Source organism: Myxine glutinosa, chromosome 3 (genome assembly GCF_964187855.1).
Source record: "Myxine glutinosa chromosome 3, kmMyxGlut1.1, whole genome shotgun sequence".
Taxonomy (NCBI): Eukaryota; Metazoa; Chordata; class Myxini; order Myxiniformes; family Myxinidae; genus Myxine; species Myxine glutinosa.
In genome coordinates this window covers 160,631,849-160,698,237 of record NC_136263.1, presented here as the reverse complement: position 1 = coordinate 160,698,237, position 66,389 = coordinate 160,631,849, and the positions used below count along the sequence as shown (strand labels likewise).

Genomic DNA, 66,389 nt, shown 5'->3' with positions numbered 1-66,389 from the left:
AGATATAGAGGTGCAAAGTTTTTCGGTTTTTCCAAGATGGCGGTCAAACCACGTGACCGATGACGTCATCATTAATTTTTTTTTCTCCACCGGTTTATGCCGACATGGCACTCAAGAAATTGCATCTTGATTGGATGAAGTTTTGTACTAGTCGAATTATCAAATTATGACATCATAATGGAGGCCTTGGGCCAAGAGAGTTAAAAATTGGGCACAGTCTATTCCAGGGCAAGACAAATATGTGTGTAAAGTTTGGCGATTCTATGTGCAACGATGTAGATGTAGTGCTGCGCACAAACAGACAAACAGCCAAACATACAAACCAACCGATCAACATACTTGCAGGAATCTTTTCCGGCAATTAACAAACTGACTCAAATGCAATACCCTCTCCTCTGGCGAGGGTAACAAGAAAAAGAGCAATCAGAGAATGCAAATCCTCGCCGGGATGTATTTTCAGTGGTTTTTAAGGCTTTTGTGTTGAAACAAATATGGCGGCCAAAACACGTGGCCGATTACATCATCATTATTTTTTTTCTAAACTAATTTAGTCCTCGATTATGCTCAATAAATTTCATCTTGATCAGATGAAGTTTTGTACTTGTCGAATTATGATGCATAATGGAGGCACCTATGACATCATCATTAACATATTTTATTCCCCATGGAGAGTTCTTTACAATGAGCAATGTCTCAATTTTTTCTACTGGCAACGGTACCCACCCTACGGGCGGTGTTTCAATTGGGAAGCCGCAATGAAAATGCAAAATATCAGAAATTGAAGGCAGAAATTTTTTATTTTAAACGATTCATATAAACATCCGTTAAATCATATCACACGTAAATCATCAAAATCAAAAGAGTGTCTTTAGAATTTCAATAAAAGCCACATCACTGTTCATATCACTGTGAATTGTGATTGTGTTTCATTGTGATATTTGTGCGGCGATGGGCGGTGTGTACAAAGGGCAGGGACTTAATCAACGTGAGCTGATAAATTTGCGCTTACTGGGAATTCCTCGTTCGTGGGACACTGTCTCAAGCCCCAGTCCCCATCACGGATGGGGCTCAGCGGTTTACCCGAGCCTGACAGCGAAGGGCAAGGTACACACTGGCCCGTCCAGTGTAGTGCACGTGCGGCCCCGGACATCAAAGGGCATTAAACGTTCATTAAACATTCAAAGGTCATTAAAGGATTACGAAACGAAAAACATTATGAAATTACGTTCACACCGTCACGTCAAACACTACCGTGAACACATATATCGTCACAACATCGTCACAATGAGAACAACGTCACAATGAACGTTATGCGAACGCGAATGTTATGCGGGAGTCCAAACCTGAGAATGCTGGAGACCAAAGCTGAAATTGGGAAAACTAAATAGCCTATTTTACTCCCAGGCGTCCCAGGATTACCCGCCCAAAATATCTTTGCGATCGGTTCAGAAGTTTTTACGGTACCTTCGAACAGACAGACGGGCATTTGGTGAATTATAGTAAGATTCAGCACTTTCGGAGATATAGAGGTGCAAAGTTTTTCCAAGATGGCGGCCGAACCACGTGGCCGATGACGTCATCATCATTTTTTTTCTCCACCAGTTTGTGCCGACGTGGCGCTCAAGAAATTGCATCTTGATTGGATGAGGTTTTGTACTAGTCGAATTATCAAATTATGACGTCATTATGGAGGCCTTGGGCCGAAGGAGTTAAAAATTGGGCATAGTCTATTCCAGGGCAAGACAAATATGTGTGTAAAGTATGGCGATTCTAGGTGCAACGATGTAGACGTAGTACTGCGCACAAACAGACAAACAGACAGACAGACAAACCAACCAACCAACATACTTGCCGGAATCTTTTCCAGCAAGTAACAAGAAGACGTTATGCAGAGCATGATACTTGTACGATACCCCCTGCCCCCCAAACAACAAACAAAAGGTTGCCATTAATCCAGCAAATTGTCCATTTCATCAAAATTTATATTGATGATCTTGATCAAATCTTGAGTCAATAGGATGAAACCGTTACGAAAAATACGATTTTTCAAATGAAAATTGATTATTTTAGAAGTTTCACCTTGAGTTGACCTTTTACCTGAAAACTAGTATGTTTCCCAATTTAGTGACTCGATATGCAAATGCTGTTCAATTTTCAAATCAATCAGTTGAAAATTGATGCTTTTCAGATGAAAATTGATTTTGAAAATTTGACCTTGAGTTGACCTTTGACCTTTTGACCTAAAAAAATAGTTCACTTCCCAATTTTGCGACTCAATATACAAATGCTATTCAATTTTCAAGTCAATCGGATTTAAATGGCGATTTCAGGAATTTGACCTCCAGATGACCTTTGACATCAAAATCAATGGGCTTCTCAATTGGGACGACCCAATTGGGACAATTGGGACAACTTGGTGAAGTTTCGTGACGATCAGTTTAGAATTGTGACCTGTAGGCCGGTGACAAACAAACAAACAGACAGAAACACAAACGCAACTGACCAATATACTTGAAAAATCTTTGATTTTGCAAGTAACAAACAAACCTTCTTATCTTTATCTTCTTCTTCTTCTTTCGTGTATCATCAGATAGCCAGCTCAGTGTTGTGCAGCCATGCCCTCGTCTCTGGTCCTACGTCGAAGAGGCCGGCTTCTGAAGGTGGTCTGAATAGGGGGCAGGTGGTAATTATGTGTTCGGCAGTCTGCTCAGGCTCGCCGCACTCGCACGCGGCGCTGTCTGCCAGGCCCCACATCTTCAGCGATGATTTGAAGCGGCCGACCCCGTACGTAGATGGTTCAGCAAGGTCCATTGCAGGCGTGGTAGGTCTTTTCCTACGACACCACATCCTGAGTCCCAGATGTAGCGGTGGATGCGGGTGGGCCCGACCGTTTCCCACACCTGCTTCCAAGATGCCGTCAGCCATGCGCTTCTAGACAGGTCCTCAAGGATAGAACTGAGCATCTCTTGTGCCGCCTTGTTGTAGGGATGGCGCGACTTGAGTCTGCTTGGAGGTGCCACTATCGTTGTGGTGTTGTGCAGGATGTGCCAGTCGTGTTTCTGGGCATTCCTTGCCAGGGCGAGGGTAGCAGCCTCCCGTCGGAGGCCGGCCGGGGCAATTCCCGCTAGGACTGGCAGGTGGAATGCCGGGGTGGGCTTCAAGCAACCAGCTACAATGCGGAGGGCGTTGTTACTGGCAACATCAACCTTTCTCATGTGTGGGCTTCTGCTCCATGCTGGGGCGCAGTATTCGGCTGCAGAGAAGACCAGGGCTTGCGTGGATATTCGTAGAGTCTTGGCGGAGGCTCCCCAGGTCGTACCAGCGAGACGTCGGATAAGCGAGACCCTTGAAGTCACCTTGGCCTTAACTTCTTCTCGGTGTTGCTTGAAGGACAGTATCCGATCTAGGCATACACCGAGGTACTTTGGGGCCTGCTGGAACTCCAGGCGTTTGTTGTCAACGAATACGTCCAGTTCCCTTTTTGCTTCTCTGTTGTTAAGATGGTATGCCGCTGACACTGTCTTACCAATGCTGAGCTGCAAACGCCACCTCCGGAGGTAGGCTATCAAGGTGCCCATGTCTTGGTTGATACCGTTTTCCATCCCCTTCCATGTTGGTCGTCGCAGCATGATGGCCAGGTCGTCCGCGTAACCGTACTTTCTGGATGTTGTATCTGGCAGGTCGTAGATGTAGATGTTAAACAGCATCGGTGAGAGAACAGAACCCTGCGGGACACCATTCCTCAGTCTTCTGAGCCTGCTGTGCTGGTCGTCGCTGGTCTGTAGGACGAAGCTGCGGTTTGACAGCATCTCCATGATGAAGTTCACCATATGCCGGTCCGGGATTGTCCTCAGCAACTTCAGGTGGAGTCCACGGTGCCAAACGGTGTCGAATGCAGCTGTCAGGTCCAGGAACATTACGCCAGCTTTCTCATTGTCCTGGAAGCTGTCTTCAATATCTTGTGTGAGTAATGTTACCTGGTCCACTGTTGACCTGCCATGACGGAAACCGGCTTGTTCCCGCGGGAGCTGTGGGTCCACCACTGGGTCGATGCGGCTGTGGATCATCCTCTCCAGAATCTTAAATGGGACGCAGAGCAACGAGATCGGTCTGTCGGACTTGGGATCTTCTGCAGGTTTGTTCGGCTTCGGCAGGGCTATGACGGAAGCACGGCGCCAGGTCTTCGGGAGATTGGACCTCTGGAGGCACGACGAGAAGAACAAACACAGCCAACCAGATGTTGTTGTGCTCTGGTGGATGACGAACTCCGGATGGATGTTATCACGGCCTGGTGACTTACCCGGCTTGAGTTTGCTCATGGCCGCGCTGAGTTCGGCTGCTGTGAAGTCTCCAGGGAGATTGGCATCCGCGCTGGCCGCCCTCGAGAGAGAAGACACCTCACGCAACGTCAGGCGGGCAAAGTTTTTGTCTGCATCCGGGAAGTGACCGTTCTTCAGGAGCTGGGACGCAATGGCGTCTGCTGTCACCGGGCACCTGAATGGCATTGTATTTCTGCCTGTCAGCTGGTTGATGGTCTGCCACGCCTTGCGACTAGAGTGGGTAAAATCGATCGACTCAACTATTTCAGTCCATCTGGTCCTATGGGTGGCGTCCAGCTTCTGGAGTAGTGCTGTTGCAGTCGAGTCCACTTCTTCCCTGGAGCTAGCCTGCTGATGGTCGCGCAGGAGATGGCTGCACTCCTCGTCCCAACCCGGGATGTAGTTCTTATTAAAGCCACGCGGGATGTTTTTCTTTGCTGCACCTAGGAGAACCTTACAATAGGCTGCGTATGCGGCATCCACATCAGCAGCTTCTGGGTTCGGGAGACCGGCTGTTCTTCTTTCCGTCTCTGCAGCAAACGACTGCTAGTTAGCCTTCCGGAAGTTCCATCTCTTGACAGGTCTGCCGGCTACCGACTGCACCAGTGATGGCACTTTGATGATGGACGGTCAGTGGTGTGAGCGGGGGAACCTGTCAATGACGCGTCTCTCAGGCTTTGGGTCGTTGGTGCGGCACACGGCAAAGGCAAGGTCCAGATTGGTGTAGGTGTTCCAGCACGCAGAGAAGAAGCTTGGAGGCTCTTTTGGGTCAAACAGCAGCAGTGCATCGGTGTTGGAGGCCCAGTCGCTCAGCACCATTCCGTCTGGTGTTGTGTAGTTGTAACCCCAGTCTGTGTGTTGACAGTTGAAGTCACCTGCATAGATGGCGGGTGCAGTAACGGACGGGAGTGATGACGCCATCAGCACTGATGGAGGAGGCTTATATACGTTGACGACCGATGTTTCCTGGATTTTGGTGACTAGCCACTCGATGTTGGAGCCTGGTGGAGATTGGCTAATGGCTGTCCAGCTTAGTTCAGTCCTGACGAAGGTTGCCATTCCGTGCTGTTTACTGTGGATGGACCCAGCGAGAAGGAACCCAGGCAGCTTGAGGTTATCATCAGCTGCACAGTGTGTCTCTTGTAGGAGAACGACTGCTGCCTTGTTGAAGTCGGCGAGGTGTTGTATGACCTCGAGCTTGGCGGTGGTGAGGCCCTCGACATTGAGTTGGAGCACTGACAGGCCTTGGTTTTCGACGGTCGGAATGGCCGCCCGTCCTGAAAAGGACGTTCTATGCCTTGGTCTTGGTCTTGACCTTGGCTTGTACCTTGGCCTGCCAGCTCGATCATCATCATCATCATCATCATCATCATCATCTTTATCTCATCTTGTCTTCTCTCCTTCTTCTCTTTCTTTGACTCCAACACCCTTGTCTCCCAGAAGCTTTTTATACACGGCCTTTTATAGACCCTCAAATCCCCCCTAATTTCGCTTTACCCCTCCCCTTGTTCATGGGAGGAGCTGCCTTCAAGCTGTGGCGCGATATCCCTTTGCAGGCGCTCGCGAAACCTGCTTGAAGCGGTTTTCTAAAGCACATTTTGAGAGAATAAACTTGAGCTTTTGGTTTTTTTAGCAATCTTTTGTCACTGGCTTTCTTGAAGCGCTTTGAAACGATTTCTGGGGCTGTGAGGATAAAGTGTTCTTGTGTGAGGAAAATAATCGGCAGATGGTTTATAGCCGGCGAAGCCGGTGTTCTGAATAAACGTGTACGTATTATGTTGAAAACCAGATTATGCTGGATCCCTTGGCTTGAGAATTCCGAAGCTGTGACACACCAAATCGCTCAATGGAGGCCGCCATCTTGCTGATGCGGAAGTATGCATAACAAATTGAAAAAAGTTCAATAGGAGTTTGTTTCACCCGTCTTTGTTTGATTCACAATCCTCTGCACCTCTAATTTGTAATTAAAATACTTTAAGACCTTCCTCGGCCCGCACGGGCCTGGTTATCTTCAACGAAAATTGTCACCAAACACCGGAACCAATGAGATTCGAGCATTGAAAAAATATTTCAGAAACCAAATCACTCAATGGAGGCCGCCATCTTCCGGATTTGGAAGTATGCATAAAAAAATTGCGAAAAAGTTCAATAGGAGTTTGTTTCACCCGTCTTTGTTTGATTCACAATCCTCTGCACCTCTAATTTGTAATTTAAATACTTTAAGACCAACCTCGTTATCTTCAACGAAAATCGTCACCAAACACCGGTGACGGACAAACCAATGAGATTTGAGCATTTGAAAAAATATTTTTTAAAGCTTATTACGCGTTTCGGAGGGTGAAAACGGCGTCAAATATTCTAAAATTGACGAAGAATTTTTTTTTTTTAAATCTCGCGGCCGTAGGAGATAGTTTTTCACGGCCGGAAATATCCGAAGTCGAGACGGAATTCACCGAATTAATCAAGAAGTAAATTTTATCAATTTTAATCTCATCCAGAATGCAAATGGTACCTACTACACCTACTACACCTACGGTACCTACTACACCTATGGTACCTACTACACCTACCTACTACACCTACCTACTACCAACTACCTAACCTACTGATGCCATAGTGATGGGTAAAATAGTGGCAAGAGGCTTTGGCTTTGCCGGCTCATTGCGGCTTTGCAGTCGGGTACTAGTAGAAAGAATATGGAATGAAATAAATGACACAGATGGGATTTCTAACTACATAATTGCAATGCAGATCTATCAACACATACTTTAGATAGTCAAGTTTAACAATATAACAATGAAACACGAAGAAACATGAAATGTCAGCCCCTCATGTATTGTGATTTTGCCAAGTTTGAACAAAATCGGTCCATGCATGTCTGACAAATAGTTGGGCACACGTTTAAGTAACAAAACGGCCACCAGTCGGCCATATTGGATCTGATCGAAAACAAACAAACAGAGATAGGTGAAATGGCTCATTTTCTTGTTGGAGGTCAGTTTCTTGATATTCAGACGTACAAACACATAATCTAATCTAATCTATATAATAATACCGTAAGGACTCGACTTTGTTATCCCTTTTACGCCGTACCCAGTGACCCGATGCCCACGGCACTAATGGATTTACGATCTACGAACCGCGCTCTTTGTTTATCACGTACAGGCATACTCGAAAAATCTGAATTAGCTGACGTTGGGGCCCAAAAGCATCCGATTAACTGCCGATACGACGCCATCTTACGACGCCATCGTATTGGCGTCTGCTGGGCGAAGGCGAAGCAAGCCGTCCGCTGATTGGACAGGCGAAGGCGAAAGCAAGCCGTCCGCTGATTGGACAGGCGAAGGTGAAAGCAAGCCGTCCGCTGATTGGACAGGCGAAGGCGAAAGCAAGCCGTCCACTGAGTGGACAATCCAGACTCCAGAGCATGCATTTGTGCCGGTGTCGGCGATCGTTGTTCATATACGCACTCTTCATTCTCATCTTTCTTCCTAACTCTTACTCAGACAAGCAAATCCCCTATGCCATCCATAATGGTACACTCTATCCATACACCACATCCTCCCTTCCGTGGATGTTCCACGGGTTTCGGCGAGTAATTAATAATTAATAATAATGTACGCTTGTTCGTGTGTGTATGTGTATGTAACAATCCTTCGTTGGTTGGTTGGTTTGTTGGTTGTTTTTGGCCAGCTGACCTGGCTCCATCCCCAATTATAACTTTGATTGGTATTTAATGTTTCACGAAGAACATCATTAATTTACCGTAATTTATTAACACAATTAGGCTACTCATAATCACTTATTAAAAAAATTACACGGATAGGCAAACGACCAACCAAAATAACCATGACCTTGCGGACATCCGCTTCCTGTTTCGATTGCGTTTTTCGTGACGTCACTAATGGCTTAAGGTAATGAATAAATATGTAATGTCGATATAAAAATTTACTCATTTGCTTTGTTAATACTTATTCGTCAATGTTGAAAAAGCTTCCGACCGTTGTAATTATGATCGTGTGATTGCTTGGTTGGTTTTATTGGCCCCGATAGTGTAGTTAGCTGTGGTGGTGCAGGTTTTGACTCGATAATTTTTAGTAATATGTAGTATATAGTGCCTTCTTTTTTTCATACTTAACGATTGAACTTAACGGTTAATGGGGAATGTAAGTTCCTTTACGATTAATTTATTTCTTTTTTTCTGTGCATATTTGCACGTAGCAGCTCCACTGATACTGTTATTACTGTACGTCAAATTTCAGTTCTTCACTTCTTCACTACCGGCCAACAAATGTACAACTTGTGGTTTCCCGCGTAATTTGGCCTTTTCAAGAGGTACTGTTTCTATGTTGAGATGTTAATTGTTATAATACGTGTCCGCGTGAGCGAGCATTACCTCATGTTATATTTTCTTTACTACACGTTTTAGGATCCAGACCATTTGAAAAGGATTTTGCCGGAGTTCAAACTTCAAATCCCACCTGTAGCGGATGTCTCGCACGTGTTTTACCTCGATGGAGGAAGGCCAAGTCAAAGTCATGGAAATCTACGAAGTCGATATTCTCTCGGTATGCATGCTTGTTTTGTGCATTATATATAAAGAATATATGTGTAAATTATTTCGACAGACGACGATCGATTGTTGCACATTTATTGACTCTGCAGATACAGGCCCGCCCGATTCACCTCGGCGCCATCCGAGCTGGGCCGTAACTTCCGGAAACGGAAATAAACTCGCGGTGGCGGGTCGAACTGTTGTTTTGACTGTGACGATGCTGCAGGCTCTATCGACTCACAGTGACGGTAGGTTATGTGGTCCTGATGTCGACGAATTTCGCGGCCGTCCTGCAGGCGAATCACGCAGGACAGTGGACCTGGCTTCTCGATGATGTCCCCCGGTAGCCACGTCGCACCTGCACCAACATTTCAGGGGAAACACTGGATCTCCGATGTTGATACAGCGACTGTTGGACGACTTATCGTGGACCAACTTTTGATTAAGCTGGCTCTGATAAACATTTGATGATATGTCTGGTTTGAGATTGTCAAGTGTCGATCTCAAGTGTCGTTTCATCAATAACTCAGACGGAGCTGCACCGGTTGTTGATTGTGGCGTGATGCGGTATTTGAACAGGAGACGAGAAAGCTTTGTTTCCAGGGTTCCCTCCTGAAGTTTCTGCAATCCGGATTTGATGATTCCCACGGATCGTTCGGCCAAGCCATTTGAAGCCTGGTGATGTGGGCTGACAAACTTATGTTTGATGCCGTTCCGACGTGTGAACTCGGCAAACTCGGACCTGGAAAAACACGAACCGTTATCACTCACGATCATCCTGGGCAGACCATGAGTGGCGAAACAGCGTCTGAGTCTTTCGAGGACAATGGCTGACATAGTACCACGCGTCACATAGGCATCAATCCATTTTGTGTGCGCGTCCGTAATTATTAGAATCATGCTGCCGTTAATAGGCCCGGCATATTATCGAGATGCAGGCGATGCCACGGTTCGCTGGGCCATTCCCAGGGATGCAGTGGCGCTTTCGCAGGTGTGTTCCGGGTGCTCTGGCAGGGGTAACAATGTCGAACATGATGTTCGATATCGGCATCAAGATTCGGCCACCACACATAGTTTCTAGCGAGTGACTTCATCTTCACAATCCCGGGGTGGCAGTCATGCATTTCATCTGAAACGCAGATTTTCCGGGATCACGACACGACATCCCCAGAGTAGGCAACCATTTTCCACGCTGAGTTCGTTTTTATGTGCTTTAAAAGCCGCAAAAGCTGGGTCACCCTCGGGTAGCAAATGCCATCCAAGCTGCACAGCCTGGACAGTTCTGGATAGAACGGGGCCTCGTCGAGTATGGGTGTGGATCTGGCCGGCGTCGACAGCACAATCTTCCAGATGGTCCATCAGTGTGACAATGGATCCGGATGTAGGCGAATTGTCAACGGATTCTGGAAGGGGTAACCGACTCATGGCGTCTGCATTTGTGATAGACGAACCAGGCTTCTAACATATGATCCACCACTCGGTAACCCGGGTTGCCTCGTGATTTTAAATCATTTTACATAATTAATCTATTTTAGGGGGAGTGTAACCCGGGTTCGCGTGATAGGAAAATCCTTTGTGACACACAAAGGATTTTCCTATCACACGAATATCAGTTCCCGGAACCACTTTAACGCTCTTAGCTCGGAATGGTAGTGCTACGCTGGGCGGTTGCTGTCGATAACCTACTACGCAAAAAATTTTTTTGGCTTCTTTGCTTAACAATGGTTAGGAGATGCTCAAAAAAATGAAAAAATATTGTTACGGATCTCAGAGACGCCATTCCCCTTAACAAGGGGGGGGGGGGGGGGGGGTTAATCCCCTTGGCCTGTTGAGCCGGCCATCTCTGGTCCTGGTACTTGTAACGCTCTTTTGCGGGGTGGGATTGATCAGGGTTATTGGTCCATGTGTTATCCCGAATACCTTTATCAATCCCTCCGCAAAACAGTGAGACAAGTACCGCTCGAACCACGGACAAGATGGTATTTGCCGAGCGGTTTAGCAATCCGCGGTTCGAGCCGTTATCAGCAGACTAAACCCGATTATCAAGCGGTTGACCAAATCGTGCCACGTATATTCAAATGAAAGAAGGGACGAAAACGATCGAATGAGAAAGAAACCAAAGGTAAGAAGGAACACGGGTTTATTACTATCTATAAGAGGAAAACGAAAGAAGGGCATTTACAAGGAGAAGAAGAAGAAGATACACAGGGCAGCCTTAAACAGTCTTAATTATTGAACCCCAGACAACAAAAAGGACAGACAACGGACTTATACGACAAAGGGGAATTTTTATTTTTTTTATTTTTTTTTGTATACAAGATCGAGGCTCGTGAAAGAGCTAACATTAATCACACAAAAAGACAAACCGACACACAAAACACAAAAAACAAGGGGAGCGGTAGACAAGATGGGGAGAGAGGGGGAAGGACACAAAAGAGAGGGGGAAGGACACAAACACAACATTTGAGAGCAGGGACATCGGGAGGACTTGGGGGGAGGTGGGAGAGGATTAAAACATATGAACACTGCAAGGACTCTGGGGTGAATTACCGGGGGTAGAAAAGATCAAGGTTTTCGATGGGGGAAGATAAGAGATGGTGGTGAACAGCTGTTTTAAAGACCTGGAGGGAGGAGTGGGATTGAAGGGAGTGGGGGAGTTTGTTCCAGAGGCGGGAGAAAAGGGGAATGAAAGAGTGAAGGTGAGCAGAGAGCCTAGACTTTGGCAGTTTAACCAGAAGAGGGTTGCAGGCAGATCTTGTGTGACCTGAAGGAATATTGGGGGGACAGAGCACAGAGAGAGCTGGGGGAGCAAGGCCGGAGAGGAGTCGGTAGAAGACAGAAAGACCACCAACCTGCCTGCGGTGAGTGAGTGAAAGGCCCTCGGCGTTGACTACATCGCAGGAGATTCCAATGATTCTGAAAGCTTTGGCCTCAACAGCGTGAAGCCGAGCAAGGTGTGAGGCAGGAGCACCAGCCCAGAGGGGGGAACAGTATTCCATTGAGCTGCGGATGAAAGCCTTGTATGTGGTGAGGAGCTCAGGTGTGCCAAGGAAGGACTTCGCACGACGGAGGATGCCCAGTCGGCGACTGGCTTTGGAGGCCAGCTTGGAAATGTGGTTTTCCCAAGAAAGATCATGGCAGATAGTGAGACCCAAAAGCTTGAGCGACAGAACTTCTTGGAGAGGCTTGTTGAGAAAGTAGATGGGAGGGTTGTCCAGTCGGTCCTTTCGGAGAGACATTGTAAGAGTGTGAGATTTGTCAGGATTGAAAGACATGTTAAAGACATGTCTCAATTGCAGGCAGGAATGGCTGGACGAAGGTTTGGAGGAAAAGCTCAGGGAGGAGGTCCGCTTCAAATCCACGCTCCGGGCTGGAAAACGAGCAGCCGGTGGCGGCCCCCCGTATCTGGTTTCAGCGGCGAAAACCCGGCAGGCAGCGCGGTTTATGTTGCCGCTGTCTTGGCGATCCTAGCGCACCGACTCTTCCACTCCAACGATGCTCGTGCTCAACAAGCTGCTCGGTGCTCCTCTCTCCCTCCTCTCTCATGAACCTCCTCACGCGTCTCTCATGAACCTCCTCACGCGTCTCTTTGAAGCAGTCCCTTGCAGTTGCTTTTATTGCTCTCGTCGAAATCAAGCCGCCAGCTCTGAGAACACGCCTACCGGTTTTCTCACCGCGGTGCTGGTTGGCTGGTTAGGGCTTACCGACCATGCCCCTGGCGGGTTGATGACAGGGCCATGCCTCTTCCTTGGCGTTCCGCCCCCTTTTTCCTGTCCTTGGCCTCGTGCGTAATGGAGTTCTGGCTTGCTGGTAAAAGAACCCTTACTGCCATCGAGGATAGAAAACCATTCGCATTGGTGTTGTAGAAAACCATTCGCACTGGTGTTGAAGGGAACGAAAGGGACCTATCTTATGTGATTAATGCAACGTAGATTCAACTATTGGAAACACAGCCTTACCTGAAACACATAATAATGAAATAACTACGAAGAGGGCCTATGGTTTGCTACGTGTTGTTCATGGACTAACTAGGGGACGACCTTTGACCTTAACAATGAAATGGAGGTATTTACAAAGGGTATTATTTACAAAGGGTATATTTACAACAATTTACTCAGTGCAGGGTTCTCAAAACCCCAACAATATCATATCCAGATCTTCACCCAAAATCGAATCAATTGATTCTTGTCACACACCAAACCTGTCCACCAAGTTTTGTCATATTCCATCCAGGGGGAAAAAAAGATATAAGCCCTCAAAGTAAATCTAACATGCATTCTAGGTGACATAGTTTAACCCACTGCACAGTAAAATATCTAATTTACATTATTGAAAATCACTATGTAATACATTGAATTGTAATCTTTGTAATGGTCATTATTCCAGGTGAAAGGCCCTGGAGAATTTTGGGTTCGGATACCAGAATGTGAGCAGCAATGGCCATATGCTGCAGGTTGTGTGGTGGAGCCTCAGCTGTGTTCTGTGGAGTGGCTCAAGTCTCAAACATTTTTGCATGGAGCAAAGATGAAACGAGGGCAGGTATGTGCCATTTCCACTACGGACGTAGAATGAGTTAAGTGACACATAGAATGAGTCATTGCTTTTTTTTTGGTCGTTTCCCTCCTCTTGCCGAGTGCAGAGTGCCTTTGATGCTTGTTGTTTGGTGTTTAATCGAAGTGGATTTTGTTTATTTTAATTCGGCCTTATTTGCGTTACTTATCTTTGAAATAGATTTCCAAATGCATAATCCATTGGGGAAATTATAATTTTGGTGAGGTGGTATGCAGTTTATTGCAGCAAATTTAAATGACTGCCAATTGGTAACGAGCAGTTTTCATTTGGTTTGATATAGACTATTCTCAGCCATGAGTGAGGTGGCATGGCATAACAATTGTGCATTTCTTAAAAAAAACTAGAACGGCACTCGGTAGAGTGCATACATCTGCCAAGCTGAACAGTTTGTTTTGTACAGTGCATTCAGAAAGTATTCAGACCCCTTCACTTTTTTCACATTTTGTTATGTTGCAGCCTTATGCTGAAATCGTTTAAATTCATTTTTTTCCCTCATCAATCTACTCTCAATAACCCCATAATGACAAAGAGAAAACAGGATTTTAGAAAGTTTTGCAAATTTATTGAAAAGAAATAAACTGAAGTATCACATTGACATAAGTATTTATACCCTTTGCTATGACACTTGAAATTTACCTCAGGTGCCTCCCATTTCTCTTGATCATCTTTGAGATGTTTCTACACCTTGATTGGAGTCCACCTGTGGTAAATTCAATTGATTGGACATGTTTTGGAAAGGCACACACCTGTCTATATATGGTGTCACAGCTAACAATGTATATCAGAGCAAAAACCAAGCTATGAGGTCAAAGGAACTGCCTGCAGAGCTCAGAGACAGGATTGTGTCGAGGCACAGATCTGGGGAAGCTGACAAAAAAATTTCTGCTGCATTGAAGGTTCCCAAGAGCATAGTGGCCTCCATAATTCTTAAATGGAAGAAGTTTGGAACAACCAGGACTCTTCCTAGAGCTGGCCACCCGGCCAAACTGAGCAATCGGGGGAGAAGGGCCTTGGTAAGAGAGGTGACCAAGAACCCGATGGTCACTCTGCCTGAGCTCCAGAGATCCTGTGGAAATGGGAGGAACTTCCAGTAGGACAACCATCACTGCAACACTCCACCGATCTGGGCTTTATGGCAGAGTGGCCAGACGGAAGCCTCTCCTCAGTGAAAGACACATGAAAGCCCGCTTGGAGTTTGCAAAAAAGCACCTAAAGGACTCGCAGACTGAGAAACAAGATTCTGTGGTGCCGGTGACGCGTGGATTGGAGGAGAACTGCCGGTGACGTCACGAGACGGCCAATAAAAGAACTGGCTGGCCGGCATTTTGCTCCTCTAGTTTTGGATTCCTTCGTGCCTGGACCTCTTCCCATAACAAGATTGCCAATTTTCTTGTCCCTACCAATAAGCGAGAATTGCTTCGGTATCTCGGTACGTCCGGGTTCAACAGGAAATTTTATGCGAATTACAGCTCTCGTGGTACCCCAAACCAACCTGTTGAAGAAAAATGCAAAATTTGTGTGGTCTGAATCGTGTCAAAACGCTCTTATGACAAATTGAAAGCTATTCTAGCCAATGAACCAGTATTGGCCGCTCCCGATTTTGGTAAGCCATTCAAATTAGCTAAAGACGCGAGCGATGTTGGTGTGGGAGCTGTACTCTTTCAGGATGATGCGTCGGGTATTGAAAAGCCTGCGTTATGTTTGTGGGGGATAGGTAATGAAATACCTTGGTCCGGGTATAATTGTATAGAGGGGTGTGCTACGAATGTCGTGAAGAAGAAGAAATCTTTCTGTAATTAAGTAGGTCCGGATGTCTCGTAAGTGTATATTTGTCTCCATGCGAGTGGTGGAGCTATGTTAATTAGTTTGGGTATAAGGGTAAATTCCCTGTGTGTAGTCCTTAGTCCTCTTCCCCCCCCCTCCCCCTCCCTCTTCGTTCATTATGACACTTACACCACCAGCCATGTGATCAGCGCCTACAATGAAATAAAGCAATCGCTGACAGGATCCGAACACTACCACCGACCCCACCCGCTGAGTCATCTCGAGGGGCATCAAGAAAGGCCGTGAGGCCCTGCTCTGAGGGGAACAATTGGTCAGGATGGCCATAGACTGATGCGATGGCGCTTGGTGATTGGAGTGCGGGTGACATTAGAAAACATTCTAGTGCCAGGGACAAAAAGGACACGTCCCGCCATTTTCTCTCTCTCGGTTCGGGGTTTCATAACAAGCAGTCACACGTGCCTGTCGCTCTCTTGGTTCCTACATTCAGTATGAACAGTCACATTTATTATTTGCTCTCTCTTGGTTCCTACATTCATTGCACTTCTCTCTCTTCTGCGCTGGCTTCATGACGGCTGCGCTTCGTGCCATGTGCGCCTGAGAGAAACATTGGAGTTTTGGGAGCATGGATAAATTGGAGAGGAAGGGAGTTTGGCCGTTGCTTCGGGGGTCGTTGGCTGCTTTGGGCATGACTGCACGCCATCTTGTGTGGTTCCCACGTGGTGGTTCAGGGACCGGTCAAGGACGCCAGGCGGAGTATCAGCAAATGCACCACACTATACATTTATTTTTACTTTCATTTATTTCTCCCTGTGTCTGTATTTGAGTCTGCTGGAGGGTCCCTTGGTTAGGTATTTTTGTTTACTGTACATTTCTTTGTTATCCTGGCATTTATTTTCATTAAATCCTTTGTTGTTGCATTTCCAATCTCGTCCTGTACGTTTGTTTGTGGGTTCAAGGACTATACCGCCGTCGCATCCGTCCGTTCAATTAAGACCACGAGACCTCCGTTCCCTCGCGCGCCATAAAGAGATAACACCACCATAGTATGGGTATACCTGTTATATATATATACCAGGTATACCTGGTGGTATACCAACACCATAAGCCTGGTGTTGGCTTAGCGGTTAGGGTGCCGGCTTTGGATCCTAGGATCCTGAGTTTGAATCCCGGTCGTTCGCTGAATTAACACCAGCTGGGTTGACTCAGCCTGTCATCCTTTAGAGGTCAGCAAATTGAGTACCAGCTTCCTGGGATGAATGATCCCGGTGTGTACCCCGGTTTAGCATAGGTACACCGTATCCCTGCTCATCGTAAGAGGTGACTAAGGGTTGGCGCCAGGAAGGGCATCTGGCCATAAAAACTGCCTCACAAAGGGAACCATGAAGTCATGAGGCCCGCAAGGCTAACCTCTGCTTTAGCGGGGAAAAATGGCCTTAAAACGATCATTCATATTCATTCATTCACCTCCATAGTTTGGGTAAACGCCTCGGAGTTGAAGCTCGGTCGGCCATCCATCACCCTAAGGTCTTCACTGAAGGATAGACACACGAAAATATTCTATGGGGACTTGGGGAGATGGTTCAAGGGATGAGGAAGGAGTTGAAGAAGAGAGGGAAAAGAGAGAAAGAAGAGAGAGAGAGAGGGGGGGGGGGGGGAAGGGAGAAAAGAGAGGAGGAAAGGCAGAAAAGAGAGGAGGAGAGAGAGAGGGAAGAAAAATATAAAAATACGGAAACCAGTGGGATTAATAAAAGATTGGAGGTATTCCAGAAAATAAATCAAACTTGCCGCACTGAGGAGGAAAATAAAGAATTTTAAAGTCTAATGAAAATATTATTTTCAAGAATAACTCCAATTTCTAGGAGGAGGTTTAAACGAGAAAGTGGGGATAAAGAAGAAGAAAAAGATTATGTCGTTGATGATGTTGGTGTTATTGACTTTAGTTAAAGTTTTACATCGATATTTTCCCCTAAATAAATGGAGGAGAGAGTGAAGGCATTCCTAAGGATTCTTTGTTTTAAAAATCAAGATAGAAATGTTTATGTTGGAAACCAAAAAGGTTTTTGCACTCTGTATGAATTTTTCTCATAAATAAATGAGTTATTGTGTTAAGTGTAAAAAGAAAACGAATACGAAAAATATCTCATATGTTAAAAGTAAAAATAATAGAGTTTATCAAAAGGGGATATGTTTAGTCTGTGGCTCTAAAAAGTGTCAATTCATTTTTAAGCATAAAAGTTGGGGATTGCACTGCAGATGGGTGAAACGATTGTTCAAAATGAGAAAAAAGTGTGAAATTTGGCTCAGATATATGACACAGTATACTGAATAATTTCTGATTAGGGGCCAAATGATTTTTTTTCAAAATGGCGGCAATTTTCAAAATTAGTTTCAAATTTTTCATCCAACAATTTTCATCCAAAATTGAAGTTTTCAAATTCAAAATTTTCAAAATGGCCGCCATTGTGCCTGAAAACAGTAATATAAACATGGAAATCGGTATATTAAAGCTATTTTTGCTATGATTGAAAACACACAAAATGTCTAGAAAGGGCGCTGGTTGCCCATTTCATCATTGCTGTTCTAGGGTTCAAACCAACATGGTTTCTAAACCGACCTCAGAAGCAAGCACTCTTCCAGCATGCAAAAAGAGCAATATTTCAGGCTGCATACATTTAGGGACAAAGCCCTACTACGTGCCCCAGAGTTGCCTAATCCATGTGATTGGGGTTGGACAAGAGGATCGTCGGACTTGTGGCAGCCTCTGTGGACAACACTGCCTGAAGCTTGCAAATCTTGCCAAGAACTTATCAAATGTGGCTACAATGTGGACAGAGGGTGTCTTGGCCAGTGCAAATGTGTTAAGGCCAGAATGCCATGTACAACCTATTGTAAATGTCACGGAGACTGTGAATGACAGTAAAGTGGCAGCCATGTTAAGCTATCTGTCATTTTAGATGTACTTTGTGCTCTGATCACAAAAATTACAATTATAAGTCATAAAGGAATGCATTTCATAGGTAATGATTAATAGTAACAATAATTCTGCCCACATGTATAAACTTGCTACAAGTTTGCAAGCGTGATATTGGGTGCGGCCATTTTGAATTTAGAGGTCATATCTGATTCTGGGACTGACATTGGAATGCCCCCTTATCAAGATGTGTTTGGGAGACACACACCTACCTTTGTGGCAATGTTCATGCTTGTCATTTAAAATAAACATAAAAAGTGGCAGGATTTCTGTGTAAGTGGCGGCCATTTTGAATTTGGCGGCCATATTGGATTTTGGAACTGAAATTGAATTGGCCCCTAATCAAGATGTGTTTAGTATACTAAGACCTAGCTCTGTTCCAATTTTCACACTTTTTTCTCAAAAGGAACAATGTCTTGTATTGGTGCACCTATCTGCAGCACTAGGAGATATACAAAAGTTTTTGTCGGGTAGTAAAGTAAATAAATTTTTGTCGGGTAGTAAATTTACAGCAACTGGAATTCCAGGGGAATTACACATTCTGGGGTATTCTTTCTGTGCTCCAGGAACAAACTTGGATAAAAGATTAGATGAGGCTAACAATCTGAAACCTTGGTCTAAACCTCTAAATAGGGTTGATGAAGTGTGTATGAAGCATGATATTGCTTATGGGAATAGCACTACGTTGGATGAAAAACACAAAGCCGACAGAGAAATGTTCTATAATTCGTCTTTGATACAAAATCCAACGTTGAGAGAGAGTTGATAGATTTATGGTGAAAAAATTGATAAGTGCTAAATTGAAACTTGGGCTTGGTTATCAAAAAAACTATTGAGCTCGAATGATGTCATCAAGACTGAGGAGCAAATAGTTTTAGCTGATGAATTTACATAAACCTATAATCACAAAGTTTAAAAGAAGGAAGGTTTATTCCTAAGGTGTTTACATCTGGTCCGCTGATTTAATTGAACCAAATAATGATGAGGGATACAAGTATGCGTTAACCGTTATTGATTTGAGGAGTAGATTTGCATGGGTTGTTTGTTCCTTTGAAAAACAAGAGGGGTAATACTCTTATGTTAGCTTTCAGTGGAATATTTAGTAAAAGCAAAGGAAAACCGAATAAATTATGGACTGATGAGGGAACAGAGTTCTATAACAAAACATTTATAAAAATTCCTTAAAGATAATGGTATTACATTATGCAGCACTTTGAAAGAGAGACTATATAAAAAATTCATGCAAATCGGTTCTCAACAATGGGTGTCTTTAATTCCAGGTATAGGAGCTAATTACAATAATCCAGTTCATTCATCAACAGAATCTAAGTTCAAAGTTGGTGATATTGTAAGAATATACAGATGGGAAAGCCATTTTGAGAAAGGTTATACAAAGAGATGGACTAATGAACTTTTTAAAATCGTTGATGTAATGGACACAGTTCCTTGGACCTACAAATTATATGATATGAATGGGGAAGAAATCTTAGGTTCATTTTATTCACAGGAATTACAAAAGACACAGGTAAGCGTAAGCAGATAATTCCCTTGAAAGAAATAGGTTGACACTTCACAATCCACTGTTATATAGGGATGGGAGGTTTAAAGTTCTTGTTTGGGGATTAGTAATATAGAAATATAACTTATTCCTGGACTACAATCTTCCTCATTCCTGAGTAGCTCTTCTATGAGACTGCTCTCAAGAAACACTTCATAATTATTTAGTAGTCTAAGAGTTGTTCTTAAAAATGGGTTCCTATTTTCACCTTGTATTGAGCATCCAAGTCTAATAGTTAGTGGGGTTGATTTCTTAAAGGAGTTATTTAGAGCTGTTCTAAATTATCTATCATTTTGGCCTCTCAAGGTGGCCTCTAAAGGTGTTTTTTTTTTTTTTTTTTTAAATCACATTGTTCCACAGCCTCTTGAATAGATTTAGGTTTTGTTAACAAACCTTTGAAACTTCATAATTGTTAGGGGTTTCTCCGTATTATAACAGTGCTCCCTCCATTTATAAGGTAATATTTATAGATGTTTCTTTGCTTAAAATAAAAATTTATTGGTGATTTAGCCATTTCATCTCGACTCAACAAAGATACTTGTGCCAAGAACCAAGTTCCAACATAATGTATTTTTTTTTGTATACTGAATCGAGGCTCGTGAAAGAGCTAACATTTACTTCACAAACAAATCAACCAGACAAACAAAATATATAAAAAGAGGGAGCGGAAGACAAGAGAAGGGGAAGCACACAAACACTTGAGAGCACACAACATTTAAGAGCAGGGAGATGTGTGGGAGGGAGAGGGCTTGGGGGGAGGAGGCGTGGGAAGGGGGGGGGGGGGGGTGGGAGAAGTATAAAACACAAGGACACCAAGGACTTTGATGGTGATGAGTGTTATAAGAAAATTAAATGATTCCCTAAAATAAAATAAAAACAAATATTCATCGGTTCACTTAGTGAGTATAATAAAATGCAGTCCCCATCACCAATTCCCCCTTCACCCATGTCTCCCTCTCCTTCCCCTTCCTAATTCCGCTTCCCCCAATTTTCCCTTCCTCCACAAGTATTAGGAGAATGGGGTGTCTTGAATGCGCTGACTAACAGCGAACGAACGTAGTAAGTGAGAATGAGCGTCAGCGAATGTCTTTTGGTTGGTGCTTTCGGACTCCCATTCTCCTACTACTGACAGACAAACAAACAGACAGACAAACAGACAGGGGTGAAAACATAACCTCCATCCACTTTCGGTGGTGGAGGTAAAAACAGCAAACCTCACATGCATTTTTAGAAACTTATACCAAATGATTTTGCATATAAGAGTCCTCTGGAATTTTTTTTTAAAGTTAGCCAATTTCCAAAATGACCACCAAGAAAAAAAAACTTGAAATATTTAAATAAATAAAAAATACACCTTAATGGATATGACACGTAAAGCCACACATTTCTAATCGCACATTTGTGACTGCAGGAATGAATGAATGATCGTTTTAAGGCCATTTTCCCTGCTAGAGCGGGGGTTAGCCTTGCGGGCCCCATGACAATCATGGTTCCCTGTTTGAGGCAATGTTTTTATGGCCGGATGCCCTTCCTGACGCAAACCCTTGGTCGCCTCTTACGATGCGCAGGGATATGGTGTACCTATTCTAAACCGGGGTACACACCGTGATCATTCATCCCAGCAAGCTGGTACTCAATTTGCCGACCTCGGAAGGATGACAGGCTGAGTCAACCCCCCTGGCATTAATTCAGCGATACACCGGGATTCGAACCCAGCAAGCCGGCACCCTCACCGCTAAGCCAACACCAGGTTTGATGGTGATTGGGTGAGGCACAGTGAGGTGTTATTTGAGGAGGGGAAGAGCAAGGCAGAAGGTTGGGGGAGATGGAGGTGAGAGTTGGAAGGGGGCAGAAGCTGGGATGATGCTTTTTAGGAGGAGGGGTGACAACAACAACACAACAACAACACAACAACAACACTGCAGGGGAGTAGGGAATTTCCAGTGTCACGAACGAGCATGCTTTTACTCCAAGTTTTTCAATGACATCTACGAGAGCGTTGACATCTTTCAAGTACTGTATTTGCTTTTGATGTCTTACCATGATGTCTAGCATCGACTTTGTCGTTCTTGTGAGAGTGCATTCTCATATTCACCAATCACTCGTTAGATATCTGGAACGGCTACCATACAACGCTGCTGTACACTTGGGTTATCAGTAAGAGGAAAGTCTGCATTGTGTTCAAGTGCTTGAACAAGTGTTCAAGTGCTTCTGTTCAAGTGTTCAATAGTACCTAATGTTGGCCATGGCAGAAAAGTTGCGCTGTGAAGTGGTCAGCATGAAATTCACGGGCAGTTCCCGTGTGCGTCTCCAGAAGCTGTGCCACGTTTCCAGTGCACTGGGATACAGCTGCCATAATGGGTGTGGTCGAAGTCATGTCGACAAGTGTTTATAGAAAGAGCATTGAGATGCATTGAAAACGTTGCCTTGTGCAGTGATCTCACATATACAACAACACTCTTCCAGTTCAAAAACCATCTCAGAGTACTTGAATGTGGCTGAGTGCTGCAGGCTCTACCTCTTCCGCGCGCTGCACGGGACATCCTCCCCCCGCAAACCTTGGATCAGACAGAAGCAGATATCTGGCCTCTCCCCTATTAACTTCTCAGCTCTCGCTCCACCCTGGGACATCACTTGGCTCTGCCAGCTCTGCTTTCATTGGTGGGCCCGACAATCAATCAAGCCATTGAGGCCCCACCCCAAGCTTCTCAGCTCACCCTGATGGTTCGAAAATGGTGGAACCACACCGATACGTGCACCTCGGTGGTTTTGCAAGGCCACTTTCCTTATAAAGAACATGCAAGGCAGATTCCAACTTAGGATGAACCATTAAACAGGCATTATGGAATAAGCGGTTTCAGACACAATCCCGGTCCCGGAATCCGGGTCGAATCCCGGTCAATCGCTGAATTAACGCCAGGGGGGTTGACTCAGCCTGTCATCCTTCCGAGGTCGGCTAATTGAGTACCAGTTCACTGGTAATTCCCTGCTTGTCGTTAAAGGCGGCAAAAAGGGTTGGCGTCAGGAAGGGCATCCGGCCGTAAAACATTGCTTCAAAAAGGGGACCGAAAAACAACAACAACCACAGTTCCCGAAAAAGGCCAACCCCCGCTTGCGGGGAAAAATGGCCTCTAAAGGTGGTTTTAGACACAACACTCGGAGGTGAGATGACAGACGCATATGCTATAACAATTAATTTACTTAACACTTGTGCTAAAATATTCACTATGGAAATATGAATAACTTTCTAAGCTATAAAATTGTAATCTCTAGTAATCCCTATAAATCATTCTTGCAACAATATTATCAGTGTATCACAATAGTATAAAAAAAAAGGTATGCTGGGATTTGAGCTACATTTGGCCAACAAGGCAGTATCGTCACTTAGCATATTGTAATTTATCGATGAAGTCAACGAGAAATTGGATTGCAATTCAGTATGTGTACTTTGTGTCCATGGGTAAATGCAGTAACTGTAATACGATTTGTTCTTTTGCTGTCCTGGTTCATCCTCTCGTCGATATCCATGGCCGTGTTCAACAAAACTCCGTTCAACAATTGATGGTACTAGGGCATGCCCGTACTATATCTATATCTAAAATTATATCCCCCCCTCTATTTACATGAAATGGTTTGGTCCATGAAATGTTTTGGTCCATTCGCAACGCCAAAGCGAACGGCGAACGCTTTACATGAAATGGTTTGGTCCATGAAATGTTTTGGTCCATTCGCAACGCCAAAGCGAACGGCGAACGGCTTGCGAGTACAGTGACAATCCCCCCGGGGTTTTAATTAGTTTTAAAACATCGTTTAGCGCCAACATAGTTTGCCGACGGGAAATAAATGAATACGCTCTCAAATGTGCCATCCGAGGCAGAGTGTGTTCGCCACGTTCGGCACACGCGATAGCTCGCTGCTCTCTGATTGGTTGAATCGTTTTTTGGACATAGCTCGGTAAGTAATTGTCCGATTAATATGAAACCTTGAAAAGGCACATCCTCGGGTCCCCAGCAATATACCTGGCAAGTTTAAAGTATATCGGACCCGTGGTTGTCGAGAAACAGCGGTCACAGACAAACAAACAAACACACAGAGATTAGTGGAATTATAGATAGATTAAAGGACTAATGTTGAGTTTGGTATGATGATGTGGGTAACGCTTCAATTATTTATTTACTTATTTATTTAATGCTCAATGTGCTCTTTTTGCTATCATGGCCGACACAGATTTGCACTCGCACTTTAATTGCTGTCAAAAGTGAGCACCTATAAGATGTGGCCTCTGTACACACATTCATAAAAACTCTGTACATGCATCAATGCTTGGACAGAAGTAATTAATTAATACTACTTTTACAATCTTTATTTCATTTGAATTTAATCATATACTTGAAGACTTAAACACAAATCGTCTGTCATAATACTGTACTTCCACAAACCTCTAATATTGCAGTACTGCACTTCAATTTAAATAAAGGTTCAATTAGGTTGGGTTTCAGGGTGCCATTTAAATAAAGGTTCAATTAGGTTGGGTTTCAGGGTGCAATTAAAGGTTCAATTAGGTTGGGTTTCAGGGTGCAATTAAAGGTTCAATTAGGTTGGGTTTCAGGGTGCAATTAAAGGTTCAATTAGGTTGGGTTTCAGGGTGAAATTTAAATAAAGGTTCAATTAGGTTGGGTTTCAGGGTGCAATTTAAATAAAGGTTCAATTAGGTTGGGTTTCAGGGTGAAATTTAAATAAAGGTTCAATTAGGTTGGGTTTCAGGGTGCTATTTAAATAAAGGTTCAATTAGGTTGGGTTTCAGGGTGCTATTTAAATAAAGGTTCAATTCGGTTGGGTTTCAGGGTGCAATTTAAATAAAGGTTCAATTCGGTTGGGTTTCAGGGTGCAATTTAAATAAAGGTTCCATTAGGTTGGGTTTCAGGGTGCAATTTAAATAAAGGTTCAATTAGGTTGGGTTTCAGGGTGCAATTTAAATGAAGGTTCAATTAGGTTGGGTTTCAGGGTGCAATTTAAATAAAGGTTCAATTAGGTTGGGTTTCAGGGTGCAATTCAAATGAAGGTTCAATTAGGTTGGGTTTCAGGGTGCAATTTAAATAAAGGTTCCATTAGGTTGGGTTTCAGGGTGCAATTTAAATAAAGGTTCAATTAGGTTGGGTTTCAGGGTGCAATTTAAATAAAGGTTCAATTAGGTTGGGTTTCAGGGTGCAATTTAAATAAAGGTTCCATTAGGTTGGGTTTCAGGGTGCAATTTAAATAAAGGTTCCATTAGGTTGGGTTTCAGGGTGCAATTTAAATAAAGGTTCAATTAGGTTGGGTTTCAGGGTGCAATTTAAATAAAGGTTCAATTCGGTTGGGTTTCAGGGTGCAATTCAAATAAAGGTTCAATTAGGTTGGGTTTCAGGGTGCAATTCAAATAAAGGTTCCATTAGGTTGGGTTTCAGGGTGCAATTTAAATAAAGGTTCAATTAGGTTGGGTTTCAGGGTGCAATTTAAATAAAGGTTCAATTCGGTTGGGTTTCAGGGTGCAATTTAAATAAAGGTTCAATTAGGTTGGGTTTCAGGGTGCAATTTAAATAAAGGTTCCATTAGGTTGGGTTTCAGGGTGCAATTTAAATAAAGGTTCAATTAGGTTGGGTTTCAGGGTGCAATTTAAATGAAGGTTCAATTAGGTTGGGTTTCAGGGTGCAATTTAAATAAAGGTTCAATTAGGTTGGGTTTCAGGGTGCAATTCAAATAAAGGTTCAATTAGGTTGGGTTTCAGGGTGCAATTCAAATAAAGGTTCAATTAGGTTGGGTTTCAGGGTGCAATTTAAATAAAGGTTCCATTAGGTTGGGTTTCAGGGTGCAATTTAAATGAAGGTTCAATTAGGTTGGGTTTCAAGGTGCAATTTAAATAAAGGTTCAATTAGGTTGGGTTTCAGGGTGCAATTTAAATAAAGGTTCAATTCGGTTGGGTTTCAGGGTGCAATTTAAATAAAGGTTCAATTCGGTTGGGTTTCAAGGTGCAATTTAAATAAAGGTTCAATTAGGTTGGGTTTCAGGGTGGTATTCTGGACTAATTCAATAGGACTGAACTTTTGTATTTTTTTTAACAATTGTTAAAATCATTGTTTTATCGAAAATTGAAGTAACACTGCGTGGGGTGAAGTGTTCTACGAACTCTCTGGTATTGAATAATGGAATTATTTGCATGAATGCTGATGATGCATCTTTTTTGAGCAGTACTGTGAGGTGTTCTTGCTGCAAAAGAAGTGCTGGTGCCGTGCCCGTGTGGATGCTGTTTACCAGGAAGCACACAATAAAATGAGTTGTTTTCTCTTGGACTACAATCATTCAATCATAGTACCTGCACAAAGGTGTTTTTCTTCACTTTCTATAAAACGAATACATATACGATCTGGTTACCCTTGCCAGAGAAGAGGGTATTGCATTTGAGTCTTTGTTATTCCGCACAGAATAATTATGATTTTCTCTGCAACCGTTTGTCCGAATGACAGGAAATTTTCACCATAGGTGCACTTCGACCTGTATAAATTTTAATGATAATTATGATGTAATAGGTCACGTGGTATGGCACCATCTTGGAAAAGCCGAAAAAAATTCACCTCCAGATCTCTGAAACCGCTTCATGGGGGGAAAAAAGAAATATGGCTCATTGTCAAGTACTCCTCATAGGGAACAACATAATTATATTCACGATTATGTCATTGGTGTCTTCATTATGATGTCATAATTATACAAGTACAGCGCTTGATCCAATCAGTTTGAAATTGCTTGTGCATGATCTACCCAAAAATTGTATGGGAGAATTAAATTAATGAAGTCATCGGTCACGTGGTTTGCAGCCATATTGGATTGAACATACATTTATGTCATCAATAAACCACACAAACACAGCAGCTAATAAACACCACACAAACTACAAACACATCCTAGTGTTTGTCCAAACACATCCAATCAGGTCTGCAATCTCTGATTGCTTTTTCTTGTGTTAAATGTAATCAACTAATCATCTTGATCTGGGATGTAAATTTCCCTTTTGGCTTCATCGTATTTACCAGTTATTTTGATGTGTTGAGCGTGCTGCAATTGTGGAAAGCTATGACTGCAGATACTTAATGGTTGTGGGTGGAGTGTGATTTATTCCATAAACAAGATAACATGCTCATAGTTTTATATTATGGTCAAATCTTTAGATGTCCACGGATCTGAAGAACTTGCTAAAATGCCACCTTCCTTGGTTTAAAGTTACTGCATATCATTCACTCACTTTACCCAGTCTCTGTGCCTCATTGTTTATACTCCATGTGTTTGCCTGTTTTTGTCAGCTTGCAGCCCCCTGGAAAGGCGTTCTTGCATCCAGTGATACGCTATAAATGTTCAATCGGAGATGTTAATCCTCTCAGTCTTCGCTATGATCCAGAGCAAGATGTAGTTCGCTTGCGGTCAGTAATTTCCCTTTATCTCAAATTTTGTATGCGAGAGTGGTATTAATGTTTATTCATGTAATTGTGCTTCTGTTTTCTGTTTGCTTTTATATGCGCTAGTGGGCCTGTTGGTCCATTGGACCAAATTTTCAATGGTCTTCACATCGTTGTAGCATACCTGCCTGCTGTAATACTTGAGCATTAGCTTGCCTTTTACAAAGCCCAGATGTGCTCGGGCCAGGGTGGGGAATATAAGTTTGTTATTATTATTGCCAAATGATATTACTATTATTGTTGTTGAAAATATTATTAGTTTTAAATAAATTTGGTGGAGAAGTTGGGTATGTGACATGGACAAGATGATTAGATTTTGGTGAGGATTCAAATCCGGAACCGCCTCAGAGAATTTTTTAAAAGTGATTCTTCACCATTCAGTGATGGGACTAAAACCGATTATATACCACAATCTATATATATAAAACGGTGTGTGTGTGTGTGTGTGTGTGTGTGTGTGTGTGTGTGTGTGTGTGTGTGTGTGTGTGTGTGTGTGTGTGTGTGTGTGTGTGTGTGTGTGTGTGTGTGTGTGTGTGTGTGTGTGTGTGTGTGTGTGTGTGTGTGTGTGATGTTACCGATAGACTCCTAAACGGAGAGGCTCACGTGCTTGATATTTGGCATAGACATGGCCATTGAGCCTGGGACGAACATGGCCTACCTCAAAATATTTGACGAGATCCATATTTTTTATTCATATTTACCTCAGCGCATTTCAGTGAGGAACATTATACACGGAATCTCAGCCGGTGCCAGAGCAGCTCCCTGATTCGCTCAGAGCAATCACGTGATGTTCCATCCCAGCCGCCAGACTGATTCGCTCAGAGCGATCACGTGATGTTCCATCCCCGCCGCCAGACCACTGAACTGAAAATGTATAGAATGACCATTGCCATTCACACCACATAGGTGGAGATGCAGCTACCGGGCGCCATCTTGGTTGGCACTCGATGCTGGGTGATGGTGTTTTCCGTCACGCGTTTGCACGTAATTCAGAGCGAAAAGCAATTGCGTTTTTTCACCTTTTATGCGATCGTGTTTTGTGTCGATTTTGTGCGATATGAATTAAACGTCTTTGAAACAGCTGTGAAACGTCTTTCCACAACCCTTCCGTAACCGATCGGAGCAGTTTCTTGCCGCACAAAATGGCATTTTAACAGTTGTCTGTCTGGCTTTTAAAATCTGGGACACGTTCAAAACAAACGAGATCCGCGAAGCGCGTTGGTTGAGTCTGTGCTAACCAAGATGGCGACACGGCGGCTTCACTTTTCACTGAGTATGAGCGTTCTATATATTTTCAATTCAGTGCGCCCGACTCGCTCACGTACTTGATTTGTGGCATAGACATGGCCATTGGGCCTTCACGGTGTAATTTGTGCGAGGCTTTTGTCCGAGTGAGCTTGAGTCGAGAGGGCGAATGTACGGGTTGGGAATGTATGGGTCTCCCTTCCCCCGCCCGGCAACGCCGGTACTGGAGGGCGTCACAGGATCGGTGAGTCTCCAAAATCCGCTTCGTGCTGTTGTTGCGAAGATGCAGGACGATGTCGCGATTGTTGTGCTGCTCTTCGACCATGAGAACTGCAACGTCATTGTTGACTGGCCCTCCCCTTCCCTCCACCTTCCCCCTCCCCCCTCCCCCTTCCCCTCCCCCTTCCCCCTCCCCGCTCCCCCCTCCCCTCCCCCTCCCTTCCCCCTCCACCCTACCCCCTCCCCTTCTCCCCTCCCCCTCCCCCCTCCCCCTCCCTTTCCCCCCTCCCCCTTCCCCTCCCCTCCCCTCTCCCCTCCCCCCTACCCCTTCCCCTTCCCCCCTAACCCTTCCCATTCCCTCCTACCCCCCTCCCCCTTCCCCCTCCCGCTCCCCCTTCCCCCTCCCCCCTCTCCCCTCCCCCCTACCCCCTTCCCCTTCTCCCCTACCCATTCCCCTTCCCCCCTACCCCTTCCCCTCCCCTTCCCTCTCCCCTCCCTCCTACCCCTTCCCCCCTGCCCCCTACCCCTTACCCCCCTTCCCCCTCCCCCTTCCCCCTCCCCCCTCCCCCTCCCCCTCCCCCCCCCCTCCTCCGAGGTCGGCTAATTGAGTACCAGGCTCACTGGTAATACCCTGTATTGTCGTAAAAGGCGACAAACAGGGTTGGCGGCAGGAAGGGCATCCGGCCATAAAAACGTTGCTTCAAAAAGGGGACCAACAAAAAACAACAACAACCAAAAAGGCCAACCCCCGCCTTGTGGGGAAAAATGGCCTCTAAAGGTGTTTTTTTAATTGTTTTTTTTAAATAGCTTTTGATTGGATGATCTGATCTGAAGATATGAGGTATGTCTGGATTCAGGATCAGGAGTAGCAACTTGTATTTCAATCATATTGCCCATATAAGCAATAATTTTGCCAGTATCTGCGCATATCCACAAAAAAGACCAAGGTCATAGGCCCGGTAAGCTGAAACATGTTAAAAAAAAAAAAAAAACTGGACAATTGTACTCGGACCCAATGATATAGTGAGATTTTTATTTATCTTTTAACTGTGCTACAATATGGTGGTGAGTAACTGCTTAGGCAATTGCTTGAATAACAGCAGTATCGCTTACCCTTCAACTTGAAGGAAGACGTGCTGTCTGATCCAGTGAATGCGTGGAAGAGGACCATGGCTTTGCACGTTGTCGTGCCCAGGTTTGTGGTGATAGTGTTCAGGGAGATCATTCTGGTTGTCTTTCCCGCTTTGAAGGAGATCCAGATTTCTGCGGCCGGATTCAGAAACTTTATGTGATGGAAATTACTCAGAAGGATTATGACAACATCTGTGTCTCCAGTATGAACCATCCCAAGTGACGATGTTTGGAGGGCGTGGAGGAGATGTACTAGGACACGAGTGTCAGCTTCCTCATGGTTGCATTTATCCATTGGTGGACTGTTTCCAACATGGTGGACTTGATCACCTGCAGTGATGTAGACATCCTTGTCATCTGGGAACTGTCCTTCTGTTATCTTTTTTGACAGGAAACTGTCATGGACAGGACACAGTTCCTTCTTGTCATCAACGTTCGCCAGAAACTTCTGCCAATTTCCTGGGATTTTGGCAGTACCAGATACGCGTTGTCGGTAGTGCTGTTAGCCAGATTCAAAATCCCGTCTCGGAACCGTCTCGATAAATTTTCAATTTTCATAACGGGATCTCGGATCGGCTCGGTTCCTGACAAAGTAATACATAGAAAAAAATAAAAAATAAAAATAAATAAATAAGGCTTCAAAAATAATGGAATTTCATTACAATATATAAACAACAATGAAAAAAATTCATTTCTGATGTTGAGTACTTAAATTCCGACTTAGCTTCCATTTACCGGGATGAAATAAAATACACCGCCTACATGCAGATGATCGGCCACCGATGGGACCGGTGTTGTCTCATTACAGTTTGTATTGTCGTGTAATTTCTTGCTCGGAATGTCAGAGAGAGGGAGAAAATGTTTCTGCCCAGGCATATTCGAGTCCCGGTTGGAGTTTCATTATCATTTTGTGAGTTGTGATCGGGCATGTCAAGCGTTCTCGTAGCTCGCGCGCGTACACGTACGACCGTTCGATATTCATGATAGTTCAATAGTTGCCGCGTCCTGCTGCTGCGCACATGTGCATGTTACTTTTTTTTTAATAGTTCCGTTAAGCGGGCTATAATGACGCAGCGTTGCGTGTCTCAACTCAAATCGGAATGTACAATTTTTTGTTCAACCCGTTGATAGCCGTTCGGTGGACGGATCGAATATACCGACCCCTTATTCCAGAAATTGAAACTAATAACGCTAAATAACGCCTTTCATCGAATGTTCACGCGTTTTAACAATTGTCGACTGATAAGGCACCCAAGTTATCCGAGCCCATGCTTTGATCAACTCGACTGCGTTACCTGAATTCCTGGGAAGCCCCACCAGGACGACGGCAGACATTTTCAGAAGTTCCTGCCACACAACGAAATATATTTTATTCATATTTACCTCAGCGCACGGAATCAACGGCATCAGAGCAGGTGGGCGCTGATTCGCTCAGAGCGATCACGTGATGACGCTATGACGCTATGAAAAAAAAAATCGCTCGCTTTGTCAAGGGGCTCGCTCCCCCCCCCCCCTGTTCCCCTCCTCCCCCCCCGCCCGGCAATGCCAGGTACTTCTGCTAGTAAATTATAAAGCAGGCGGTGTAGTGATCACCACCCCCCCCCCCTCCTTATTTTGACTCTGTGACTAAAGTAAACGTAATCAACTTATCAGGCCTAAAGTGGAGATAAGATAACCAAAATACTTTCACATTCAAACCGTCAAACCAAACCCCGAGTGATTCTTACAATTTATAGATTTAGCGTTGCAATTAAACATAAACGTTCATCAAAAACTCATTTCATAAAACTACATAATGTATTGTACTTGTATTAATACCTTGTGTGTAGAATAATCCGTTATAAACGTGTTTTTAATCTAAATAAACATCGTCCCTCCATTCACTGGGCCTCGAGCGAGTCCCTCGATATTAATGTGCAAAAGACCCTAGCAACCACATTCCGTAACTCGTCTCCAAGGACGGACACGTGACCGCAGCGGGGCGAGGCGGAGTGATACAGCGGAAGGATTCAACGGTTTAAATGAAGCCGCGATGCGGCGGATTTTCATTGTGACCTTCATCCTGATGTCGTTACTTCCGCCACCAAAGGTCGATGGAGATTGTTTTCACTCCTGTCTGTTTGTCCGTTTGTTTGTGAACACAATATCTCAAAAGGTTGTGGACGGATTCGGACGAAATTTTGTGGAGATGCAGCGTGTGTGACAAGGACGACATGATTAGATGTTGGTGAAGATCCGGATTCGGAATTCGGATTCGTTTGCAGTGCATTGTTTGTTGACGAGGGGAAAATCCTGGAACAGTGAGTTTACTTTATCTATCATCGTTTGTGTCAGTTCAGCTGCACTTGCGAAAAATGATGCTTGTGCAGAAGCAGAGTAATGAAAGCAAGGCTCAATAAATGCCTCTATTATGGAAAATATCTGCAAGAAGTTGGAATTTTAACCGGGATTTTTTTACCGAGAAATTGCGTCAATCAATTTATCTCGGGACCGTCTCGAAAGCCGAAACCGCCGGGATTTCGTCCCGGTCTCGGATCGGTTGACGGCCCTAGTTGTCGGGTGCCTGTTCCTCATTTTTCCCTTGTTCCTCCTTTGATTGTCAGTGTACAATACTGGTCGCAGACAATGTCTACTCTTGTCGATCTTTTGAAGTCGTGGCGAACTCTTGGGCAGAATACCTTGTCGAAATATGAATCAAAGGTGTTTCCTTGGAAAGTTGTACCAGGAAGTGAGTGTATCAGTACTCCACCGTCGATAACAATGAAGTCGTAAACATCTGGCGCAACTAGCTCCTAGTCAACAGAAATGGCGCTACTCGTACTGGCTTCCACGATGTATACCAACAAATCTGACTTGGTACAAGAGTTGAAGGGACCCTTGGGATGACAACACAGGTGGGTATTGGGAAGATTCGTGATGAAAAAAAATCCTCCAAATCCCCCCCAAGTCTTTTTATCTGAGTGCTTGAAACTTGAACCAAAATTGTTCTTTAGGCCCTTACCTTCAACTTGGTACTGAAAACGAAACTTTTGCATCAATTTGAAATGACCGAGTGTCCGGGCACCCCACTATTATGGATGGATTCAGACAAAACTTAGTGGAGAGGTTGGGTGTGTGACAAGGACGAATCGATTCGATTTTGGTGAAAATCCGAATCTGGATACACGAATTTTTCAAATTTTTCTTATGGATTTTTTTTTTAGCCTAATAAACTCGGGAGATCATGACGATCATTTTGGTGTATCACACTCTACAGCAGTAAGCTTCAATTGAGCTCTACAAAAAACATGACACACACACACACACACACACACACACACACACACACACACACACACACACACACACACACACACACACACACACACACACACACACACACCTACCTCATCCAATTATAGTGGATGAGAGGTTAGTGTTAATGAAAAAGCAAATACTGTACATGTATATTTTTTATGTTGTCTGACAGTTTTTTGTATGCATAAGTTTTGAAGGTCTTCAATTAAAATGGAGAGGAACCTGTTTTGTTGATTTATAATCTCTTCGGCAATATTCTCTGAGACATCATGGTAAAAATCAGCATTTGTTGCTTGAATGACTTTCTCCTTGTAGGCCTGCCAAGCAATGGAATATAGCGTCTGTTCATTACTTCAAGGAAGCTGTGGAAGGTGAGGATGAACTCGCCATCTTTTGGCACAACTTTGACGCTAATTTCAGCCTGCTACCCATTTCAACAAGAGAAAATAAAATAACGTTTCAACGGAGAAAATGCTAATTTCAACTTTGGTGCAGAATGTTTTTTTTCCAATAATTTCAGAATGCACATAACAATAAATGGGCAAGGAGCCATCTCTGTGTAAAATAAATGAATGGGAGAAATTCTGAAACTCTCCTTCCTCTTATTTTTCCTTATTTCTCTCTTTCCTCCTCTCCTCCCCCCACTTCCCCCCCCCCCCCCACCCCCCTTGCTCCTTCATGTGCCATATGCATCCCTTTGCCTACCTTTTCCTTTTCTCATTCTTTTCGCACACTTTGACCTTACCTCTTCCTTCCTTTTCTCCTTATAGCTCCCTCTACACCATGCAGACATAATAAATATACTGTATAGAACAGCCTTTAGAGGCCATTTTTCCCTGTAGAGCAATCGTGCTTGTGGAGCTGAGATGAATCTTCGTTTGCGTCCGTTCTGTGCTTTACGATTACCTAGCTCCCATAACTCTTGTGCACTGTTCTTAATGGTTCCCAAACGTAAAACGATGGACAAAGTTAGTTGTGCCAAATGGAAGAGAAAGGTGATGATGTTGGGTGAGAAGTTCAAGTTGTTTGGCTCGAGGTGAAAGCGCAGCATCTGTTGGCCAGCGTTACAAGATCAACGAGTCTACTGTGTGGTATATCCATAAAAGTGAATCCAATATGTATTTTTTGTCGATCTTTGACAAAAAGTTTAAATTTAATCCATTTAAAATTCAGGCCATAACACAACAAAATGTGAAAAAGTCAAGGGGTGTGAATACTTTCTGAAGTACCTGGCATCGAAGAACCTTGCATTCAATATTTTACTTATCTTGGACAATGTGCCAGGTCATTCAGAAAACCTGCAGTTTGTGCATCCCAACATCATCTTACCTCTTAACACAACCTCCATCCTCCAGCTGATGGACCATGGTCTTATTGCGGCATTCAAATCGTATTACACCCACCGCACACTCGCGAAGCTGCTGGATCACATGGAGAGCGACCCTCGTTTGACAGTCAGCGATTGCTAGAAAAGCTACAACATCGCTGACTGCATTAATTAATATATAAATAAAAAAACCCACCTTTAGAGGCCATTTTTCCCCGCAAAGCGGGGGTTGGCCTTTTTCGGGGACCGTGGTTGTTGTTGTTTTTCGGTCCCCTTTTTGAAGCAATGTTTTACGGCCGGATGCCCTTCCTGCACGCCAACCCTGTTTGTCGCCTTTTACGACAAGCAGGGAATTACCAGTGAACTGGTACTCAATTAGCCGACCTCGGAAGGATGACAGGCTGAGTCAACCCCCTTGGCGTTAATTCAGCGATCGACCGGGATTCGAACCCAGGATCCTAGGATCCTAAGCTGGCACCCTAGCCGCTAGCCCAACACCAGGGGCACCAGGGGCATTAATTAATATCATTGAGGATAATCCCTTAAGAAGATTAAGTGTACGACATGGAATGCGTGTTGGAGAAAATTGTGGAGTGAGGCAGTGCAGAACCTCAAGGGCCTCCTCTTGGTAGATGAATAAGTCCAGATTATTGCGAGGGTGGCATGTGATGGAGGAGAGGGCTTTGAGGACATACAAGAGAAAGAGGTGGAGTAACACCTTGAATCCCACCAAGAGGAGTTGATGGAGGAGGATCTGGGAGAACTCGTACGCATGAGTGAAGAGGGTGATAATGAGGAGGAGGTGATGGTGCCGGAACCTCTAATGACCAAGTTGCTCGCCAAGGTGTTACAAATGAGCAAGGTCCTGGCAAACCATTCTATGAGCAAGGTTTTGCGATCAATCAATTCATGAAGAGGAGCATAAAATGTAAAAGAGCATTGGAAGCTGCTATGCTGCCTTGTAAAGAAACCTACAGGGACCTGCAATCTCAAAGCAAAGTGATCGACCATAACAGGCTTTATCACAAGGGTCAATGTCACCACCACGCCAACCGCCAGCATTGCTTCAACCAGCTCCCGATGATCCAACAGCCATCGCAAGTTTTACATCCACGTTTTTCTCACCTCCACCGTTCTCCCTCCCCCTAACAGCATCGTCGTCACATCCAGAGCTTTTGTTTTCTATTTCGGGCAGTGTGGTACGTAATGTTTTAACCCTCACCCAACTCGCTGTTTTGTAAAAATCACCTCTCTGTTTGAAATAAATTAAAAAGGTAAGTCTTGTGTTTTTGTTTATTTTATACCGTAGTTATTTTATTTACATGTCTATTTCAATGTTGACATGCTTTATATTTATTTTACATGTTTATTTCAATTGCAATGCGTTTATTTCTGGCTGCTGCCCAACTTTTTCGATATTTTCTCGAAGTCCAGGAACCGATTTCCCCCTTTTCCCATTGGCTCTTGGGTTTTAACTATCGCACCATTTTCCAAGAACCTAACTCCCGCTACATTTGACGGTTTACTGTATAGTACTGTATTGCGAATTGATGTCTATAAGGGAATAATAAACAGGATGTGGATGTACACCAGGCACGTGTGCTTCTTCAAGCTCTTGCTTTCTTTCCTTTCGTCCAGTGGATAGGTGAAGTTTCATGCACTTTGTGGTAAAAGCCTCGAACTTGGCACACATGTACCTCATACCAAAACAAGTAATTTTAGATATTGTGCCATCTCTGATTTGCCCTTTGTGGTGACACATACACATACACACACACTTATCGTACTGCATCTATACTTGTTTTGTGTGTCTGTGTGTGTCACAAATTTTCTCAGATGGCCAAACGGGTCTCTGTCGAACTTTTAGAGGTTCATCAGTGAGTGCCAGGGAGTGTTTTAAGCAAAAAAAGTGAAAATTTGGGGAGAAAGTTGGATTTTTGGGAATTTCTTTTTTTTTTAAAAGCGCACCATAGTGCCTAAGCCTTTCTAGCTATGTGAAAGGTAATATTCAATTATCCCTGACCCCATTCCTTAGTGTTGGTAGGTACCAGTAAGTGTTTTAGACCTCCACAAAAACTAGAAAAAAACGATATGATTTCTTAAAAATGCCAATAGGAGATTTTTTTGTCACTGATCTACACATAATACCCCATATTGTAAAAGTGGAATTTTGTTTTTTGGAAAATTTTACAAGTTAATTAAAAATGAAAAGCTGAAATATCTTGTCAAAATAAGCCTAATCCTAACCCTAACCCTAACAACTAACAACCCTTTGTAAATAATACAATATAATAACAAATAGTAATAAACCCTTTGCTATGACATTCCAAATTGAGCTCAGGTTCATCCCATTTCTTTTGATCATCCTTGAGATGTCTCTACATCTTGATTGGAGTCCACTTGGTGATTCAGTTCAGTTGATTGGACATGATTTAGAAAGAAACACACCTTTCTATATAAGGTCCCACAATTGACGGTGCATGTCAAAGCAGAAACTCTACCATGAAGTCCAAGGAACTGTCTGTAGAAGTTCAAGATAGAATTGTGAAGAGGCATGGATCTGGGGAAAGATATAAAACATTTTTTAGTGTGTTGAAAGTTCACGAGCACTATCCGAAATACTCTGGGTACCAGTGACGTCACAACAATGGCGCCGCTTTTCTCACCGTACTCAGCGGGCATTTCCTCAAGAGGAATTGCCTCCTCCCCATGGATGCCAACCGATGGGGATTGTCTATATTCTATCCTTTTCAATAAAGGAAGCAGCATGTACCATTTTTGAAGTTTGGTATGACTTGAACCGGTCCAAACGGGATGGGTGTTTTTTAAGAGACACTATCTCCTTACTTTATGGCCGTTGGCTCCCTACGGGAGCTCATCTGCCCTTTGCCAGGTATTGTTTTTGGTCCTGGCAGGAAGTCAGAGTCCCCCTCCCCACTAGCAAAGCCAGTGTGGGGTTGTCGGTTTAGTCACAGGTAGACAGGTAGTCAGCAGTTAGACCATGCAACAGGCCATACAGTAAGGAGGGTTACATGTTACCAGTGGCAGTCCCAAAAGACTGACCCGACTAAAAACTGTTTTTTTTACAATAGTGAGCAGTGGTTGGTCTACCTCAATGGCAGGTGGCTGTTCTGTGTTTGTGGTCTCTGTGACCTTCTTGACAATATCCAGTGAGTGTTGAATCCTGATAGCTGTTGCAGCATCTTCCTGAAACAGTGGCAACATATGGGATAGCGCAGTTTATGTCTTTGTTGCACTTCTTGGATCCTCATGATTGGCGTGGAAAGCTAATTGGGGCACATCAGCAGTTCTACTTCCTGTTTGCACAGCCATTGACAAGTGTTGAAGCCACAGGCAAATACAAAAATGGATGATTATTAATATGGTAAAACATAAACAAACATAGGGCTATATATTTATGGGAAAATTGGGTACTGAGTGACCTTTAAAGATAAAATTAAATTCTTACTGTCATCCCACACACTTCCAGGTGATTCCAGAGGCTTATAATAAAAATGATAATATTTGGTTATATTTACACACGATATCTTTACATATTAAGTAACCCTCCCCAAAAAAACAACATCCACCTATTTTGTCAAAACAATCGAGGACATGGACGGGGTCTGCGACCGGTAAATTTGATTGGTCATAATTACGTAAAATGCTGTAATATTTTGTCCACATACTGCTAAACGGAAGGGTTTGGAAAGTGCCAATAGGGCAATTTTTGTTCTGCAGTGTTCAAGTAATATAATTAGATTGAAATAAAAATAACGATTTTGAAGGTTGTTGGAAAAAAAACTTCTCTTTTATCGGAAGTTTACGGCCATTGATGCAGCATCTTTTGCACCACCTTATTTAACATGTTACATTTAACATGTTACATTTAACATTTAACATGTTAACATGTACATTAGTTCTTCATGCCTGTGGTTTATGTCCTTTATGACCTCTTTAAAAACAGCAAAGTTCCTGTTTGGAATGATTTTGGAATGATGATGGATGGAATGATGTCTGCCAGGCAGGCAGACAGCATAAAACTATTATCTCACTCTTCTGCGCACGTGTGGTTGTGTCAAATTCAGAGCCAAAGTACTGCTAAACTACAGGTGCGTTTTTGTCCCCCGTCGCACCGCGGAGCGAAAGGGGGACTATGGTTTTCCCCTCTGTGCGTGCGTGCGTGCATGCATGCTTACATGCATGCATGCGTGCGTGCGTAAGCAAAGGACCGCATTAGAATTTGGTGTGTGGGTGCAACCCACGTCAAAATCCAAGATGGCCGCCGCCATGTATGTCTGAAACTTGTGAGCGGAATATCTTGAAAAATAAGCGAAGTACCAACTTCTAATCTGGTGTGTGGGTGTATCTAGGCATAAGGAAGAACGCTATTGAAAATTGGGTCGCCACGTTAAAATCCAAGATGGCCGCCACCATATATATGTCTGAACATTGTGAGCGAAATATCTTAAAATAAGCAAAGTACCAACTTCTAATCTGGTGTGTGGGTGTATATAGGCATAAGGAAGAACCCTATTGAAAATTGGGTCACCACGTCAATATCCAAGATGGCCGCTGCCATGTATGTCTGAACCCTGTGAGTGGAATGTCTTGAAAAATAAGCGAATGTACCAACCTCTAATCTGGTGTGTGGGTGTATTTAGGCATAAGGAAGAACCCTATTGAAAATTGGGTCGCCACGTCAAAATCCAAGATGGCCGCCTCCATGTATTTTTTTTTTTTTTTTGTATACAAGATCGAGGCTCGTGAAAGAGCGAACATTAATCACACAGAAAGACAAACAGACACACAAAACAAATAACATCGGGAGCGGTAGACAAGATGGGGAGAGAGGGGGAAGGACACAAACACAACATTTGAGAGCAGGGTTGAACCTTGTGAGCGAAATATCATATCATAGCATGTTTTCTGCGTCTTCCACTTTGTCAACTCACATCACTTCCCCGACGGGGGACCTATGCGTAACTCTTGTTTGATTTGTGTTCAAAATATAACATCAATTGAAACTGAGTTGTTCCTCAATCATAAACTGTCTTTGCGTACAGAGACAGAAGTGAACCAATTGCTTAACCCCGATTTTCGTTTCACAGGTGCTGGGTGATGATTGAAGTGAAAAGAGACAGCTTGCTCTTTCTTAAATAACAATCTACCTGAGATTGCAATGATATATGACTAGATATTCTATTCATATTGATTCCATTACAAGATTTTTATTTTCCCAATCACCAAATAGTTGTTCTTTATTGGCATCCATACTTTGTTGTTCTTTGTTGGCATCTTTACTTTAAATTGTAATATTCCAGTTTTTCTTTCCTTTTTTTTTCTTTTGTATTTAGTAGTATGGCCTATATCTTTGAAAAAAATCTTAAACTGTGATTTTGTATTTGAGAGGATAACAGTAAAGCAATTACAGCTTTATGAATAGGCCTACGTGATAAAATAATGTCTCACTCCTGTGACATATTATATGGTTGAAACCTAACCTTGGTCTTACTGGCTTTTTGTTTTAGCAATGTCAATATTGTTAACAAGGTGGTGATGATGCCTCTATGCTTGTTAATTCTTAAAGGTAAACTAATCAAGATTTGTTGTGAATAAAAACTGAAACTCGCAGATTTATTGTAGATTTGCAGTCAATAGTTGTCAACTCTGAGCAAACTACAACGGCACTCAGTAGAGCGCATACCTCCACCAGGATGAATAGCTTACGTTTTGTATCCCTGTGATCGGCCGGATCTGCATCCGGACCTGAACCAAAATTTAATCGGCTTGTTCTTGTTTAAATTTAATCGGCACCTCACCAACTCACCCACGTAGTTTTGTCATAACTCGTCCACAACTTTTTGAAACATCATGGTATATATCGTTTTTGGACCCATTTATAAATGGTGAAGAATCACTTGAAATTTAAAAAATAATTATTGTATTCAGATGATCACCGAAATCGCATCAGTTCGTCTGTCACACACTCAAACTGCCCACCAAGTTTTGTCCGAATCCGTGCACAACTTATTGAGATATCCTGCTCATGGACAAACAAACAGACAGACAGGTAAAAACATAACCTCTGCCCACTTTTGGTGGCACAAGTAACAATGGCGTGTAAACTTCAGTCCAATAACATTTGGTCATTGCATCCCAAAAAGCACCCCGTATAGACAGATCCAGTGTTCATGTTATCTTCTATATACTGTGAACCGTGGTGTCCTCCCGTAGTCTGTCTCCTGTGTACGGCGGCTGCTTCCTATGCTGCGTTTGAAAAGCTGCGCATGCAGGCAAAGCTCAACACTCACTTTTGAAATTTGAGAAATGATGGGCGAACAGGCATGAATGATGTTTTTGCCAAATTTTATTTTTCATGCAGGATATTATACACTAAATTGATATGGTTATATTTTGCCTTCTTTTTAAACAAATCCAACCTCTGACTCCCGATATTGCACCATGATTTTTCAGTGGCTGGTGCAAGTATTTCACAGATTTATTGTATATTTGCAGTGTTCAAGAAACCATCTTGCAGTGTTCAAATTTTCAGTGTTCATTCAACATTGCAGTGTTCAAATTTGCAGTGTTCAAACTGAGTGAAACCAAGAGTGAAACACAATTGACCTTTTTAAAGTCCATGAAATAATTTAAATTGATAGATTAACTAAAACCTTTCCCCCCACTGGGACGGGTACTTTTGTTTGGTTTCCCCGTGTTTTGCTCGTGCCTACTGTATATGAAACTAACCGACACTAAAAACCTATAATTTGACACCAGAGAACGAACGCTTTGGTCTTCTAAGTTGTCTAGTTATCAGATTATTGGCTGTTTAAGTCCGCCTTGTTTGAAATATAGGGTCTCCATTTAAAAAGTGGCAGACCTCACAGTCCTGACACACTCGCTAATGATTTTTTTTCGAACTGTAGGACCCTGAAACCCTAAACACAGTATCGACACTGGAATGAAGACTCCAGGCCTCTTTGTTCTGACTTGTGTATTATTAGCCCCCTACCGGTGTACACCGGAGGGGACTATGGGTTTGCACTCCGTCCCTCCGTCTGTCAGTCCGTCACGCAAAGAACAGCTTTCCGGACTTTTTTCCTAAACTCTTTATGCCAATGATTTCAAACTTGGTACATGGTTTCGTCATGATAAGTTACAGATCAAGTTCGAACTTCATGACGTTTCGGTCATTTTTGACAAAGTTATGGCACTTTGAACTTTGTTAATTTCCCCAACAGTTTTCTGGACGACAGACTGCCGGTAGGGGACATGTATTGCAGCGCAATACTCAGAATGCTTGTTATAATAGGAAATTGTGGGCATTTTTCAAAATGGCCACCAAGGTCACCACAGGCCAAATCGGAGATGGCACTATCAAAAATTACATGCTTTGGTATGAAGTACATGCGTGTGAAGTTTAATGCTTTTACGTAACAAAGTGCACGAAACTCACATATAAGGGAACCGATCCGCTGGACTACTCGCATAATTGATAAATGTGTGCTGCATTTCTATCAGCACATGGTTTTCTACCATAAAGTTTCTGGATTACTGTACTCAGAAAATTTTTGTATTGATGTTGTTACCCAGGCCCTCCATATGCATTTGGCTATGGAACACAATATACAATTTTGAAAGTAAAGGTCTTGGGTTGGAAATATTGTCCTGGCAGCCCCTGCGGTTAACACCGCCGGGTGATGAATAGCCGAAACGATCCTTAATTTCCAGGCGCGTAGCCGAAACTGGCGGTTGGTCTGTCGTGTGCGGGGGAAGGAACCAAAGTGCTTACCTGCACGAAGTACACGGGTTTATTCCCGAAACCCATGATCAAAGAAACATGACGCAACAAAAAAAAAATGCCCCAATAATGATTTAATGAAATAATGCATGGAATAAAAACGAATGCTGAGATAAACCTATAATTCTAATCGAGGTACCTCCACACGCAGACTCAAAACAGACGAGGGGAAAGATAAAATAATAGAAAATCCTCCTTTTAGGCCAGCACTCGGCTTTCGTCTCGTTACGACTGTTTGGAGCTTGGTGGTCGTAAGAACTCAGAGCCACCGCATGGAAAGCGTGCAAGATGGCGCGGAGTCGCTCTCCACTGCGCCATGAACGTGAGGTAATTCATGCGGGCGGTCTTCTTTCGCTCTCCACTCCATCCGAAGCACCAAGAGCCCCACAAATGGCCGTCAACAACAACTCCTCACGATCGTAATTGCCAACACCTCCCTCTCTCAGCACCAGGTCCACACACACACCAAATGGTGCTGGTTTCCAACAAAATGCAACTTCGTGTTCGGCCAGCACAAAACCCAGAAAGGGAGAGAGAGACTCGGCGATTCTTCTTCTTCTTCTCCTGCTCGAGCCTTCCCTGTGACGTCACCACCGACCAATTGCTGAGTTCCACTGAATCGCCCCATGGTCGGGCTTGAACAATGACAAACTTCGGGGCGTGGCCTTTTTCCGTACTTGGTTGGTGGGCAGGGTTGTCTATCGAGAATGTTAGGCTTCTGTTGGCATGGTGTCGGTTATGGTTGGTTAATGGAAGGTTATTGTTGTAGTTGTTGTTGTAGTTGTTGTTGTAGTTGTTTAATAACATAGTAAAAGGTTACAAGGGGAAATCACATACTGGGAGAAACTATCCTTAAGCTACTTAGCCTAGTTAACAAAACACCACCCCCCTTGTGGTGACACGTAAACAACCTTAAGCTCCAGTTTCCCTGCTTAACTACATCAAGATGTCTCCTACTCATACACGGTCCATGCTAACACTACACAATCCTATCTGTACTAGGGTATTTCTTCCTCTACCCCCACAAACGTAACAATATTTTTGAATGTTGTCTTTGGGTGCTTCATGCGTGTGTTGTAGGTTCTTCCTTGGCGCATGTACAAGTGCTGGGACAGCAGAATCAGACTTTCAATGTACGACTTTTTCTGAGGCCTGCTGGTGAAGATAAACAGGTGCGCTCATTAAGGGGAACTACTGGTGTGTTTTTCACCCCCAAAATAGTATTTGCTCTCTTCTCCGAATCGACAAACGATTTCAATGAAACTTGATCCTTACCTTGATCGCTCATGATGTACCAAAGTTTGTTCACGGCATTAAAATATCAGGGTCTGAGGGGTCTCGGGAGTGTTTGAGTGGCTGTTTCTCCTGATCCAGGTGAGCTTCAGGACCCGCGGTCCTATTTATATCGTGTTTACATCTGTGACTGTTATTGAAAATATTGCTTTACACAGGTTTATTATAGCACTTCCGTGTTCAGGCCTTGAGTGAGTATGCTGCTTACTGCCGTGGTGGAGTAGCATGTATTGGGAGGATCGTATATATGCAAGCAAAAGACGGAAACTGTGTTGCTTTGGTGCATTTGTCCTCTACGTGTGTTTCCCCTCTCCATCTCTGTACAATCTGTGCTGTTGCTTTTTATGGTGAAGCCCGTAGGGCAAAGCCATTTAGAACAGTGTTTGGCTGTCCCTCACAAACGTACATCACTCAGAGCTGAGGATCTGGTTGCATGACAGGGGTTATCTGATGTGATTACATCTGTGATGTCATTATGGCGTACGACAGCTGACTCCACACACTGCCATTTTGATTTCTTTGCCGTTCAGGGTTTCCCCTTCTGGGTAGTGCATTTTACAGCAAAGACTCAACCATAACTCACATATATTCATCTCGGGAGCGGAGATGCTCCCGAGCGGGAAATGCTCCGCAGGTTGGTCGGAGCGATGAAGAGAAGGACAAGTTCTGGTGTGCGATAGAGAAGCTGATGGAAAACGTGAAAGATGAGGAAGTTGTTTTGGTAGGAGGAGACCTAAATGGACATGTATGGATGGTTTTGAGGGAGTTCATGGGGGTTACGGATATGGTGTGAGAAATGGAGAAGGTGAAAGGATTTTGGAGTTTGCTGATGGAGCTGATTTGTTGATTTGTAATACTCAGTTCCACAAAGAGGATAATAAGCTTGTTACATACACGTCAGGTGGGTCGACGACAACCGTTGACTACCTGATGGTGCATAGGCGAGATCGGGGGCACCTCCGGGACACAAAGGTGATCCCAGGGGAGGAGGCTGTTTCACAGCACCACTTGGTTGTCTGCGACATAAGGGTGAAAGGTGCGAGGAGAGCTCGGCAGGTGAAGTACCAACCGAGAATGAAGGTGTGGAGGTTGAAAGAGGTGACAGTAAGTGAGGCATTAAAAGAGAGGCTGAGTAGGGTAGAGGATGATGTGGTTGAGCTTGAAAGTGGTTGGATGTCAATGAAAGATAGTCTGTTGGGTGCCGTTGGTGAGGTACTTGGATGGACAAAAGGACCACCGAGGCAGTCGGAAACATGGTGGTGGGATGATGAAGTTGGAAAGAGGATTGACGAGAAGAGGAAGAAGTTCAAGGAGTGGCAGAAGGCGAAGGGTACGGGAGCAGAAAAAGCAGTGTATGAAAGTTATAAGGCTGCAAAGAAAGAGGTAGCAAAGGCGCAGGAGGCATGTAGGAAAATGTTCGGAGAACGCTTAGATTCGGAAGAGGGTCAGAGAGCGGTATTCAGGATTGCAAAGCAGATAGCGAAAGAGAGGTGTGATGTGATGGGGGTGAGTTGCTTGAAGGATGAAGTGGGACAAATCGTTGTGGACCCAGATGGAATTAAAGGAAGATGGAAAAGATGTATGGAAATGTTGTTGAATGCAGAGAATGAATGGGATGGCAACATAGAGAGTAACCCAGTTTTAGGGCCGGCAGAGAAGATAACTGAGAAGGAAGTTGAGGAAGCGATAAAAGTGGGAGGGCCGACGGGAGTTGTGGGAGATATGTTGAAGGCAGCAGGAAGTTGGGGTGTGAAGAGAATGACAGAGATCTATAATCTGGTGGTGAAAGAAGGCCGCATTCCAGTGGATTGTGAACCGAGTACCCTTGTCCCTCTATACAAGGGGAAAGGTGACCCTCTGGACTGTGGCTCGTACCGAGCGATAAAGTTATTGGAGCATGGAATGAAGGTATTCTAAAGGGTGTTGGAGAGGAGGATAAGGAAGAAGGTGAAGATCGACGAAATGCAGTTTGGATTTATGCCAGGAAGAGGAACGACAGACGCGCTCTTTATTGTGAGGCAGTTACAGGAGAAGTACATGGAGAAGAGGAAGAAGTTGTTTCTTGGGTTTGTTGATCTGGAGAAAGCATTCTATCGGGTTCCTCGCGAAGTATTGACATGGGAATTGAGGAAGTTAGGAGTGGAGGAATGGTTGATCAGAGTAGTGATGGCAATGTACAAAAGAGTGCTCACAGCTGTAAGGACGAAGGACGGGAACAGTGGTGAGTTTGAGGTGAAGGTGGGAGTGCATTAGGGGTCGGTACTAAGTCCATGACTATTTGTAGCTGTGATGGAGGTGCTGGCTCAGAACGTAAAGGAGGGTTTACCGTGGGAGTTGTTGTACGTAGATGATATGGTGTTGATTGCGGAAAGTATGGATGGACTGAAGGAAAAGATGAACAAGTGGAAGGAATGTATGGAGACAAAAGGTCTGAAGGTGAATATCGGAAAGACGAAGGTGATGGCAAGTGGTAAAGCATGTGGTGAGGTGGAAAGAACTGGGAAGTGGCCATGTGCTGTGTGCAGGAACGGTGTCTGAGTGAACTCCATTGAATGTACAATGTGTGCTGAGTGGGTTCATCAAAAATGTAGTGGTCTGAGAGGGTCATTAACCAGTGTGGCAGCTACATTCAAATGTATTGGTGTGCACAGAGGGAGCTGCAGACGGCGTAAAGCTGGAAGGTGTGAAAACATTTTGCTACTTCGGAGACATGCTGAATGGAGAAGGTGGATCAGACTCGACAACGGTTGCTGGAGTGAGATGTGCATGGAAGAAGTTTTGGGAACTGAGTGGCGTGCTGATGAGGAGGGGAGTGTCGTTAAAGCTGAAGGGAAAGGTGTATGCTGCACGTGTGAGAAGTGTTATGATTTATGGGAGCGAGACATGGGTAATGAACGTAGAGCAGCAAAGAAGGCTGGAAAGGGTGGAAATGCGAATGGTTCGGTGGATGTGCGGAGTATCGTTGAGAGAGAGGAAGACAAATGATGAATTGCGAAAGATGATGGGAATAGAGCCTGTGATTGATGCTGTGAAGAGGAACAGGTTGAGATGGTTTGGTCATGTGTTGAAGGATGATAGTGACTGGTTGAGAAGAGTTGTGGAAATGAATGTAGAAGGAAGTAGAGGACGGGGAAGACTGAGAAAGACTTGGCTGAAGATGGTGGAAGAAGAAATGCGGGCAAGGGGGTTAACAAGGAGGGATGCAGAAAATAGGGCAAAATGGAGAAGATTGTCATGGGGACCGCAAGGCTAATCCCCGCTCTAGCAGGGAAAATGGCCTTAAAATGCTTGTTATTGTTGTACTCAACTATAAGCTCTTTTCAAAAGCCCTCTGGGATGAAGTTGTGGAAAGGCACAGGATCAAGGGATGGCTATAAAAATATTTCAAAGGCCTTGAATATCCCTTTGTAGCACAGTCAGGACAATAATCAAGAAGTGGAAAGCGCATGGTACCACCAAGACAATGCGTTGATCAGGCCGTCCCTCCAAACTGAATGACTAAGCAAGGCGGAGACTTATCAGAGAGGCCACCAAGAGGCCAATGGCAACTTTGACAGAGCTACAGGTCTTTTATGGCAAATACTGGTCACTGTACATGTGACAACAATATCCCAAGCACTCCACAAGTCAGGCCTGTACGGTAAGGTGACAAGAAGGAAGGCATTATTCAAAAAAGCCCACCTTGCTTTCCGTTTGAGGTATGCAAAACAAAAACACTCCGGAGATTCTGAAGCCATGTGGCAAAAAGTTTTGTGGTCTGACGAAACCAAGATGGAACGTTTTTGAATAAATGCAAAACGTGTCATTTGGCGCAATCCCAACACAGCACATCACCCAAAGAACACAATCCCTACTGTGAAGCATGGTAGTGGCAGCATCATGTTATGGGGATCTGGTCACATGACTAGGGTTTTGTGAAGGTGAGCCACTCATCAGCAGTAGCGAAGGAACAAAAAGATAAATGGCCTCGAATGGCCCAGTCAGAGGCCCAAACTAAATCCAATCAAACATCTGTGCCATGACTTGAAGATCGCTGTCCATCAACTCTCCCACGCAACTTCACTGAGCTTGAACAGTTTTGTACAGAAGAATGGGCAAATATTGCCCAATCGATGTGTGCAAAGTTGGTAGAGACCTATCCCAACAGACTCACAGCTGTAATTGCTGTCAAAGGTGCTTCCAAGTATTAACTCATGGGCGTTAAGTTAATCTGTTCCAATAATTATGCTTACCTAAAATGGGGGGGTCGGAGCATAAAAAGTGCTATTGTTCAACAATGAAACATATATACATATTGTTACAGACACGACTTTGATGTTATGGTGGGCCGAGCGGAATGGCCGCCGTGTCCGCACAAGTTACCCGATTATACTCGAACCTTGTCCGAGTCGCGCTATGCTAGGTCAATGAAGGAAAAGGACACAACGGCTGGGTTAAAATGACACGACACCAAGGGTTCAGTTCTCAAGACCTCCGGAGGAGGTTATATTAGGGCGGAAGGTCAGATTACAACTACAAGAGGGACAGCATAGAAAGACAGGCACTTAGACACACTCTTATAATAGCCCCGACAGACGACAGATAAACAGGACAAAAACTGACTCACACGGGGATTGATGGCAAGGAAAGCGGGCCGTCGATGGCTCAAGGTGCACCGTTCTCGGAGGGGGTGCACCGTTCTCGGAGGTACTGCAATACCGGGTCGATGCGTGGAGCTCGCTCAGCGCTTGGAGGTCGCGACTTGTCTTCTTCAGTCGGGGGCGCATCTCTCGTCACGTCCGGTAAGTCGCCGCGTATATCCGGCGGGGAGTGACACGCCCTCGGCTAGTTAGCTCCGCCCCAGATGGAATCGGTCCGCCCTTCTTATTGGGTGCGGGGGGGGGGGGGGGTTACTGGCTCCGCCCCTGACGAGGAGCTGACAGCCAGCCCCTTCGTGGTAACCCCGTGGAGCGCATGGGCAATGGCGGCTAACCACGCCGGTGTGAGGACGCACACTCCCCGCACGCCGCGCCCCTCTGTTTTTGTAGTTGTTGTTGTAGTTGTTGTTTGGGGAAGAAGATGGGAGGAGGTATGGGAAGGTCCTAAACTCACTACTGGTGCCATATAATCACATTCTGGTGCAACGAAGAGTCAGAATTAATGGAAACGAGTCCTTAACTGACATAGACTAAGAATAACTAGCAAGATGTCCGAAAGTTGTCTACGTGAGATGCGGTGGACCTGGGCACGACATTTAAGGGGGGAAAAAGGGGAAGGTCGGTTCTACAGAGTGTTATTTACAGGCAATGGGACTAGGGAATGGGGGATTGGGGATAGTTGGGGAGTATTGGGGAAATAGGGGAGTATTTACAAGCGGATATTGAGGCCAAGTCCCATATCCGCAACAATATATACATAGAAATACCAAGAAATAAAAGCTAACCTTCTGTATTCTTGCCTCATATTAATATTTTGTTCTCAAATCCAAATGTCTTGAGTATATCGTAATAATAACAAATTTGACTTCACTGTTCCAATACAGTATATCGTTTTTAGCCCCAGCTCTGAACCGTGAAGAATCTCTTGAAAAAATAAAAAATTGTCAGATCTGCATATTCGCTAAAATCAAATCGATTCGTCCTTGTGACACACCCAATATCTCCACCAAGTTTAGTACGAAAACCGTCCATAACCTTTTGAGATATCCTGTTCACATACAAACAGACAGACAGGGGTGAAAACATAACCTCCATCCACCTCCGGTGGCAGAGGTAACAAATTTGACCACTGCTCCAATAATTATGGAGGGCACTGTATATAACACAATGTCTGACTTGTGGATGGCTTATGACAAAGCCTGATGGATGAGTTGGGTAAGTGACAAGGACAAGTCAAATAGATTTTCATTAAGGTCCTAATCCAGGTCCGGCCTATCAGTGGGGTACAGAACATAAACAGTTCAGCCTGGCTGAGGTATTCACTCTACCGAGTGATGTTCTACTCCATTTGTGGTATCCAAGTCAGGATTTGCGACTTTGAATGGAACGTGAAGTTGATTGGGTTCCCTGCTTGATTCCGCTCTCATGGATCTTGATGCTCGATGCCAATAATATGTTTTTTGAGCACAAAGGGTCAGTTGCTGCAGTGCTGACTGCAACGACAGATTGCCAGAAACAAGATGCTGGTGGGATAATTAATTGAGAAGCTTTGTGATGTGGATGCATTTCGGCTTGTTATTTCTGCTGCTCCTATTTCGGTGAATTGTGAGTTTCACCTTCCTGACTTGGACCGTGTGGAGGTTGGAGAGATGTTGAAGGGTCAGGAGGTGAGCCACTATTTAAGACTGCCATACGTCTCTTGCTGCTGTGGCCATGGTGTTTGTGGCTTGCTCGTTTGTGCTTCTTTTCTTTCTTTTGTCTGTTGTGACTGAGGACTTTTATGTTCTGGAATGCGAGTGCTATCGAAGGTGTACACCTCGCGTGTACAATTAGAATCATGCTTTAGTCCAGGAGCATTCAGGTTGAACATGAAAATAAATTGTACCAAGCTATAACGGTATCTACTGAACCTATATAGTGGACCATCTGATTGAAATTTTTGACCAATCGGACAATATTTGGATACCCGTCTTTGATGAAATATGGTGTACATACATACTTGACATCTTATTCTTATTTAATCAAAGGCAGGTTGGGCAGTTTGCAATAAATTGTTGTACAAATAAAAGACCTGATATTAATTTTCAAAAACCAATTGTGCACAATACAGTACAACATGCATTTTAAGGCCATTTTCCCTGCTAGAGCGGGGGGTTAGCCTTGCGGTCCCCATGACGATCTTCTCCATTTTGCCCTATTTTCTGCATCTCTCCTTGTTAACCCCCTTGCCCGCATTTCTTCTTCCACCATCTTTAGCCAAGTCTTTCTCGGTCTTCCCCGTCTTCTACTTCCTTCTACATTCATTTCCATCACTTTTCTCAACCAGTCACTTTCACCCTTCCTCAACACATGACCAAACCATCTCAACCTGTTCCTCTTCACAACATCCATCACAGGCTCTATTCCCATCATTTTTTGCAATTCATCATTTTGAATGATGCACAATACACTGAAATATGGATTTGCTCACCAGTCTCAGCCAATACGTCTCTTGACTCAGCCTGTCATCCTTCCGAGGTCGGCTAATTGAGTACCAGTTCACTGGTAATTCCCTGTTTGTCGTTGAAGGCGGCAAAAAGGGTTGGCGTCAGGAAGGGCATCCGGCCGTAAAACATTGCTTCAAAAAGGGGACCAAAAAACAACAACAACCACGGTGCCCGAAAAGGCCACCCCCGCTTTGCGGGGCAAAATGGCGTCTAAACGGTGGGTTGGTTTTTTTTTCTCAGCCAATATTGTTTTAGTGGCGCTTTCACTTGAAATAACAGTTGTTCTCTTTTTTTTCTTTATATAAATGTTGAAGCAATTAAAAATTATTTTTCTACCTTTTAAATTCATTTTTCTACCTGATTTGCAGTATTATTACGAGTTTATTTTGCACAATGCACATGGAAAATAATGCATAATTACTGAAGAATCTGGCATTTTCCTTTTTATCCAACGCCGACGAAGTCACCGGAGGCATTGTTTTCGTGTTGTCCGTCCATCCGTGATAGGTTTTCGTTACTGCAATAACTTGAATGGCTGAAGGGATCTAAGTCAAATAGATGTGGTGCAGGTATGTATAATGATGAAAAGATAAATGGATTACATTATGGGGTCAATATGTCAAAGGTCAGAGGTCTCGTTAGGTAAAAAGTCTGTTACTGCACTAACTTGTGAACCAATGATGGGATTTTGACCGAATTTGGTACAAGTATATATTATGACGCAAAGATGAACTGATTAGATTTTGACATCAAAAGTCAGTGGTCATGTCAGGTAAAAATGTGATACTTGAGAACGGCTGAAGAGATTTAAATGAAATTGGTACAAGTATGTGTAATGACGTATTATTGGCTTTCTCGTTTTGCACAGAGTGCCTTTCTCATTTCCCCATTGACCCTGTTTTGCAATCCTCCACAACAACAGTTTTCTGTGAGCTATGAGCTTGTGCAAAGGATGTTTGCCTTCTACTTGACTGGAAACTTCTCGCATCGTTGCCTAATGATGCGTGGGAAGACTTTGAATTACGGGCCATTAGATAACTTCGGTGTTTACGGTTCAAAGAAAAAGTCACCTGACTCTGTTTCAACATTGGAAAATGGACTCACTGATGATAATGGTGATCATCATCTCTCAGGTGTGAGCAAGAACAAACAAACATTGTTTTTTTTTACCTTTGTGGAATAATTTTAAAAGTTACATATGTGGTAAGGCAAGTCAGAAAGTTGATGTTTATTTGAAGGAAGCAGCCAAGTATTCATTTTGTCATTTGAACATTTTCTTGCATTGCTTGTACTCTTATTCTTGTGTTTTTCTGTGTGCGACATTGACTGATTGAGTGAGTTTTTTTTCCAGATATTCGTGGGAATATCCTTGCCTTAATAATGGAGTTGTGACAATAGCTTCACAATAATTTTACATTGCTAACATGTCTGTGCAGATTTTCATGATATATATGTTTAATCTTTGCTGTTGGCAGGAATTACAAAAGGTGAACAATGGCTGCCTAAAATATGTGCCACTGCAATTTCAAAACAAAGTGAGCCTTCATCCCCAGAAGATCCTGATTCAGGAACTTTTGATGTGATGAACAATTACTTCAGTAGCCTCAAATCTGCCTTGCCAATTAGAAGATTTGAAGATGTGGATTTGCTTTCAAATCAATCCTCCTCAAAGAACATTGAATTGGACCATGCGGTTGCATGTCCTGACAAAAGTGAGTTCAAGATCGACACGGAGAAGAAAGACAGCACCTGGGAAAGTTGTTTAATGCCTTATCAAACGAACGTTGTGAACTGTCACGTGGCTAGTTCCATTTCCAACAACGATGGCACTTCGTTTCAAACATGTTCTTGCCCCCCATCTCCTGAACCTGCCCAAGATGCTTCAAAGCTACATGTGGTTGAGGTTGTGACCAGACCAAGTACGCCACTACCTCTGATACTCCCGGAAGAATTAAAACTGTTTGATTTGTCATCTACACAACATCAGAACTGCGATCCCATAAATATATATGTGGATTGTGAAAATGCAGATGTCCTGGAAAGCGAATTTCCAAAAATGAATGAAGATGTGGAAATGAGAAGGTGAGGACATAGTCATGCTGAACAATTTTCTGGTGTAACTTGATGTGTTGTTTGATGGTGTGTTGTTCAGCAATGGCCCTTTTTCCTCAGAATTTATATAAATCCATGATATGTAAGAGATAATTAAGCTTATAGGTAGCCAGGAAGCCACTGCAAAGTGTTCCTTGTGGCAGTAAATTGGACATGCTAGACTTCTGCCAGTTAGTGCATTTCTGCCTTTGATCTCATGTTGTTTGATTTCCAAATTAATAATGCATGTATTACTTTAGAAAAAAATATAACAAAGAGGGAGAATTGCTTTGCAATACATGTCCCCTACCAACGTGGTCTTTTCTAAGTCCAAAACGGCATAACTATGAAAAATTGATGAAACACCCTGAAACTCAAACTTGTTCTGCAACTTGTCATAACAAGATTATTCATAGAATACTTACCCCACACAGTCAAATTGGTGCGCGAGCCAACTCATCTGTTTTTAAGTTGTTTTTTTGTCCCCCGTCGCACCGCGGAGCGAAAGGGGGACTATGGCTTGTCCGTCCGTGCGTACGTACGTACGTGCGTGCGTGCGTAAGCGAAGGACCATATTCTAATTTGGTGTGTGGGTGCAACCCACGTCAAAATCCAAGATGGCCGCCGCCATGTATGTCTGAACCTTTTGAGCGGAATATCTTGAAAAATAAGCGAAGTACCAACTTCTAATCTGGTGTGTGGGTGTATCTACGCATAAGGAAGAACGCTATTGAAAATTGGGTCGCCACGTCAAAATCCAAGATGGCCGCCACCATATATATGTCTGAACCTTGTGAGCGAAATATCTTGAAAAATAAACGAACGACTAACTTCTAATCTGGTGTGTGGGTGTATCTACGCATAAGGGAGAACGCTATTGAAAATTGGGTCGCCACGTCAAAATCCAAGATGGCCGCCTTGCGTCTTCCACTTTGTCAACTCGCATCACTTCACCGACGGGGGACCTCGGCGTAACGCTTGTTTTCTTTGATCCAAATATGGCTGCCAGACCACGTGTCCGATGACATCATAAAGTTAAATTCTCCTATATAATTGTTGCATAGATCACGCTCAATAAATTTTTAACACATCTGACAGCATTGTATTTGTCGAATCATGACGTCATAACGAAGGCACCGATGACCATCATTAACGTATCTTATTCTCCATGCGGAGGTCTTTGCAATGAGCCACGATTCAATTTTTTCAATAGAGCCATTTCGGAGATATTGAGGTGCAAGGTTTTTTTTTGTTTGTTTAAAAAATATATATAAAGATGGCGCCTGTACCACCTGTCCTCACTCACTCATCCTCTTCGTCCCAATGGGACATAAGGCTGCTGGGACATCAGGCAAGGACCACGTGACATATGACGTCATAATTATCACTAAAATTCTACAGGAGAACGCGTTCCTTTGGTGAAAATATTGTGTCAATCGGACCAACAGTTATAGAAAATGAATTTACAAATGCAGACGTGCACGCACAACATACGTACACACGGACGTAACCGATCGCTTAACCTGGCTTTTCACTTCACGAGTGTGGGGCAATAAAACCATGTACCAATTTTCAGTTGAATATGTTAGAGTATGGGAATGAAGTCTGTCCGTCAGTCCCACCTGTGGTTTTTCCGACGGACAGACAGACTGAGACCAAACCTACAGTCCCTTCTGGTGAAACTGGTAGGGTACTAATAATGTATGGTTTGGGATTTTGTTTTGTCTTTAGTAATATCATGTAATACTTGCTTTATTTGTCAGTCTGTTGAATAGCGGACCCTGCAACATCTTTACTAGTATTTTTGGGGTTACTATTATTTTGTGTTCATAAATATATTGATAATGTTCATGGTTTGAAAGTGGAAAGTATGAGGAATGGGGTTTTGCATCAAATATAGGTCACAATTGGGTCATAAGGGGGTCGGGGAAATAAATGACCTTGACAACGTATCTAAATGATGCGCAATAAAGGCTAAAAAAAACAAAAAACATTATTTAGAGGGGACAGAATGCCAGATGAATTGTGGCAGGAGGAGGAGGTTGAATAAATTGTAAAAGCAGAGACCAAAAACAATATCCCGCAAGCAGAAAGAAGAAGGCTTTCTTCTGGCTGTCAGGTGGCTGTCAGAGGAGACAATATATATTCCGGACAGAAGGAGAGAGATGAAAACCAAAGCCACATGGAGTGGACATTAAGCGGCTAAATGCTGACTTCAAACGTCAAGTTAGGAAAGACAGATATTGTCGTGTCCATAGGCCGCTGAACACCAACCTTGCGTGGATATCCGGAACGGTCCTTAATTTCCGAGGCAAACGGCCGAATTATGGCGGTGGTTTTTATGGCGCGCGCGGACAGAAGGCAGTGACGTGTTTACCTGGGCGGAAGCCACACAGGTTTATTCTCGGACCCACGAACAAAGAAACACGACACAACAAATAAAATACAACAACACACAACATGCATTTTAAAGGCCATTTTCCCTGCTAGAGCGGGGGTTAGCCTTGCGGTCCCCATGACAATCTTCTCCATTTTGCCCTATTTTCTGCATCTCTCCTTGTTAACCCCCTTGCCCGCATTTCTTCTTCCACCATCTTTAGCCAAGTCTTTCTCGGTCTTCCCCGTCTTCTACTTCCTTCGACATTCATTTCCATCACTCTTCTCAACCAGCCACTTTCATCCTTCCTCAACACATGACCAAACCATCTCAACCTGTTCCTCTTCACAGCATCAATCACAGGCTCTATTCCCATCATCTTTCGCAATTCATCATTTGTCTTCCTCTCTCTCAACGATACTCCGCACATCCGTCGAACCATTCGCATTTCCACCCTTTCCAGCCTTCGTTGCTGCTCTACGTTCATTACCCATGTCTCGCTCCCATAAATCATAACACTTCTCACACATGCAGCATACACCTTTCCCTTCAGCTTCAACGACACTCCCCTTCATCAGCACGCCACTCAATTCCCGAAACTTCTTCCATGCACATCTCACTCGAGCAACCGTTGCCGAGTCTGATCCACCTTCTCCATTCAGCATGTCTCCGAGGTAGCAAAATGTTTTCACACCTTCCAGCTTCATGCCGTCTCCAAGATCCAACTCAACATTTCCTCCATCTGCAGCTCCCTCTGTGCACACCTTACATTTGAATGTAGCTGCCACACTGGTTAATGACCCTCTCAGACCACTACATTTTTGATGAACCCACTCAGCGCACATAGTACACTGAATGGAGTTCACTCCGACACCCTTCCTACACACAGCACAGGGCCACTTCCCAGTTCTTTCCACCTCACCACATGCTTTACCACTTGCCATCACCTTCGTCTTTCCGATATTCACCTTCAGACCTTTTGTCTCCATACATTCCTTCCACGTGTTCATCTTTTCCTTCAGTCCATCCAAACTTTCTGCAATCAACACCAGATCTGCATACAACAACTCCCACGGTAAACCCTCCTTTATGTTCTGAGCCAGCACCTCCATCACAGCTACAAATAGTAGTGGACTTGGTACCGACCCCTGATGCACTCCCACCTCCACCTCAAACTCACCACTGTTCCCGTCCTTCGTCCTTACAGCTGTGCGCGCTCTTTTGTACATTGCCATCACTACTCTGATCAACCATTCCTCCACTCCTAACTTCCTCAATGCCCATGTCAATACTTTGCGTGGAACCCGATGGAATGCTTTCTCTAGATCAACAAACCCAAGAAACAACTTCTTCCTCTTCTCCATGTACTTCTCCTGCAACTGCCTCACAATGAAAAGCACGTCTGTCATTCCTCTTCCTGGCATGAATCCAAACTGCATTTCGTCGATCTTCACTTTCTTCCTTATCCTCCTCTCCAACACCCTTTCCAATACCTTCATTTCATGCTCCAATAACTTTATCTCTTGGTACGAGCCACACTCCAGAGGGTCACCTTTCCCCTTGTATAGAGGGACGAGGGTACTCAGTTCCCAAGCCACTGGAATGCGGCCTTCTTTCACCACCAGATTACAGATCTCTGTCATTCTCTTCACACCCCAACTTCCTGCTGCCTTCAACATATCTCCCACAACTCCCGTCGGCCCTCCCGCTTTTCTACCCTTCATTGCTTTTATCGCTTCCTCAACTTCCTTCTCAGTTATCTTCTCTGCCGGTCCTAAAACTGGGTTACTCTCTATGTTGCCATCCCATTCATTCTCTGTATTCAACAGCATTTCCATATATCTTTTCCATCTTCCTTTAATTCCATCTGGGTCGACAACGATTTGTCCCACTTCATCCTTCAAGCAACTCACCCCCATCACATCACACCTCTCTTTCGCTATCTGCTTTGCAATCCTGAATACTGCTTTCTGACCCTCTTCCGAATCCAAGCGTTCTCCGAACATTTTCCTACATGCCTCCTGCGCCTTTGCTACCTCTTTCTTTGCAGCCTTCCTGGCTGCCTTATAACTTTCATGCTCTGCTGTTTCTGCTCCCGTACCCTTCGCCTTCTGCCACTCCTTGAACTTCTTCCTCTTCTCGTCAATCCTCTTTCCAACTTCATCATCCCACCACCATGTTTCCGAGTGCCTCGGTGGTCCTTTTGTCCATCCACATACCTCACCAACGGCTCCCAACAGACTAGCTTTCATTAACATCCAACCACTTTCAAGCTCAACCACATCATCCTCGACCCTACTCAGCCTCTCTTTTAATGCCTCCCTTACTGTCACCTCTTTCAACCTCCACACCTTCATTCTCGGTTGGTACTTCACCCGCCGAGCTCTCCTCGCACCTTTCACCCTTACGTCGCAGACAACCAAGTGGTACTGTGAAACAGCCTCGTCCCCCGGGATCACCTTTGTGTCCCGGAGGTGCCCCCTATCTCGCCTACACACCATCAGGTAGTCAACGGTTGTCGTCGACCCACCTGACGTGTATGTAACAAGCTTATTATCCTCTTTCTGGAACTGAGTATTACAAATCAACAAATCAGCTCCATCAGCAAACTCCAAAATCCTTTCACCTTCTCCATTTCTCACACCATATCCGTAACCCCCATTAACTCCGTCAAAACCATCCATACTCCTTCCCACATGTCCATTTAGGTCTCCTACCACAACAACTTCCTCATCTTTCACGTTTTCCATCAGCTTCTCTATCGCACACCAGAACTTGTTCCTTCTCTTCATCGCTTCGACCAACCTGCGGAGCATATCCCGAGATGACGTTCACCAAGAGCTTTCCAATCATCATTTTCACCATCATCAACCTATCACTCACTCTAGTCACACTCACCACACTGTCTACAAACTCCTCAGAAAACAGGACACCAACACCATTCACGCCCTCCAGGCACCCTTGCCACACAAACTTGTATTTCTGTCCCTGCCGACCCTTCACCATTCTCATACCATTTCCCTTCCATCTCATCTCCTGCACACAACATATGTCCACTCTTCTTCTGACCAATACTTCCACCACTTCTCCTGATCTCCCAGTCATTGTCCCTACATTCCATGTCCTAAACCTCAGAAACCGATCTCCACTTCGGGCTGTACCCTGCCCACATGTAGTTGTAATTGTAAGACACAACAAATAAAATGCAACACAATAATTTAATGAAAGAAAATAAATGCAATACAAAAGTGGTGAAAATGAAAGGTGAGGTAAAACTAAATACTAATTTGAGACATCGCCATTCAGACACAAATTCACAATAGGGGAATGATAAAATAAATTGTTTTGTTGAGTCGGCCCGTACTCGGCTCAGGTCCAAAATGTGTTGAGGGGCTTGTTGGTCGTCGCCGCCGATGTAGCCACTCACGCGAGAAGCGCTCTGACAATGGTGCCAAACCCCCACGTCAAAAACGCCCAGGTGTGAAGCAAACATTCAACGGCCCTTCCTTGCTTCCACCGCCCAATGCAACGTGGCTCCAGCTCCCCCGAAAAACACCACAGTCCAACAACACCCCATCCTCCAACGTTGCAAAGGCTCCACAAAAGCAAAGGCTTCTTATTGAGATTCTTCTTCCTGCCCGAACCTTCTCGCTATCTGATGTCACGCCGTCCAATGGCCGAGCTATCTCGAAACAGCCCATGTCCTCTCGACCAATGATGAAGCTCGGGGCGTGACCTGTTGTTTATGATCCTTCAGATGCGGGGTTTAGCTGTCAATCGAGAACATTTGGGCTTCTGTCGGCAATTGTGCTGGTTATGGTTGGTTAATGTACGGTTGTTGTTATTGTTGTATTGAGGGTTTTTATGGCCGGCCTTGTGGTAATTGTAAAAACATTCGGGAGAAACCACCGAGGGAAATCGCACACTGGGGGAAAACTAGTCTTAGCCCCTATCTAATTACCATAGCTTCACCCCTCTTGTGGAGACACGTAAACAACCTTAAGCTCCATTTTCCCTGCTTAAATACATCGAGATGTCTCCTATGCGTCCACAGTCAATGCTATTTCTATACAATCCTGCCTCCACTATGGTATTCCATCCTCTACCCCCACAAACATAACAATATTTTAAAGAGGCATTCATAGAGATACAAAGTGACATCTGAGCAGGAAATACCAGAGATATTTTATAGAAGATCAGAGAGATGACAGGAAAGTTTGTCAAAGATTGGGATGCTTTAGAGTAGAACAAGAAAATATTGGGCAGAAGCAAAGGTAAAAAAGATTGAAGGACTACCTGGAATCTCTACTTTATCAAACAAGAGAGTAATTTGATGCAACCTTCAAAGAAAGAATATGAGCAAGAACTAATCGTGATATGATGTGGGGTACATAGATCCCTGAAATAGCTAGCAAATGGAAAGCAACAGTCAATGAAATTCCAATCAAACTTTTAAAGGTAGTTGGGGAGGCGGCAATCAGAAATTTAACAGCGCTCTGTACCCAGATCTGGAGCAGGTTTGTATTTCCCAAAATGTGGAAGCAGTCAATCTACATACCATTGCCAAAGAAAGTGGATGCAAGAGAATGTTCAAATAATCGAACCTTGATTTCACATGCCAGCGAGATATTACGAAAGATCATTCAACACAGACTAGAAGATAATTTAAGCGAGAAATGCCCAATGAGGAAGCAGTTTTCAGAAGAGGAAGATGTACTTGAGATCAAATTGCAAATCTGAGATGGATCGTGGAAAAAACAATGGACTATCAAAGGAAGGTGCATCTCTGCTTTGCAGATTCATAGCAGGGATCCTCAGAACCCTCCCTTTATTTGGGTGGTGTATAGGAAATGAAGCGCTGCTTCACATGCTCTGGGAAGTTTATGTTTACTGCTAACAATCCAGTGTTGATTTTAGTCATCCGCACACTTATCGCCAAAAACATAATGTTGCGAATTTGTTTCATGTTCCCAGAGATCAGACGTTGAAGTAAAAATAAATTATAAATTGCAAAATTGAAGTTTCAATGATGGTGAATGAAAGCCACAATCAGGAAACAAACGTTGTGAATTAGCGTTCTCGGGGCATCGCCTTTGTTTCCATTGGCATAATTTATGCTTTCTGATGGTGAACAATAGTGATAAATTTGTGATGGTGAACAATAGGCCTGACTGGAAACTGTCGTCGGCGGAGTTGGAAAGCAAGATCTGTGTCAGATGGCGAAAGCAGTATTCTAGGAATCAGGAGAATAGACAGAGTTCTGAGTTCACGCAAGGAGCAGGTGGTAATGCAATTACATCATTGTAAGTTTTACCCTCAACAGAAGGCGTTTCTCTGTTTTTCCCAGTCTTTTCACCCCAGAGCCTACTTCCTTGTTTATAATCTCAACTAAAAAAAAAACAAAAAAAAAACAAAAAAACATTTCCTTCTCTGTTCTTATTCGTTGTTCTTATTCGTTTATTCGTTCGTTCGTTCTTCGACCACGTGTTTCTCCCCCATTTTCCCAGATAGTTTTCACTGTTAAACTTTAAAATGTTTAAACTTTCCCCTCAAGTTCTGTATTCTGTCGTATATTATAACACCTTTTTCTGATTGTTCTTTAAAAGGTTGCTTTCGACTTGCTCACCAAATGTATTCATCCCCAAAAAAATTTCCATCTCTTACAGTGCCTCTTTTCTACATTCCCTAAACTCTCCTGCACTCCATCCTTCCTCCAGCGTCCTTAAACGTATTTTTGACTCGGTCACAAGAAACTCATTTTGCAATAAATGTTCGTTTCCCATTAATCGTACACTTTCTAAAATCCAATCTCACCCCTCCCCTCCAAATCTTCCCCATCACCCCTCCCCTCAAAATCTTCCCCATCACCCATCCCTTTCAAATCTCCCCCCTTGCCCCTTCTCTCCTAAACTCCCCCCACACCCCTCCCCTCAAAGACTCCCCCTCGCCCCTCCCCTCCTAGACTCCCCCCTCACCCCTCCCCTCAAAATCTCCCCCATATCCCATCCATTTCTTGTCCCTTCCCTCCTAAACTCCCCCCTCGCCCCTCCCTTTCAAATCTCCCCACCCTCATTACTTCTCCATTTCCCCCCTCTCACCCCTCCTCCTCAAAGCATCCTACCCGCTTCTTCCCCCTTCCAACTCTCACCTCCATCTCCCCCAACCTTCTGCCTCGCTCTGCCCCCTCCTCAAATAACACCACATTGTGCCTCACCCAATCACCATCAAACCTTTTGTCCGCCCCATCCTTCCCTTTCTCCGAGCTATTCTGAAATCTCTGACACACCTTCAACAGCTCTCCCTACCTCTTCCACATCTTACCCTACCCCTCCTCCCCCCTGTTCTGTATCCGAAGCTCCCCCTTCCTCTTCATTAACGGTATGGACCTCAAACATCCGGGGCCTTCGTTCAAACTTAACTGATCTCCATACAGGTTGCTTCTGACAAAACCAGACATGATCTGCTTAACAGAAACTTTCCTCCTTCATGATGTCTCTGATTCCTTAGTATCTCTCCCGGGTTACTCCCTCCTCCGGTATGATAGACTTGAGCCTCGTCCTGGAGGTGGGGTTGCTATCTTCATCAAAACCTCTCTTCCTCACTCGCCCTGCACTGCACTCTCTCCACCTCACCACCAGGAATACCTCTGGCTACGGCTTCCCCTTCGCTCCCACCTCTTGTTCATATGTGTGTTGTACCGTCCACCAAACAGTGATGACTCCATCTACATCTCGCTGTCAGATAATATGGACCAACTTCTATCTACCCATCCCAACTCTCTCTTCCTCATATGTGGTGATTTCAATTGTCACCATGCCAGTTGGCTGGGTGTGGGTACCTCTCTCACCAGCCATGGCTCCTCAGCAAAGGACTTCTGCGACTCATTGGGACTGACACAATCTGTCAATTTCACGACCCGGACCTCAGTCAACGGAGCATCTTCTCTTCTGGACTTGGTTATGATTAACTTCCCTGAAAATGTCTGCTGCTCTTCTTCTGCTCCAATCGGCTCTTCTGATCATGTGCTTGTTAAAGTGGACATCTCTCTGACCATTCTCAGGGAGCCTGCTCAGCGTCGACGAGTCTGGCATATTTCACTCAGGCCAACTGGCATGGTCTTCAAGCAGCCATCAATCATCGAGACTGGTCTCCCATCTCTACCACCTCTGACATCAACTCATCCTGGGAATTCTTCCAAAGTAAATTGCTCTCTCATGCACAGATTTATCCCATCTCGTCTTCAGTTGTCATACCCTTCCTCCCGTCCATGGTACACTGGATCTTGTGGTGAGGCTGTTGCCCAGAAACAACTTGCCTTCGTCTCCTGGAAAGCAAATCCAACGGAAGGAAATCTCATTTCCTTTCACAAAACCCGAAACATGTGTGTGTCCATCCTCAGGAGAGCCAGGAAACAATATCTCTCCGTTCTCAAGACCGAACTCTCTTATCTGTCTCCGTCTTCCAAATCCTGGTGGTGTCTGGTCAAATCTGTTTCTGGTGTTTGTTCCTCCTCCATCCCCTCCCTTACCTCAAACGGCTACACAGCTGACTCCGCACGTGAAAAAGCTGAATGCCTCAACTCTGTGTTTGCCTCTAAATCTTGTGTCCCAAACCCATCCCTCTCTATACCCAGTCGTACCCAGCTGCTCCTGGACTCAGTGTGCTTTCCTCCTGACAAGGTGGAAAAGTTTCTGTCAACCCTCGACTCTGATTCTGCAACTGGACCTGACGGCATCAGCCCACGGGTCCTAAAATCCTTTTCTTCCGCTCTTTCACTCCCTCTCTCTGTTCTCTTCACCCTCTCTTTTGCTCAAGGTCAACTGCCATCTGCTTGGAAATCAGCCAACATCACCGCTTCACACAAAAAAAATGCAAAAACAGATCCTAGCATCTACAGACCAATCGGCCTTCTCCCAATGATCAGCAAAGTCATGGAATCCATCATTGCTTCAGATATTAAATCTTTCCTCTTCTCCAATGGCTTGATCTCTGATCATCAATTTGGTTTCAGACCATGTCACTCTACTCTGGACATGCTTCTAGTGTCTCAACAATGGATGGAGGTCCTCAATGCCAAACAGGAAATTAGAGCTGTCTACCTCGACATATCACGTGCCTTCGATACGGTCTGGCACCCCGCTCTGCTCACCAAACTCTCCTCCTTTGGTATCCATGGAAATCTCCACGCATGGCTGGCGGACTTCCTCTCTAGTCGTAGTCAACGTGTAGCCCTGAATGGGTTTCTCTCATCCCCTCTTCCTGTTCAGGCTGGAGTTCCCCAAGGCAGTGTTCTGGGCCCTGTGCTTTTTCTGGTCTTCATCAATGATCTCTCTGACTCCCTTGAAAATCCTCTCTATCTCTTTGCTGATGACTCCACTCTCTGCCGCTCCATTCCTCATCCCTCAGTTCGGCAGTCTGCAGCCTCCTCACTCTCTGCAGACCTGGACAAAATCACAGACTGGGCAAACAAGTGGAACATGTCTTTCAATCCTGACAAATCTCAAACCCTTACGATGTCTCTCCGAAAAGACTGACTGGACAACCCTCCCATCCACTTTCTGAATAATCCTCTCCAAGAAGTTCTGTCACTAAAGCTTTTGGGTCTCACTATCTGCCATGATCTTTCCTGGAAAAAGCACATTTCCAATCTGGCCTCCAAAGCCAGTCGCCGACTGGGCATCCTCCGTCGTGCGAAGTCCTTCCTTGGCACGCCAGAGCTCCTCACCACATACAAGGCTTTCATCCGCAGCTCAACGGAGTACTGCTCTCCCCTCTGGGCTGGTGCTCCTGCCTCACACCTAGCTCGTCTTCACGCTGTTGAAACCAAAGCGTTCAGAGTCATTGGAATCTCCCGCGATGATGCTATCTCCGAGGGCCTTTCACTTACTCACCGCCGGCAGGTTGGTGGTCTTTCCGTCTTCTACCAACTCCTCTCCGGCCTAGCCCCCCCAGCCCTGTCTGTGCTCTGTCTCCCAAATATTCCTACAGGTCGCACAAGATCTGCCTGCAACCCTCTTATGGTTAAACTGCCAAAATCAAGACTCTGCTCACCTTCACTCCTTCATTCCTCTTTTCTCCCGCCTCTGGAACAAACTCCTCACTCTCTTCAATCCCACTCGTCCCTCCAGGTCTTTAAAACAGCTGTTCACCACCATCTCTTATCTTCCACAATCCAAAACCTTGATCTTTTCTACCCCCACTAATTTCACCCCAAATCCACTTTTTTGAAATACCAACTTCTTTCCTGGAAGCCCTTGGTGTCCTTCCGTTTTATACCTATCCTGCCTCCCCCTAAGCCCTCTCCCTCCCACACATCTCCCGATATCCCCGCTCTCAAATGTTGTGTTTGTGTGCTTCCTCCCCTTCCCTCCCCATCTTGTCTACTGCTCCCCTTTTTTATATACAGACTTGGCATTTAATATGGAATTTTTTTTTCTTCTTGACTTGGGATTAGTTTCTGATCTCGGTCTATCAATCTGGTGAGTTTCTTTTACGCTTCGGTGATTTCTTTGTTAAAAGAACCATGTCACTGATTGTCTGTCGCAGCAAGAAGTCAACAACAGGATTATATCACAGGTGGCGTGGCAAAATGTACGGACAGGAGCATTTGACGATTGGCTTCACAGTCAGGTATACAAGGGTTGTTGCGTTCTGTATTAGTGGAAAACAACTGCTGCACATCCCCAAAAGTTATTGACGCTTCCTCTGGAGATGGTCCGTCAACTCGACAATGCTGTTTGTCATGGAGTGGTGGCTTTACGAAATTACGGCATGAAAGAGCATGCTATTGCTCGGCAGTATGGCATCACTCAAGGTCAGGTGTCAAAGATCCTGAAACGAAATGCTCATAGGGGTGTCCCTACTCCAATACCGAGGCCAGGACGTCCCCGCAGAACCACAAGGAGGGATGGTTGCCAGCTGCACCGGTTAGTCCGCAATGGCCGTACCAAGTCAGCTAATCGGCTCAGGGCTGAGTGGTAGCAACTGACAAATGTGCCTGTATCCAGAAGGCCAGTCAACCAACGACTGGTTCAAGCAGGCAATCGTGCCAGGCGTCCCCTGAGAAAGCCACGCCTGACCAGACAACACCGCCAGCGCCGATTGCAGTGGGCCAGAGAGCACCGTCAATGGCAGCCAGAACACTGGAATCATCTGATCTTCAGTGACGAGTCTGGATTTCTGGTCTATCGTCAAGATGGCCGCGTCCGAGTGTGCAGACAAGTGCATGAAGCCTACAACAAAGATTGTATAGTGCCAAGAGTCCAAGCTGGAGGTGGTGGGGTGATCGTTTGGGCTGCGTTTCATGCAGGGGGCAAAACTGACCTGGTTGTTCTGAATGGAAACCTGAACCAGTTCAAGTACAGGGCCATTCTGGAAGAAACATTGCTTCCATTTGCTCGTGCAGCCTTTCGAGGAAACTTTGTCTTCCAAGATGACAATGCGCGGCCTCATCATGCTCGCATGATCCAACACTTTCTTGCTGACCAAGGTGTAGAGCATATGGAGTGGCCTGCCATGTCCCCGGATATGAATCCGATAGAGAACTTGTGGGCAGAATTAACACGTCAAATCGACCACTTGGACCAGCAACCGACCTCTGTGCGTGAATTGCAGCAGGCTATTGTCACTGCATGGCAAGCGATTCCTGTCCAAACCTTGGCAAATCTCGTGAACAGCATGCCTCAACGTGTACGTGCTCTCCTGAATGCTCGTGGGGGTTACACGAAGTACTGAACTGTAATTTTACTGTCCGTAATCCCAGTCGTAATTTAACTTTTGTTTTTGTTAAAAAAAATTTTTTGGCTAATGTGCAAAATAAAGAGATACTTCTGGAAAACGTACAGTAGTTTAACACAGTACAGAAGTTTAACCATGAATTGAGTTCGATATCAGTTTACATCACTTTCAAGGATCAATTTATTTGTTTCGAAATGTCAAATGTGGTTTTTGTTTCTTTTAAAGGTCACATTAACAAAATCTAGAACAATTTCAACATAATTCCAATGAACTTTTCGTTCTAAGACATCTTGAAAAGTAAGTTCACACACACAAAAAAAATATTCCATATTAAATGCCAAGTCTGTACTTTGTTTGCTTGTTTGTTTGATTTCTTTGTTTGATAAATGTTAGCTCTTTCACGAGCCTCGATGCTGTATACAAAAAAAAGAAAAAAAAAAGCAGGCGCCCTTCACCCATTTGCAACAATAGCATAACGTTCGAGTCATTTTCGACTTC

At 44.2% G+C, this 66,389-nt stretch overlaps 1 protein-coding gene across 1 annotated transcript; it reads left to right on the top strand.

Annotated features, from left to right (window-relative positions):
- The first annotated feature begins 8,604 nt into the window (after nucleotides 1–8,604).
- On the top strand, nucleotides 8,605–52,366 carry LOC144891234 (putative ATP-dependent RNA helicase TDRD12). The gene is made up of 12 exons (XM_078773626.1): nucleotides 8,605–8,654; nucleotides 8,749–8,887; nucleotides 13,261–13,413; nucleotides 25,986–26,119; nucleotides 27,092–27,208; nucleotides 27,311–27,377; nucleotides 30,231–30,340; nucleotides 33,452–33,507; nucleotides 43,351–43,442; nucleotides 51,609–51,819; nucleotides 52,162–52,221; nucleotides 52,359–52,366. The coding sequence occupies exons 2-12, from the start codon at nucleotides 8,810–8,812 to the stop codon at nucleotides 52,364–52,366; spliced, it is 1,086 nt and encodes a 361-aa protein (XP_078629752.1). The 5' UTR covers nucleotides 8,605–8,654; nucleotides 8,749–8,809.
- The last annotated feature ends 14,023 nt before the right edge of the window (nucleotides 52,367–66,389 follow it).

Bases quoted from the DNA above. Each gene is read 5' to 3' on its own strand.
- LOC144891234 (XM_078773626.1), top strand. From the start codon at position 8,810: ATGTCTCGCACGTGTTTTACCTCGATGGAGGAAGGCCAAGTCAAAGTC. The intron at 8,888-13,260 runs GTATGCATGCTT...TCATTATTCCAG, and splicing joins ACGAAGTCGATATTCTCTCG to GTGAAAGGCCCTGGAGAATT. The intron at 26,120-27,091 runs GTGTTTTTCTTC...TGTTTTTGTCAG, and splicing joins ATCATAGTACCTGCACAAAG to CTTGCAGCCCCCTGGAAAGG.